Source organism: Eumetopias jubatus, unplaced genomic scaffold (assembly GCF_037043125.1).
Source record: "Eumetopias jubatus isolate StellerSeaLion01/CBP00866 unplaced genomic scaffold, mEumJub1_p1.0 scaffold_10, whole genome shotgun sequence".
Lineage (NCBI taxonomy): Eukaryota > Metazoa > Chordata > Mammalia > Carnivora > Otariidae > Eumetopias > Eumetopias jubatus.
In genome coordinates, this window is record NW_028274816.1 from 77,321,225 (window position 1) to 77,382,172 (window position 60,948).

At 54.0% G+C, this 60,948-nt stretch overlaps 2 protein-coding genes and 7 non-coding genes across 15 annotated transcripts; 7 read left to right on the top strand and 2 right to left on the bottom strand.

Moving 5' to 3' along the window:
* Positions 1 to 9,922: 9,922 nt before the first annotated feature.
* On the bottom strand, positions 9,923 to 27,932 carry PFAS (phosphoribosylformylglycinamidine synthase). 2 transcript variants are annotated; one of them, XM_028125019.2, is made up of 28 exons: positions 27,854 to 27,932; positions 25,112 to 25,290; positions 24,898 to 25,033; positions 24,135 to 24,240; positions 23,578 to 23,767; positions 23,361 to 23,466; positions 22,861 to 23,001; positions 22,642 to 22,766; positions 22,185 to 22,313; positions 21,372 to 21,503; positions 21,112 to 21,240; positions 17,506 to 17,579; positions 17,238 to 17,394; positions 16,932 to 16,993; positions 16,634 to 16,795; positions 16,233 to 16,358; positions 15,956 to 16,087; positions 15,522 to 15,752; positions 15,199 to 15,379; positions 14,763 to 14,846; positions 14,416 to 14,571; positions 14,089 to 14,208; positions 13,666 to 13,811; positions 13,327 to 13,534; positions 13,072 to 13,163; positions 12,873 to 12,987; positions 11,717 to 12,040; positions 9,923 to 11,614 (listed from the first exon to the last, which is right to left on the bottom strand). In XM_028125019.2, the coding sequence occupies exons 2-28, from the start codon at positions 25,251 to 25,253 to the stop codon at positions 11,304 to 11,306; spliced, it is 4,017 nt and encodes a 1,338-aa protein (XP_027980820.1). In that variant the 5' UTR covers positions 25,254 to 25,290; positions 27,854 to 27,932; the 3' UTR covers positions 9,923 to 11,303. The 2 variants fall into 2 exon arrangements, with proteins under 2 accessions (XP_027980820.1, XP_027980821.1); XM_028125020.2 differs by having other exon boundaries at positions 25,112 to 25,312; positions 27,854 to 27,930.
* A 5,101-nt stretch (positions 27,933 to 33,033) lies between these two features.
* Positions 33,034 to 53,211, top strand: CTC1 (CST telomere replication complex component 1). 6 transcript variants are annotated; one of them, XM_028124987.2, is made up of 23 exons: positions 33,034 to 33,127; positions 36,637 to 36,800; positions 41,576 to 41,813; positions 41,956 to 42,167; positions 42,500 to 42,647; positions 45,101 to 45,385; positions 45,499 to 45,627; positions 46,170 to 46,402; positions 46,524 to 46,701; positions 46,791 to 46,991; positions 47,498 to 47,624; positions 48,177 to 48,291; positions 48,431 to 48,755; positions 48,857 to 48,946; positions 49,186 to 49,379; positions 50,448 to 50,536; positions 50,634 to 50,808; positions 51,096 to 51,173; positions 51,615 to 51,759; positions 51,850 to 51,914; positions 52,160 to 52,325; positions 52,456 to 52,582; positions 52,744 to 53,211. In XM_028124987.2, the coding sequence occupies exons 1-23, from the start codon at positions 33,095 to 33,097 to the stop codon at positions 52,878 to 52,880; spliced, it is 3,654 nt and encodes a 1,217-aa protein (XP_027980788.1). In that variant the 5' UTR covers positions 33,034 to 33,094; the 3' UTR covers positions 52,881 to 53,211. The 6 variants fall into 6 exon arrangements, with proteins under 6 accessions (XP_027980788.1, XP_027980789.1, XP_027980790.1 ...); XM_028124988.2 differs by having other exon boundaries at positions 51,615 to 51,726; XM_028124989.2 differs by lacking the exons at positions 52,456 to 52,582; positions 52,744 to 53,211 and having other exon boundaries at positions 51,850 to 51,927; positions 52,160 to 52,247.
* A 669-nt stretch (positions 53,212 to 53,880) lies between these two features.
* On the top strand, positions 53,881 to 53,954 carry TRNAI-AAU (transfer RNA isoleucine (anticodon AAU)). Its single transcript has one exon. It is a non-coding gene; the product is annotated as a tRNA-Ile (tRNA).
* Positions 53,955 to 54,373: 419 nt separating this feature from the next.
* TRNAS-AGA (transfer RNA serine (anticodon AGA)) lies at positions 54,374 to 54,455 on the top strand. Its single transcript has one exon. It is a non-coding gene; the product is annotated as a tRNA-Ser (tRNA).
* A 298-nt stretch (positions 54,456 to 54,753) lies between these two features.
* On the top strand, positions 54,754 to 54,827 carry TRNAT-AGU (transfer RNA threonine (anticodon AGU)). Its single transcript has one exon. It is a non-coding gene; the product is annotated as a tRNA-Thr (tRNA).
* A 3,216-nt stretch (positions 54,828 to 58,043) lies between these two features.
* On the top strand, positions 58,044 to 58,115 carry TRNAP-CGG (transfer RNA proline (anticodon CGG)). The gene has a single exon. It is a non-coding gene; the product is annotated as a tRNA-Pro (tRNA).
* Positions 58,116 to 58,613: 498 nt separating this feature from the next.
* On the top strand, positions 58,614 to 58,685 carry TRNAD-GUC (transfer RNA aspartic acid (anticodon GUC)). Its single transcript has one exon. It is a non-coding gene; the product is annotated as a tRNA-Asp (tRNA).
* A 498-nt stretch (positions 58,686 to 59,183) lies between these two features.
* On the bottom strand, positions 59,184 to 59,255 carry TRNAG-UCC (transfer RNA glycine (anticodon UCC)). The gene has a single exon. It is a non-coding gene; the product is annotated as a tRNA-Gly (tRNA).
* Positions 59,256 to 59,818: 563 nt separating this feature from the next.
* On the top strand, positions 59,819 to 59,890 carry TRNAW-CCA (transfer RNA tryptophan (anticodon CCA)). The gene has a single exon. It is a non-coding gene; the product is annotated as a tRNA-Trp (tRNA).
* Positions 59,891 to 60,948: the final 1,058 nt, after the last annotated feature.

A 60,948-nucleotide genomic window follows, 5' to 3' on the forward strand; every position in this document is an offset into this window, starting at 1 on the left:
TGGGACAAGATCCCTGCCTCACCGGATCCGCTGAGCACACTTTGAGTCTTAAAGGTTGACCCAAAACTCACCAGGGCATCCTAGGGCTGTGTTAGGAGAACATCAGGAGAAAGACTGGGAGCCGAAAGGGCGCGTTTTGGGAGATGCAAGTGTATCCGCTTGGCAAGGGCGCAGTGGGGGTCGGGGTGGGAGCTCCGAACAGTGGCGCTGGGGAGATGTGGTCTTGTGCAGGGTTTTTGTAGAGCATCCCATGTAGCTTGGACTGTTCCCTTCTGACTACCAGCCTCAGACTTCTCTCGCCCTTATGTCCTCATCTCTAAAACGTTGTTGGGATGAAAGGAGCTATGGACGTAGCTGCATCTGAATCTGTTTCTGGGCCAAGAGAGTGGACTAGGTTTGATCCAGGAGGAATTGTAGAGAGGAGGGGAGTGTTGCAGACCCTAGAGGGAGAGAAGGAGCCTGGACGAGGGAAACCAAGGGAGCTAGAACGGAGAGGTCTACTCCACACTGCCTCTCTCGTGTGGGGAGTGGCAGACCTCTCTGTCCCTCCCTCCTGGTTTCTGCTGGTCGGCTGTCCGTCTGCTCCCACCCCCAACCCAACCCCACAGGGCATTCCTGGCTCTAGCTGCTTTGTGAGCAGTCAAGCGGATAGGGAACCTTTGGAAAGGGACCTTCGAGGACAAAGAAGTTGACAGGGCCCTGGCACTGGGCACGAGGGGTGGGGGCCTACTGAGCCAGGAGGAGGTCGCACAGGATTAGGGAGACTGAGGAGAAAGCCCCCCACCTCCTGATTTGGGGTCTCTGGCATGCCAGGAGCCATGCTCTTGGATCAGCCTTGTACAGCCGGGGACTCCTGGCCCGCTATAGCTCTTGAGCTCTTCCAAGTGGTAAGAAGCAGATCTCCACGAAGTGACACGGGCACAGGGCCAGAGCTCCTCCAGGAGAGTCGGGTGGAAGGTCGCCCTAACCTGGCAAGTTCCGACTTGGACTTCACTTCCGTCCGTCTCATATTTCACATCTGTCTTGGTGTCTGTCACTTCGCCGGGTCCTCCCAACCACTGACTGTCTTGTACCTTCAAATTCAAACTCCCAAGAGACAGAATCTAAGGACCTGTTTGGCAAGCTCTCCTGCCTGGCCACTTCCCGGGCCACTAGCCAGATCTGAGTGAGATCCTTGGTCCAGCTGGCTGTGGCTAGGATAACGGGTGTCATGGGACAAATCTCAGTAGGCCAAAGTGGCCCAAGCCATTTTTCTCAAGGGAGTGTGAGGGTTTGTCCCCCTCTCAGCTCACTGGTTGAAATAGACCTACAACTGATGGGATTCCATCCCCCTGGGACATTCCCTTATCCAATGCCCTGCATGCCGTTGACGCTGCTGGTTTCTCTGGGGACGGGTGTCCCAGAGCACCTGTGATAGCACCAGGAGGTAGAAGGGATGGACTTGCACCAGGGAGATGGCTCAATACACCCAAACTCAAGCATCAATTTGGGAAGAATTGGGACGACACATACTTCTATTAAGCAGAGGTTTTGAAACTTTTTTCTACCATGCATCCCCTTGGCAGCTTGGCAAGGCCCACAGACCCCTACTCGGAATAATGTTTTCAAATTCATAAAATAAAATATGCAGGGATACAAAGGAAATGAAAAAAATTTTTTAAGATTTTATTTATTTTTTTTTAGAGAGAGCGAGAGAGCACAAGCAGGGGGAACAGCAGAGGGAGAGGGAGAAGCAGGCTCCCCGCAGAGCAGGGAGCCCAATGCAGGGCTCAATCCCAGGACCCTGGGATCATGACCTGAACTGAAGGCAGACGCTTAACGACTGAGCCACCCAGGAGCCCCAGGAAGTGAAAATATTTAAAAACAATAATCAAAATTAAAACCCCAGATTTTTGTTTGAACACAAATGTACTCCTTTGTTATCACATCAACGAGGTCTAGTGGCAGGTCTGATAAGTATAAAGTAACACAGAGCCTCTGGTACTGCTATCTACAGTGCTCTGGTATCTACAGTCGCAATAACAAGAGATGCTAAATTTCAAATAAGAGGTCATTGGAAATAAGCGTAACTTTTTCCCATCCAAGCTGATTGATTGGAGCTTAAGAAACCCGGCTATGAATTATGTGTCCTGGCCCTACACCAGGCCCTAGGGGAAGCTCAGTGGTAGCCACAGTAGGTTTCTAAACAAAGGCCTGGTATCATGAATGCGGTATTTGAGGAAGAACAGTGTGTCCTCGTATTGGGGATGATTCTATAGCTGTCACCCAGCACCCCCCCCATGGAACTTTCCAGCCCCGTATCTCCCCATTCTCCCCTCTAGATGCAAGGTACTCTGAACTTCCCTCAGCCCCTTGACTAGATCACCCTCCTTTATGCCTCTCAGATTTTACACCTGTGCCATCCACCTAGAACTTTCTTTCTCCCCCTCTTCCCTGGCTAACTCATTGCCAGGGTTCACCGCTCCTTCTGAGGGTGCCTGGGGCTCTTGGCCTTCCTGACCCAACCACAGGCACCCCACTGTGTTGTAATGCTCTAATCTCCGGTAGATTCTAAGCACCAGGAGGGCAAGGACCATACCCATCATTCACCTTCAGCTTACCCCTGAGTTGTGCGGCGGGGGCGGGGCGGGGGGAGGGGCTGGCCTATAAATATTTATTGAATGGATATTACTTAAGAGACAGAGGTTATTTACCAGTCAAGACCAGTCAAGAGATGTGCTACCATAAAGAATTTGACTGGCCCCCGTTCCTGGTTCCTAAGAGGGAAACTCTAAATCCTTGGGATTTTCCAAGTGACAGGTGCTCTTTGCTGCTCTTGGTGGGCCCTGAGAGTTTACACTAATGAGATGACTAGTTGACAGTTGATGTAAAGAGAAGAATCCGGATGAAGGTAGGCCACACCACAGAGACCAACCGTGTGACTGAGAGGGTTGGTGCTTTGAGCCCCTTGACATCAACCCTTTACCCCAAACCCCAATAAAAATGCTGGACATTGAGGCTCAGGGGAACTTCTTGGATCGTAAATACACTGATATGCCAGGAGGTGACACACCTGTCTACTGGGGGCCTGGGCTTGGAAGCTCTGCTTCTAGGACCCTTCCAGAACTTAACGTTTGTCTGTCCTTACAGCGAAACAGCAATCCTAAGTCTAGCACTTTCCTGAGTTCTACGAGTTGTTCCAGTGACTTATTGAACCTCTGGGCATTGCAGGAACCCTGGAATCTAGAGCCAGTTGGCCAGAAATGTGGGTGACTTGGGGACCCATGAGATTTATGGCTGGCATCGGAAATGAGGGTGGTCTTGTGGAAAACACCCGGTAACCCGTGGCATCCAATGCTTCCCCCAGTTGGCGTTAGACCAGTTAGGGTGAAACAGAAGTCTGTGATATCCTGCGTTCAGGGGGATGAGGGTCTGGGCGAAGCTGGTAGAGACAGGAGAGGAAGAGATGAAGCCAGAAAAGCAATAAAGAAGAGAAGCCATAATCTGGGTGATCCGGGAAGTGTAGCGTCCCAGATGGAGGCCGGGCCAGGAACAATGGCGAAGCCAATGACAGAAATGGGGCGGAGAAGCGCTTGGTTGTGGGTGGGGCAGAGAGGAGAGAGGGCCTCTGTTCTTGCACCTACATCACCAGACTGGGTGCTTCACTCCCCCCACTTCCCAGCGGTGGAGTCCAGCTCCTCTGCTCCTGCCATTCCTCCTTCTGGGTGTGGGATTATCCAAGCCAGGGACCCAGAGACAACCACGCCACGGGACCGTGCTAGGTCACATTCCTTCCTGAGGACCCTCTGCCTGGAGCTGCCAAAGGGCACGCGGCCTCAGAATGCTCGGTCCTGGCGAAACCCTCACTTTTGATCTCTCGAGGGACCCTTGCCCTCCTGCACCTCACATCGTGTATTCCAGAAGTGGGAGGAGGAGGCCCTTTGGATGCGGTGAATTGGGAGAGGTGGCAGACATCCCCCTGGTGGCCTGGCCTGCATCTGAGGGAGGGGGAGTGGGGAGGAGTCCCGCTGTCGCAGCTCTCAGAGTCTGATGGAGCCTCATGGGGAGGGTGAGGTACATCACATTCTCCTAGGAGGTGCCCTTGGGAGTCCGCGGGGCCCCAGCCCCCGCCAAAGTGCCGCATAACTTGGTTCTTTTCGTCTGTCTGCTTTATTTGGCTGAGGTCATGTGCTTGTAACCGGCCATAGGGGAAGTGTTTGGGAGTGGGGAGGGCTGCATGCACTCTGTGGGGAAAGGATCCTGATGCCGAAGAGTTTGTCTCAGGGTGAAGACGGGGGTCAGCAGAGCTAGGGCTCGGTGGTGAAGGACTTGGGCTGGCTCCTTCCCAGGGGCGTCCCAGGATACTCCACTGACTCAGGCCCTGGGAAGCCAGCCACTCAGCCTCCTGTTTTCCGCCCACCCCTTAAACACCGGTTAGCAGGACCCTAACCTCCTAGATGACCTTTTCCGTACATACACCCAGGGACTCCCCAGTCATCTCCATCCCAGATCTCTCCTGCCTGCCGGCTGGATACCTCCTTTCGCGCATCCCACTAATGCCTCAGACTCGGCGCCTCCGGAGCAGAGCAGGTCATCCCCCTCCCAAATGTGCGCCATTCCCTGTGTTCCAACCACAGCCAATGAGATCATCGTCTACCTGGTGGTCCAAGCAGCACGTCTGGGCGTCACCATTGGCTCCGCTGTCTCCTCGTCCCCCCGCTCCCCACATCCAGTTCCCGGCGATTCTGTCCCCTAGCGTCTCTGGCATCATCCCATTTCTCTCTGTCTACGTTTCCACCACCCCAGTCCAGGCCAGCATTTCCTGCCTGGAGAGCGCTTGTGCCTTCTTACTGGGCTCCCCACATCCTCTTCTGTGGGCCCCAGTGGTCGTGTCTCCATTCCTATGTAGAGCCCTTCTAGGGAGATTCCCCATTGCTCTTGGGATGGGGCCCAGATTCCCTAACATGCTTTGTTAGGTCTTTCACTGTGCCCGTCCTCTCTCCCCGCTGTGGGTAATGTTCCAGGCTCTCACCTTCGTTCAGGTCCTTAAGCCACCATGGTGCTCGCCTGGGAGGCTTTGCAAGGACAGTTTTCCTCAGCTGTCCTCCCCCACTTCCCTGTAACAAGCTGCTCCTCCCCCCTCCCTCAGGCCTCAGTTTCTCCTGGGACCCCCTCCCTGAGCCTGAAAGCTGGGGCCCCATTCCCTGCGGAGAGTTCCCACGGTACCTTAGCCTCCCCTGAAAGATCCTTCATGGAGATGGCTCATTTTGACTCTGTCTCCCTCCCTCCTAGGAGCAGGCCCATGACCATTCTCTTACCTGAATGAGAGATCCAATAGGGCTGTTTCAATGGCTCGTGGATCACCACATCAAAAACTAATGATGTAGGGGCGCCTGGGTGGCTCAGATGGTTGAGCGACTGCCTTTGGCTCAGGCCATGATCCTGGAGTCCCGGGATCAAGTCCCGCATCGGGCTTCCTGCTCAGCGGGGAGTCTGCTTCTCCCTCTGACCCTCTTCCCTCTCGTGCTCTCTATCTCTCATTCTCTCTCTCTCAAATAAATAAATAAAATCTTAAAAAAAAAAAAAACTAATGATGTATTGTATGGTGACTAACATAATAAAATTTAAAAAAAGGGGGCTACCGACTGGGCAGACAAAGCTGCACAGACCCACCCCTTCTCAGGGGGAAATGACTCACCATCTCAGGCACTCCTAGTGGGCTGCTCACACAGGAAGGTCTTTCCTGAAGCCTGAGACAGGATTCCAACCCAAGGCCCACCCCAGCAGTACACGGGGCTCCACCGTCTGGGTGCTGCCCCCACGTGTCCAAGGACAGGCTGAAATTTCTTTGACCCCCCCCCCCCCCCCCCCCCCGCCCCGGGGTCTTGAATAGAGCAGGAGGTAGGGAAACAGGCTTGCCCCGCCCCCGGGAACCTGCTGGCCGCCAGGCAGGTGTTAAACTGAGAAAAAAGTAAGACTTACTGTTCTCGTGTTCCTCCACTCACACCTCAACACACACACACACACACACACACACACGCACACACAGTGTCCCTCATTTGATGTGATGACAAGAGCTTGTAACCTTGAACCACTAGAGAAGGGAAGTAAAAGGAAGAAATGCTTGAGAGGGCCTGCAAAGCTGAGCCACTGTAAACCAGACCAAGTTCACGCTTCTATTAGAGGAAAAAAAAACAACAACAACCCTGAGTGTATCGATCTTTACTAATGTTAACATGCATATTTATTCACGTGTTCCTAGGGGGTGACAGGTGCCGTGCCAGGTGGGAGGTTACAGGGGAGGGCAGAGATGAGTCCCCTTCCCACGGAGCTTACGCTCCACTGGGGAGACAGGCTGCTGATCAGAGGAACACACAGCTCAATAGAGGATTTCGATGCAGAGAATCCATCGCAGCAGTGAGCTGGGCCGGAAAGGGTGTGCGGAACTTCCAGTATCGAGCTGTTGGCTGATGAAACCCCGAAAAGAGGACAGGACCTGATTATTAGCTTTAGATGTTCCATAGAAGTTTTGTTTTGTTTTGTCTTTGAGAGAGCAAGCCTGAGCACCAGGGGTGGGGGCAGAGGGTGAGAGAGAAAGAATCCCAAGCAGGTTCCACGCACGCTCAGCGTGAGCCCGACACAGGGCTCCATCTCATGACCCTGAGATCATGACCTGAGCAGAAATCAAGAGTCAGATGCTCAACTGGCTGAGCCAGCCAGGCGCCTCTAGGTGGCTTTTTTTTTTAGAGCTCAGGTGTAGAGAGATCAGGTCCCGCTTACTGCCTTTGATGTCTAATTCCCATTCCACGTTTCCCCCATGGGCGGGTCAGGATGAATTCATGAGACAGTCTGCCCTGTTCTCTGGCTTTCTCAGAGAAAGCTGATGGGTTGGATTTTGTCACATGGGAACGATGAAAGGATATGTGGTCAACTTAAAGGGCATTGGATAAGTTATGCCTGGCAGTCAGATGAGTGGGGAAGAAAGAAGTGGACTGGGGGGAAGGTGTTACTGAGCGGGAGGTCCGGATGACTTTGAGATCTCAGAGTACTGAAGATGAAGAAAGAAGATGCAAGGAAGGGAGGTTATGGTCGCAGGTAGGGTGCTCGGGTCAGTGAGCTTGGAGGTGCAGCGGATCTGGGGGATGACAAAACCCAAGGGAGGTGGTTGGCCAAGGTGGAATGCAGGAAGTCACTGGAGAAAGGTCCAGAGTGTGAAATGGTCACTGACGTGAATCCAGGACAATGGGAGAGATTGAGGTGGACAGCAAGACTATGAGCCAGGAACCAATGCCCTTGAAGAATGAGGGGGAGTTAGGGAGGGTGGCTACAAGCGATAGAAAACACCAAAGTAAAGCTAAACACGACAGAAGTTTGTCTCTCACACGTGAGACCTCCAGAGCTCCACACGTAGTCTTCAGTGTCGAGAGACCCAGTCTCCTCCTACCTTGTTACTTTGTACCACATGACGCCAATTTCAAAATCTACCTCATGATCCAATATGGGTGCTGGAGTTCCAGCCATCATGTCTTCAATCCAGACAGCAGGAAGCAAGAAAAGCTGAAGAGAAGCATGCACCCTTCGTTTAAGAACACTTGGAAGTTGTAACACATTGTTTTCTCTCCTGTCGGTCAGAATATAATCCCACCTGTTAAGGGCAGCTGGGAGACGGCATCTTTACTTTGAGCACACCACAACCCCTGCTAAAATACTTGAGAGTTATATTTGTAGAGGGGGAATCAGATATTGGGGAACGACTGGCCGTCTCTTTCACAGGGGATGATTGAGAAGCCAGCAGAATACCAAGTAGGGGGTGAAGGCGGTTTAGTAGGATGCCGTGAGCCTAAAATGGGGCAAGCTTTTCTTCAAAGGGGGTGGAGAATAATCTGGAAGTGGTCCAGGGAGGACCCAAACCCCAAATCCCTGAGAGGTGTGTGAAGTTTGAGAATGAAAGCCACCCCTTGAAAGGGTTGCGGAGGGGCTTTTGGAGTAGCTGGTTTCCGGTGAAGAAAATAAGGACGGGCAGCCTGTCAGGGGTTTGCTAGGCGGTCCTTGCAAGGGGTGGGCAGAGGCAAGAGCTGGGTGTGGGACCGGCGAAGAGAGCGCTGTGAAGCTGCATGGCCTCAGCCCCGGTCATGGTTGAGGGTGGGTCTTGCTTGGCCAGCGTGCTCCGAACCAGAAGCCCCTCCATCTCCAGATGCACGCATGTACCGACCACAGCCAATCGGCGGCCACCTCACACACCACCCTCCTTCTGCATCAAGCCCTAGGTAAACTTGACATCTAAGTCTTGGTATCAGTCCCAACGTTCTACATTTGGGATTATCTATACATTTAAAAGATAATGGTTAAAAAATTCAACTGAGTACATGTGAAGATCTAATTGGCCTTATTGGATGATTCGTTAATCGGGCAGTAACCCATCTAGCAAGTGGAGTGAGGGGGGCTCTGAGCAGTGGTACAAGTGGAAGGAGGATGGGGGCAAGAAAGTGAATAGTAGGGGCGCCTGGGTGGCTCAGTCGTTAAGCGTCTGCCTTCGGCTCAGGTCGTGATCCCAGGGTCCTGGGATCGAGCCCCGCGTCGGGCTCCCTGCTCCAAGGGAAGCCTGCTTCTCCCTCTCCCACTCCCCCTGCTTGTGTTCCTGCTCTCACTGTCTCTGTGAAATAAATAAATACATGAAAGAAAAGAAAAGAAAAGAAAGAAAAAGAAAGAAAGAAAGAAAGAAAGAAAAAGAAGGGACTGTTTCTGACAAGATCTTTCCCTTAGTGGGGAGAACAGGGGGTCTCACCGTGCGTATTAGAGCTCCCTCTGGGAGATGGAGAGGGCCATGTGGCAGACTCATTGGTGCCCATCGGAAAACTCCACTGACCAGTTAAGACTACATTTTGGGGGGTGCATGGGTGGTGCAGTCAGTTAAGCGTTCAATTCTTGGTTTTGGCTCAGGTCATAATCTTGGTCGGGGTCATAAGACGGAGCCCCGCACTGGGCTCTGATCCGAGCACGGAGTCTGCCTGAGATTCGCTCTCCCTCTGTCCATCCGGCTTGTGCTCTCTAAGATAAATAAAGCTTAAAAAATGAGACATTTTAGGGGGAGGTCGACAATGCAGATTAGGTATTAAGCCCCCTTTGGGGGACTTGGCCTAAGTGATATCATTTGGGGCCTATTGTTTTAAGAGAGGGAGAGAGAGAAAGGTGGGGGGAGGGGCAAAGGAAGAGGGAAAGCATTTTTTTTATTTGAGAAAGAGAGCACAAGCAGGGAGAGGGACAGAGGGGGAGGGAAGCAGACTCCCCTTTGAGCAGGGAGCACAATGTGGGAGCTCGATCCCGGGACCCCAGGATCATGACCCGAGCTGAAGGCAGATGCTTAACCAACTGAACCACCCAGGTGCCCCAAGAATTTTTTTTAAAGGCATCTCAGCGTGGAAGCTATTTTTCCACTCAACGTTTGTTTGTTTTAAGATTTTATTTGAAAGAGAGAGCATGAGCAGGGGAGGGCCAGGGGGCAGAGAGAGAACCCTAAGCAGACTCCCCACCTAGCTTGGAGCCCAACGTGGGGCTCAATCCCACGACCCTGAGATCATGACCTGAGCCGAAATCAAGAGTCGAAAGCCCAACTGACTGAGCTACCCAGGCACGCCCGTTTTCTTTTTAATTATACATATGGTTTCCCAACATCAGGGAAGAATATTCAAATGCCAAAAATGACCCCTAAGAGCCCCCCCATCCGCACCCCACCCCCACCCAGACGCTCAGGGTAGGTCAGTTTGCAAAGCAGTAAGAAGCCTGAAACAGTTTTCTTCATGGAGATCATTTAACATTGTATCATCACTATGATATACTCCATCTTGCGGCTGTCCCACTAGAAGACTGTGCTCAGCACCCCCTGCCCTCCCACCCACCAGCGCCCCCCCCCCCCCCGCCCTCTAGGATCTGACTCCAGTCTCCATTCTTGGGGAAATGTCTTTAATGAAGATGTTGAACTACTTCGGGACAAACGGACTCTGCGTACAAGTTTCATACACACGCCTGTGAGCAAAGGAAGCGATGGACGGCTGTCAGCAAGTCTGGACGGCCTCCAAAACCTGTGACTGCAGGATGCCAGGGTGCAGCAGCAGGGGTGAGTGGGCCTCCGGGCTCTGCCCTTACAAGCTGTGTGACCCTAGGCCATTTATATAATCCTTACCCTTAATTCCCCCTTTGTAAAAAAAAAAAAGGGGGGTGGGAAGGGGCACCTATCAAGTACCTTGTGGAATTCCTGTGAAAAATACTTTAGATACAGACACACTTGGTTCATGGCACGTGCCATATATAGCCATGGTTTGATTTTTTTAAGTTTATTTATTTAGGTAATCTCCATACCCAACGTGGGGCTCGAACTCACGACCCTGAGATCAAGAGTCACATGCTCTTTGGACTGAGACAGCCAAGCGCCCTAGAGCTATTATTTTAAAATTCTCTCAGATCATAAAACCCCTGGGGGCAGCGACAGTGCTTGGCACTGTAGCTAATCACCAAACATTAATGGAATGAATGAATGAACGGAGGGAGGGAGGCGAGAAGGAAGGAAACGGATGGATGGATGGATGGAGGCAGGAAGAAATGAATGGAATGGGATGGGATGAAGGCAGGCAGGCAGGCAGGCAGGCAGGCTAAAGGCTAAAGGCTTAATTCTAGGGAAGCAGGTGCTGACCATTTCTTTCAGGAAGGGAGCTGCTACATCGAGGAGCAAATACTGAGTTCAGAGGCCTGCACTGGGGTAGCCCTAGGACACAGCTGGAGACCCGCTCAGAGAAACTTCTGCAAACTGCTTACACAGCACAGCGCAACATTTTAAAAAGCGGAATCCAGAATCCAGAAAACTTCTGTTTTTCTGATGAGAACATGCAGGTCCTGACTTGCATGCTTTCATACACCCACAAGCCCCTCAACCCCCGTTACGAGGAAGGGGCACATAAAACATCCCACCGAGCCCAGAGGAGTGATGGCAGGCACAGCGTGGCGATCACTGGGTAGAGTGTGGGGGGGGGGAGGGGGGCGGGCAATGGAACGTTCTCCCGGCCGCGCATCCTCACTTTCCAGTGTGGGCTCTTTCCTCTTTCCGGCCCACAGACAACCCTGTCAGAGCAGAAGCAAAGACAGATCCCATGGCATAAGGCAAAAGCAGGCAGGTTAACAAAACCAGCAGAGTTGTTTTTTTCGGCATTTTGGCCCTTGTCTGTCCAAGACGTATTTGGAGAGAAGGTGGGGTGCTTCTGAGTTTGAGGATGAGGAGGACAGCAGACCCCCAGGCACAAACCATCAGGCCCAGGGGAGCCTCCCCGGCCTGCTCAGTGGCCTCCTTCCCGGGTCCAGTTTCGGGCATTGATGAAGAGCTGCAGCCAGGGGGAGGCAGTCAGGGTGTCAAATGGGGGAGGTCGCCAAGCCCACTGCCACGGCCTCACAGCCCGCTCAGGGTGAGGCATGAGAGCCAGGTGGCGGCCATCAAGGGAGCAGACGCCTGCCACCCCCCCGGGGGACCCGTTGGGATTCATGGGGTACTGTTCCGTGGGCTGACCAGCATCATCCGCCCAGTGCAATGGAGCCAAGCCCCTGGCCTCAATCTGGGCTTGGAGTTCCGGAGAAGAAAATGCCATGTACCCTGCGGGGGAGGGGGGAAGTGAGGGCAAAGCTCCCTCAGGCCCTCCACCCACGTCCGCCCCCAGACCCCCCCAGACCCTCCCCCGGCCTTCCGGAGCCTGACCTTCCCCGTGAGCGCTCCACACGGGCAGTACGGCGCCCTCCATGCCTCGCAGCATCAGGGCGGGCCCGGGCCCCACCCGCACGCTGGCCCAGCGGGACTCGAAGCGCCCGGACAGATTGTGGCGCAGCACGAGGCCAGGCGGGGCGGGCCAGGAGTCTGGGTCCGGCTCCTCAGCCTCCTCGCTAGGGCTGCCTCCCACCCAGCCCAGCAGAGCCAGCAGCTGACAGCCGTTACACACGCCCAGGCTGAAGGTGTCGGGCCGCTTCCGGAAGCGCCTCAGCTCGGCCCCGGCCAGGGGGTGGAAGGTCACGGCAGCTGCCCACCCTAGGAGGAAACAGGGACGTCAGGGTGGGGCTGGCATGGAGGGGGACGGCCGCTTTCCTGTGCCAGCCAGCCCCCAACACATGTGCATACACACACGCGCGTGTGCACACACATGCACACATACACACATGTGCACACACATACACCCTACAGGGCAAATACAAAGAGAAGAAACAGGTTTATCTGCTTAAATATTGCCATTCCTGGACCAGAGATGGCCCATAAGTTTTTTGGCCTGGCCAGCAGAGCATTTTCAACACTTTTTATTTAACTGCCTGATGTTTAAAAATAAGATTTCATATAAAAATCTGGATCTGGCGGCGCCCCAGTCTGTCAAGCATCTGCCTTCAGCTCAGGGCATGATCTCAGGGTCCTGGGATCTAGCCCCGTGTCAGGCTCCCTGCTCAGCGGGAGCTTGCTTCTCCCTCTGCCCCTCCCCCTGCTTGCGTTCCTCTCGCTTGCTCGCTCTCAAACAAGTTCTTAAAAAAAGAGAAAAAGAACCATTAAAAAAAAAACCAATCTGGATTCTTGGCTTCTCTTAGAAACCAGAAAGATCTGGCCACGCTGAACCCGCCTTCCGAGAGCACAATGTGCTGGCGCTGCGTAGCTGCCGCCCCTTTAGACGGGCTCCTTGCCACCCAGGGCCACCCAGCCACCCGGCCTCACATCAGTTACCCATGGGCCTGCTGCCAGCACCCGGCCCAGAATGAATATCCTCCCCACCCATGGCCCTGCGGAGGTGAGAGGCCAACTTGCGGTCAGGAGGAGGGGGGGCCAAGGCAGCTCCGCAGGAATGCGCAGGGGAGGGAGTGAGCAGATGCCCGACACCCACCTTTGGCAGAGCCCAGGACATCTGCATAGCTGAAGCCGCCCACGAAGGCCACACCACGGAATGTGTCCAGACCGATTGCCCCAGAGCACAGGTCCTGCATGGTCACGTCCCACACCTGGCAGGACAGGCAGGAGAAGTATAGGACGACACACAGCCCAAGGCCCAGCCCTGGCCCCAGCTCTGCCAGCCACCTGCTCACCTCAAACCCGGCCAAGTGGAAGGCATCTGCCATCTCGCGGTCTCCATTACTTCCCTCCTCTCGCAAGATGGCAACACGGGGCACAGGACCACCTGCGGGGAGGGAGAGTGTCTCTGGGCCAGAGGGCTCCTTCCCTACCACAAACCATGCCCCCCCCCCCGACACCTTTTCCTGGGCAGGCCCCGGCATCCAGGCCTTGGGTTCCAGCCCCCAGGCTGAGGGCTGGGGAAGCCCAGACGGCACAGAGTCCCTCACCAGGCTCGTGGGGCACAGATGCTTTGGGGAAGGTTGGGGGCAGGCAGTAGCTGGGCCCCGTCCGCTCCCTCAGCCCCTGTTCTTCCTCGGCCACACAGTGTGGCTCTGCCTGCAGCCGGTCCAGCTGGAAACTCGTCTCCTCCCAGATGGCTCGTAGCTGCCCAACAGGCTCCTCCAGGACCACGGTCCCGTTCACGGACACTCGCACCTTGAGGGAGGGGCGCGTCAATCAGGGCCAAGAGCAAGGGTGTCCCGCCTGGGCCCCCCGCCCCCCCCGCCCCCGGGCTGGCACAGGTGAGCCATGGCCTCCCCGCTGTGCACCGCTCTGCCCTTCCTCACCAGGGCGTGGGGCCCGGCGTCGCCCGTGGGGCCCAGCTCCAGGCAGCGGAGGCCGGCAGCCCGGAAGCGCTCCAGCACCTGGGCCAGGTCTGGCTCCTGCACCTCCAGCACCAGGCCCGGCTCCTCGGCGAACAGCACAGACAGCGCTGGGAGAACAAGGGGGGCACGAGGGTGACGAGGGTGCCGCCAGGGGACTGTGGGGGATCAGAGGTGAGGGGAGGCCTGGGAGACAGGGACCAAGGATGTGGCCTCAGGGTCTGGGGGCTGGGGGGGGAGCCCGGATGGGTGAGTCACCAGGCTCAGTGGTCAGACAGCCAAGGACTTGGGAACGGGGTTGGGGACACTCCATTTTTTTCACAGGACGTGGGGTCGACAGGGTGGGGCAGGCAGCCCAGGCCCGAGTCTAGACCCCAGGCTCCTCACCGTCGACCCCAGGGGCAGGCACATCCACCTCTATCCCACAATTCCCAGCAAAGGCCATCTCTAGCAGGCAGGTGATGAGACCCCCGTCACTGACGTCATGGCCTGAGCAGAGGAGGCGGTCTGGAGGAAGGAGAAAAATGCTCAGCAGCCTCAGGGCCCAAACCTGGTGGGCCTGCACCCCCTTCTGCAGAGTAGGTCACAGGGGAGAATGTGGGCACACTCCGAGAACCAGAGACCAGGGCGACGGACCCCTCTTGCCCACCCCCCTTACTTGCTCAGCCGGTGAGTGTCAGTCACGTGCACCATCTCCCCCAAGGCCTCACTCACCTCTCAGCAGCCCCTGGGTGACGTTAAAGGCACGCACCAAGTTCTCGGGGAGGTCCAGGTTGGGAGGATGCTCGCCCAGCTGCGAGAAGCATTGGGCCAGAGCCGTGCCCCCCAGCCGGTGCTGCCCGGGGCTCAGAGGCACATACAGCAGAAGGCCTGGGGAGACGGGGCGGGGGTGAGGGAGCTGGACGGCTTAGAATGCCCTGCCCTGCTCACGAGTACTAAGGTTCCCGGCATGTGGACAGACCCACAGACCCCCAGTCCCAGAACCAAGACAAGGGGCCCGGACCTCCCAGAGGACCCAGCTCTGAATACACAGTGCAGTGAGGAGCGGGGAGGGCCCGTACCTCCCCCTCCAGGATGCTTGAGGTCTGGGGTCACAGTGGCTGTAATGTCTGGACAGACGGCATAGGCTGAGATGACCAGCGATCCTGCAGAGCAAGGAGTAAGAGAGTAGGGGTGCCTGGAGGGTGCAGGCGGTGGAGCATCTGACTCCTGGCTTCGGCTCAGGTCGTGATCTCAGAGTCGTGAGACCAAGCCCCGTGTCTGGACAGCTCAGGGAGTCTGCTTCCCCTCTCGCTCTCCCTCTGCCCCCTCCCTGCTCTCGCCCACAATCTCTAAAATAACTTAAAAAAAAAAAAGGTAATCACAGACCCGTATCTCTGAAACAAACATTCTATGTTAATAAAAAATTAAAAAAAAAAAAAAAAAAAAGGAGTAACAGTGAGGTGCCAGTCCAGCCCCGCAAGTCTGCCCCTCTCCCCGTGACCCCCAGGACCATACCAGGAGCCCGCACTGTCTCAGAGCCGACCCGGGCGGCCATGCTGAGAGAGTCCTTGCCACCATCCACCGCCACACCCAAGGCCGCCATCACCGCCACCATAGCCTCACAGGCGTCAGCCAGAGCCGCGCCCTCCCCCGGGAGCTTGGCCGCCCACATCCAGTTCCCGCTGCACTTCACGTCCTGGGAAGCGGCAAACAGCGGCCGTCAGAGACAAGAGAGGTGGGGAGTCTGGGCTGGGGGCGGAGGGGCTGGGAAGTCACGAGCAGGAAGGACGAGAGTGGAAGGTGGAGGGTGGACGCAGATGCGTCCCAGCGGGACTCACCCGGAGGTTGGTGACCAGAGCGAACACTAGGTTGGTGAGGGCTTCGGCCACAGCCAGCCGGGCGGCCGCCTTGGGCTCCAGCAGGCTTTTCACGGGCTGCTCTCCCAGAGCTGTGGCGGCCCCGACGAGCTCCTGGTGACTCAGTGCCACGACGGCCACGTCTGCCAGGGGAGTCTGCAGGGCTCCCACACACTGCTGCTGGGCCACCAGGCCACCCACAGAGCGGTCTACCTGCAGAACCAGCTGGGGTTGGCAAGGGGCCAGGGACGCTGGGGCGGGGAGGGGGGGACCCCCACACCCAGGCCCGAGGTGGCGGGAGCAGGGGAGCCGGCCTTCAGGGCCGCTTCTCCCTTGGGCCTGCTGAGTCCCCACAGTCACGGGGAGGGGGAGCAGAGGGAAGGGTACAGGGGCGGAGCAGGGGGTGTGGGGAGCACCTTGTTGGTGAGGTAGCGCTTGCTGGCCACGGCGGGCAGCCTCAGAACGCGCTCCAGAGCCTGGCGCACACGCAGGCCCGGGGGCAAGGCCAGAGGCTTCAGCACGGGGAGACTCCTCTGGAGGAAGAACTCCTACGACACAGAAGGTGACAGGGGTGTGAGCAGCTGCGGGAGCACCGGGCATATAGGGGACAAAGCACGCGTCGGGCAAAGGGCGGTCGCAAGAGCTGGAGCAGAGAAGGTAGGAAAACCGGCCTTCCCTCCCACCGCCACATACCTTCCGAGGCATCTTGCCCAGCACCCAGTCCAGCTCCAGGTCCACAGGGGTTGGGGAAGACAAGGGGGGGCCGTCCTTCTGGCCATTTCTTCCAACGGGGCACTCCCGATCGTCCACCAGCACTATCTACGGCCACACAGCCCAGAGGGCTGACTGGGAACCCCAGCAGGGAATACTTCCAGAAAGCCGGGCAGAAGCACGCTTTCCACCCTCTGTCTGGCTTCCCCGTTGAGTGCCTGCCCCTGGCCGCCTCCTACACGCTGTCCGCCAGTTTGCGTGTCACCGACTCCCATCCTCCCCTCATCTCTTCCCCCTGAACAGCTCTCCCTCCCTCCGGCCCGGGAGGAAGCAGCTCCGAGCCCATCCACCGCGGCCGCCACCGACTCCCTGGGCCAACTCACTCTCCTGTCCCCCGTGATGGTGCCCACAAAGCTGGCTGGGCAGCGTTCCCGAGCGCTGACGCGATCGAGGAAGTCCCGGTCAAGGGGCCTCAGCAGAAGGGCATTTGACTCCTGGTACTCAGCCCCCCAGATTTCCAGGGCGTTCAGGGTCGGATCCCCAAGCTGCATCCAGGATGGAGGAGGAAAGGGAAGGGTCAGTGAGCACTCCTCAGTCTCGCGTCTCTGCTACGAGTCTCGGGGAGCAGGCTGGGGCCGGCGGGGACGGAGGCACGGCCAGACCTCAGGGGACAAGGCCCACCTGGAAGCGGCTGGTGTAAATGATGGCCCCGGCGGGGTCACTCAGCTCCTTCAGGACGTTGCCTGGCGAGAGGGCGTAGGGGAGAGGTGGGGACCCGGCCATGGTCAGGCCCTGGCGTCCAAAGGAGCCCCTAATTCTGTGTGTCCTGCTGCACCCCCCCCACCAACCATCCCGCGACAGCAGGCTCCCACGCCCCCCAATGCCGAGTCTCTCCAGAAGGTACTGGGGGTGGAGAATGGGACCCAGGGCCGGGCGGCCGCTTGCAGACCCCCAATGCCCCTGCCTCAGCCCAATCCCTTTCCTCACCATTGCCACCAGCACCCTGGTCGTGGAGGCTGCAGATGGGGTTCCCCCGGGCGGCCTCCACACAAGCCCGGATCACACGGTTCATCTTCTGTTCCATCTCTGGGTCCCCGCGCTGCACGGCCCCGAAGTCCAGCTCGCTGGTGTTGTCTCCCTGCACCTGGGGGAAGGGACGGCAGAGCACGGCTGGAGGGGTCTGGGGGCTCACACCCCACCGATGCCCAGGGCCTGACAACGTCACGGAGCGCGCCCCTGAGCTGGTCCCACTCACCTGCACAGACGACGCAGCTCCGCCCCCAACTCCGATCCTATAGACAGGACCCCCAACCTTCACCACATCCATGCCTGAGAGGAAGGAAGGCAGAGTCGGGATGCTGGGGAAGCCAACAGAAGAAGCGGGAGCAGGAACAAGTGTAAGGATAAAGGGAAGCGTGCAAAAGGGGAGAGCAATCAATATTACAAACGTACGTATTCTTTGGGTAAATACACGCGGCGGAATTTACGCCGCACCTTTGACAACATAGGCACAAAATCACCTATGCACAAAATCAAACGTTGCAGCATCATTTGTAATACCAAAGATAGGAAATACAGTTGACCCTTGAACACCACTGCGGTTAGGGGGTGCTGACCTGCACAGCAAAAAAATGTGCACAGAACAATCAACTCCCCCAAAAGTCAACTACTAATAACCTACTATTGACCGGAAGCTCTCCCAATAACAGCTGATTAATAAGTAATAAAAACTAATAAACTAATAAATAAGTCAAAAAACTACCGAACAATTAACACATATTCCATATGTTACAATACACCGTAGTCTTACGGTATACGTTGTACTGTGTTCTCACAATAAAGTAAGCTGAAGAAAAAAGAATATTCAGAAAAGCAGAAGGAAAATACGTTTACAGGACTGTACCGTCTTTATTGAATAAAATCCAGGCACAAGCGGCCCTGCAGGGCTCAAACCCGTGTTGTTCAAAGGGTCAACTGTGATGTAAATGCCAACAAGAGGTAGCTGATTCATAAATTACGGTACATCCATACACTGAAACACTATCCCCCCCCCCGCAAAAGAGGATCACACGAATGATTTTTATGATATTTATCGATATGACATGATCTCCAAGATATATATATTGCTAAGTGAAAAGAGCAAGGTACAGAATTATGCGTGCCCCTTTACAATTGCATCAGAAAGAAAATAACAATAATTAACGTAACAACAGAAGTGCAAGACTTACACACTGACACTACAACATCTGTTAGTAGACCTAAACAAATGGAAACAGATCCCACGCTGACAGAGTAAAAGGCTTAACTTTGTTATGATGGCCACGTTCCCAAATGATCTGCAGTCAACCCAATCCCTGTCATAATCTAGCTGTCTTTTTCACAGAAATGGAGCAGCTGATCCTAAAATGTGCACTGAAATGTAAAGGACCTAGAATAACCAAAACAATCTTGAAAAAGAACAAAGCTGGAGGACCCATACCGCCTGCTTTTAAAACCTACTACAAAGCTGTAGTAATCCAGACGGTGTGCTTCTAGCACAAGGACAGAAAGATACATCAATCGATCTGTGGACCATGGAATACAACTGTGAATCCATTATGAACTCTACGTTCGTGGCCAGTTGATTTTTGTTTCTTTTCTTCTTTTAAGTTGGCTCGGCACCCAACATGGAGCGTGAACTCACAACCCCAAGATCAAGAGCCACATGTTCTACTGACTGAGCCAGCCAGGAACCCCCGGGACAACTGATTTTTGAAAAGTCCCAAGACCATTCGGCAAGGTCCAAATAGTCTTTTCAAAACACGGCATTCGAACAACTGGACATCCATGCGTAAAAGAGAGAAGTTAAGACTCCTACCTCACACCATATTAAGAAATTCATTCAAAATGTATCAGACGGGCGTCTGGGTGGCTGAGTCGGTTAAGTGTCTGCCTTCGGCTCAGGTCATGATCTCAGGGTCCTGGGATCAAGCCCCTCATCAGGCTCCCTGCTCAGAGGGGAGCCTGCTCCTCCCTCTGCCCCACCCCCTGCTCGTGCTCTCTCTCTCCTTTTCCCTCTCTCGAATAAATAAAAAAATCTTAAAAGAAAAAACAAAAAACAAAAATGTATCAGAAACCTAAATGTAGAAACTATAATAATATGACAAGAAAACACAGCTGTGAGTCTTTATGACCGTGGCTTAGGCAATGGTTTGGTTAGCCATGACATCAAAACCATAAGCAGCAGAAAAAAATATAGATAAACCTGACTTGACCAAAACTAAAAACATTGTTTTCTTCACAAGGCACCATGAAAAAAGTAAAAAGACAATCCACAGAACAGGAAAAAATACTTGCAAATCATGTATCTATCCGGTAAGCATTTAGCATCCTGAATACATAAAACTCCTATAACTCCACCAAAAAAGAAAGACAACCCAATTTAAAAATGGACAGAGAATCCAAAAAAAAAAAAAAAAAAGGACAAAGAATCCAGACAGACGTTTCTCCAAGGAAGATCTCTAAACACATGTGAAAAGATGCTCAACATCATTAGTCATTAGGGAAACGCAAACCCAAACCACAATGAGATACGACTTCATGCCATAGGGTGGCTAGAATCAGAGAGACATAACAGGAGTTGGTGAGGATGTGGAGAATTCAGAACCTCTTACACTGCTGGGGGGAGTGCAAAATGGTACTTTGGAAACCAGTCTGGGAGTTTTTCAAAAAGCTGGACACAGTTACTGTGCGAGCCCCCAGTTCCACTCATAGTTACATAGCCTAGAGGCATGAGAACATACAGGCCCAGAAAACATGTACACGTGTGTTTATAGCAGCATTATCTACACTAGCGGAAGAACCCAGATGTCTACCAACTGATGCACAGATAGACACACGAGAGGTCTGTCCCGAAAAAGGAATAAGGGTCCGGTTCATGCTACCATACAGATAATTCTTGAAAATATTGTGCAAAGTGAAAGGTGCCAGGCACAAAAGGCTACATTCTGTGTGAGTCCCTTCACATGAAATGTCCGGAATAGGCAAAACCCCCAGAGACAGAAAGGAGAGGAGCCGTTGCCAGAGGCTGAGGGAGGAAGACACTGCTAACGGGTATGGCGGTGACAAGAATGTTCTGGAATTAGTGGTGCTCGAGGCACAGCTTTGTGCCTATCCTAAAAAACCGCTGACTTGTACACTTTAAAAGGGTGAACTTTACGGTACCCGGATTACATCTCAATAAAGTGGTGATTAAAAAAAAAAAAGTAGTGTACGCCTATGTTATTTGTTCTAAAAAAAAAAAAAAAAAGGACAAATACGCAGACAGGTCTGTTCACAGATGCAGGAAAAAAACCTCTGGTCAGATACACAAGTCACTGGTTTACACCGGTTATCTCTGGGGAGGGAAATTGGGAGGTCAAGGGAAGGACAGTTTTCACTGTATGACCTTTTCTGCCTTTTAAGTTCTGAACCACGTGACTGGGTCACCTCTTCCATAAACTTGACCTGGCTCTTATCTTGACTCCAGCACACGATGCAGCACACGATGGGGCCTAATGGATGTTTGCCCCCCACCCCCCGCGAACTGACCGGGCAGATAAAAGCCCCTGGCGCACGGCAGGCACTCAACACACATGGGTTGGCCTGACTTAGCAGGGTGGGTCCCTGCCGTGCGGGAGGAAACCGGGGCGCACACAGAGGCGACGCAGACCGAGCACCCCACTGGCGTAAAGCCCTATCCTACCCTGGAAACCCGTACCGGGAGGAGAGACACACGCTGGGAGATGAAAAACCAACCTAGGAAGTGGTCTCTAAACTCCCCTCCGGCAGTGCTGGGGACAAAGCTGGCTGGATATGAAGAAAAGGGGCGGCGGGCTCTTACCTGGCTCCGGGGGCTCCTTGCTCACATGCTCAGCTTCCATGGACCCGATGCCCCCGCTAAACATGATGGGCTTGATCCACTCACGCCGCTGGCCGTCAGGGAGCTGGAGACCCAAGGAGCGGGCGAAGCCTGGAGCATGGACACCCCAGGGAGAGGGGGCAGAGTCCGATCACCCAGTATCCCCCAGCACCCACTCAGTCATACACCCCACCCCCCTCTGGTACTCGGTGTCCGTTGTCCTCGACAACCCCCAGCCTCACCGGCCAGCACTGGCTCCCCAAACTTGTTGCCGTAATCAGAAGCCCCATTACTGGCCTCAATGGCGACCTCCAGGGGCAGGGCGAAGTTTCCAGGATACTGGAAACTTGGATCCTCCCAGGGCAGATTATAACCTGGAAGGAAAGCAGAAAGTTGGCTGGACCGTTAAGACAGGACACAGAGGAGCCAGAGTCCTTCAGGAAGAGTCTAACTAAGCCACCAAGGACCACCCGTGCGCGTAGAATATCCCATTTTAGGAAACCCCATTTCAGGAGGAGGTAGGGCGTACAACAAAGCACCAATCTTTTTCCCTAGGTCCCACGCCAATCTTCCCTCTGAGTCTTAGGATCAGGGTTCTTAGGACTTTGGGGGCGCCTGGGTGGCTCAGGTGCTTAAGCTTCTGCCTTCAGCTCAAGTCATGATCTCAGGGTTCTGGGATCGAGCCCTGCACTGGGCTCCCTGCTCAGTGGGGAGTCTGCTGTTCCCTCGCTCTCCCTCTCTGTCCATCACAAATAAATAAATAAAATCTTTAAAAAAAAAAAGGAAAAGAAATAGGACTTGGGGGACAGGTGGTCATGAGACTGACCCAGTGTCATGTTTCCTTGCTGAGCAGGTGCTAGCTTATAAAGAAAATGGCGGTTCTGCAAAGCCTGTCTGGTGACTTGGGTTTCCCCTGGCCTAGAGTCCTCACGGTGACAGGCCAGCTACTCTAGGGCCTGCCTCCCAAGAAAAGGCACCCGGGATGACGTAAGAGATAGAAGTGCTCCATGGCCGCCAGGACAAGGAAGAGATGGTAGGGAGGAAGGAGGTGGGACCTGGGATGTGCAGGTTTCCAAAGCAATAGCCAGCCGTGCCAGCCACCACGTGGGCCCCGCGGCCCGTGCACTGGACATCTCGGATCCGGCCCCCTGTGCCTGTGGTCGCACCGCTGAAGGGGGCCACTCCTGTAAAGAGATGGGGGAGATGTGTGGGTACCAAAGAGACAAACCTCAGTTCTGACCACCCCATTAAAAATCAGGACGGGACGCCTAGGTAGCTCAGTCGGTTAAGCATCCGACTCTTATCTCCACTCAAGGTCTTGATCTCAGGGTGGTGAGTTCAAGCCCCGCGTTGGGCTCCATGTCAGGCATGGAGCCTACTTAAAAAAAAAAAAAAGAAAAGAAAAATCACGATAACCAGCCTCCCTGATTGTTTTTCCCAGGCCCGGACCGGAGGACCTTCACTCTACCCCACACTCTTATCTCACCGATCCATACCCAGGACCCAGCTCACCTGTGGGGAAGTTGTGGGTCTCTGCTGTGAAGACGACATGTCTCAGGGCCTGCTGTTGCCGGAAGCAGCTTGGCTGTGTGGGGTCCTCGGGCCGTAGGAATCGGACTTCCTTCCCCTGGATTGCGCTGTGGACACAGTGGTTCTGGACCTTGCTTCCTTCCTGGGGCCTCCCCTCCCCTGAGCCTGCCACCGCCCCCCCCGACCTCAGGCACAGCCCACCTGCTGTTGTCACAGAACTTGAGGACATTGTTGGGGTTCGAGGACGCCTGGGTGCTCATGATGGACTCAAAGAGGGAGTGTGCCAGTTCCTGCCCGTCCATGTGGAGAAGGCCCTTGAAGAACCAATGTCGACTGTGTTCGCTGCAGGGGTGACGTGGGGAGGGAAGGAAAGGCAGAAAGCTGGGTCACTTCTCACAGCATGCCGTGTCTTCTCAGCAATCAGCAACAGTTAACGGCCAACTCTTACATAGAGAACAAGTCAGAATAGATTCCAAAAAGCCAAAACCTTCAAATGTCCTGTCACTGTGGATTGCTGAGATCCAAAGTGAATATGAAATCGAGACCTGGGTATAGACTACCAGATGGAGGAGGAGCCCGGGCCCTCAAACAGACTCAGGGACACCCCCGAGCCAGAGGAGAGCCACGAAGGCAAGTCCCTGTGCCCTTCCCTTCCAACCTCCACGGGCTCAGCCTTCAGAACGTCCCCATTGCCCCACCACCTATTGGACTGAGCCAAGTCAAAGGCCTCCACGGTGCTGGGGTTCCGCTGTAGCTCCTGGAAGCGTTTGGTGTAGAAATCCAGGTCCCAGGAGTCTAGGGCCAGGCCTAGGAGACAACCCGGGAAAGCTGACTGTAAGACGCAGGGCACCAGGTCCCGGGGCCCGGCACCCGCTGACTGGCCTCGCCTGGGCCTCCCTCCCAGGCACCCCGGCTCACCCAGCTCCCGGTTGGCCTTCTCCAGGGCACACCGGCCCTCAGCCAGGATGTTGATAGAGCCGTTGAGAGGTGTGGAAATGCTCCCAAGGGAGAAGCTCTGGATGGGATGGGGGAAGTGCTGCTCGGTCATGCGGTCATGCAGGGTGGCCAGAGCGATGGTCTTCATCTCAGCCGATGGAGGGTGGGCGAACTAGGGGCAAACACACACAAGGCGTCAGGAGGTGGAGGGCTGAAGTCTGGACAGAGTGGTGCACCCCGGCTCCTCCCAGTCATCCAGCCCATGGCTAATCTGCGTGGTGCCCGAGTGCCGATTAGAAAGACATGCCCCGTCCAGGCACGAGCCCATGTAAGGATGCACAGATTAGCAAGGGGACCACAGGCTGGACTTCCTTCCCATTCAGCCCTCGACCAGGAAGTCTCAGGCAGTGAACAACCTGGGAACAGGACAGGCCTAAAGCCAAGAGCTCCTCCCCGTTTCTCCCGAGTTCAGGACCTCATCTCTTTTATTTCTGGCCCAGCTCCTCCTCCCCCTCACCACGGATAGCCCAACACCTCACCGAGAGCAAGTAGCGCCGGGTGGTCTCCACACGATCCACAGCCCCCAGCCCAGCAGCCCAGCACACTGACACGATGTTGGTGGATGCTGGGGTCGAGAAGTTCAGCCTGAGAAGTGGGCTGGATGGTTAGGACCTGAGAGCGCCAGCCGAGAAGGTGGATCCCGCCCACAGCTGTCCCGCTGATTGCGACCTGGCCTCTAGCCTCAGACCCGGGCACCAAGAAACCTGCTTTCGAAGGTCACTCAAATCAAACCGGACCTGTCCTTCCAGCATAAAATGCTTTGACTTCGTACTTCTCAGAATGCAATCTGTTTTACTTACAGAACGTGCCTGGTAGCTGGCTCGGTCTTTTTTTTTTTTCCCCAAAGATTTTATTGATTTATTGGAGAGAAAGACAATGAGAGATAGGAGCACGAGAAGGAAGAGGGTCAGAGGGAGAAGCAGACTCCCCGCTGAGCAGGGAGCCCGATGCGGGACTCGATCCCGGGACTCCAGGATCATGACCTGAGCCGAAGGCAGTCGCCTAGCCAACGGAGCCACCCAGGCACCCTGGCTCGGTCTTTCAAAGACGTCTTCCCATATGGGGAAGGCAGGTGCATGGCCTTCTAAGCAGGGAGCAGGATGGAGTGAAGGAAAAACAGACCCGTCAAGGGTCACAGGAGAAGGAAGAAGAGGAATGGGAGTGGAAGGGGTGGGCAGTGCGTCTGGAAGGGAGCTCGGCCTGAGAACACGGAATGCATCTACCCTGGGCTGAGACACTCGCCTGGGCCCAACTTCCACCAGCAGGTCGTTGGAGTCAGGATGGAGCCAGGACTCCTGAGCAACATCACCCAGTAACAAGGGGCAGCCAAACAGCCATGTCAGCTTCTTCATCTCCTCAGCGCTCGGCAGGGACTTGGCTGTGGGGGGACAGGCCGGGCATATGCTGAGACCCTGTCCGGCCTGGCACCCACCCCCCATCCAATACTTGGCCCAACCTGTCCAGTTCACATTGTAGCACAGCTCGGTCTTGACACCCTGCAGCGCTGACAGCTTCCCTTGGAGCTTCCTCTGAGTGTGTCCAGAAGCTGCCCTCTCATGGCCAGAGGGATGGACGTAGAAGTGAAGAACGGAGGCCATCGCTGGAGTTGTCCGTTGTGGGAAATGATGTAGATCCCTGAAAGGTAATCAGCTATTCCCTGTCAAACAGATTTCAGATTTCCAAGACAGCTGAGGCTCTGGAGGCATTAGGGATGGGGTGGGGAAAACAGGGGCATTCGGAGAGATGAGATACTATGAAAAACGGAAGCTCGGGGGGCTTCATCCTGCAAAATGTGGGAACAGGGAATACGGGTACATCCTTGGCACACGATCCTTGAGCACCTGCACTTTGCTGGGCCCCAGGCAAGGTCTTAGGAACACCGCTCTGAAGACAAAAACCATTTCCGCCCTCACAGACCTTACATTTTATTGAGGGAGACAGGCAAGCGCCCCCACGTTTCCAGCCCAGTGTGGTTAAGGCTGAGAGACTGTGGCTACCGGCCTAGCAGCTGAGGAGTTAGGGGAAACTTTCTGGAAAAAATAGCATCTAAATGTAAACCCACAGGATGAGCTGGACTGGGCCCAGTTGGTGGAGTCAGATGACACCATTCTTCTGGTATGCCTCTACCTTCTGGCTGCTCCGGCTCAGGCACCTGTCCTTCACTCTCTTCTGTCTACATGCTCTTCCCAAGTGACTTCATCCAGACCCGTGGCCTTAAATACCATCTAGTAGACTGAGCCAGTGAAACCGCCAGGACTCAACCATTTTTGACCAAAAACAGCAATTTCATCTCATTCAAGTCGCTATCTGCCAACAGATTCCATAAATTAATTCAATCCTGACTTGCCCGGACATGCCAAACCGGTACATTAAAATGCTCACGTGACATCTCCACATGGATGTCTCATAAGCACCGATGGTAGTCTGTTTGGGCCAAAACAGAAATTCTGATCTCTCCCTTCTCCAGACCTCCTGTTCTCCCAGTCTTCCCCATCCAATCAGCACTCTTAAATCAGTTGCTCAGGCCAAAAATACAGTCAACTTCACTTATTCCTGAGCCCTCTCTATATCTGATGGATTCATCAGCAAATCTATTTCCAAACATATCCCAAATCTGTCCACGTCCTTTTTTTTTTTTTAACTTATTTACTTGACAGAGAGAGGGGAAACACAAGCAAGAGGAGAGGAAGAAGCAGGCTCCCCACTCAGCAGGGAGCCCGATGCGGGGCTCGATCCCAGGACCCTGGGATCATGAGCTGAGCCAAAGGCAGATGCTTAACCAACTGAGCCACCCAGGTGCCCCTGTATGCATCCTTTCATCTTTGCTACCATCACTCTTTTTCAAGCCATCACCGTCACTCACTTGGGGCCTCCTGAATAGCACCCGATTCCACTCCTGCCCCAACCACAAACCATTTGCCATATTTCAACATAAGTGAGATCATGGCTTCTCATCACACACGGTATAAGCTTCTAACTCAGGACCTTGGCTCACCTAGCCTGGCCCCCTGCCCACTTCTCCAACCCTATCTCACACCATGATCTTTTTTCACCCGCAACGCCCCCACCACACTTGCTTCTTTTGTATTCTAACTTGCCAACCTCTGTTTTGGAAGGCCATTTTCTCACCCTGATATTTGCATGGCTTTTTTTTTTTTTAAGATTTTATTTATTTAACACAGAGAAAGAAGCAGGCAGAGGGAGGGAGAGAGAAGCAGGCTCCCCGCTGAGCAGAGAGCTCCATGATGCAGGGCTCAATCCCAGGACCCTGAATCATGACCCGAGCCTAAGGCAGAGCCACCCAGGCATCCCATGTCTAACTAGCACTTTCTTATTTAGATTCCTGGCCTCTAGCCAGGAACCTCCTCAACCCACTCCTATCAGATGACCCTATCTTATTTTCCTATATAGTATTTAGCAGTACTTGAAATTTTATTTTATCTATTTAGTACCTCATGTTTCATTTTATTTTTACTTATTTACTTTTAATACCTGACATTTTAACTTATTTAAAACTCTACCTTCCCCACTAGAACAAAATCTCCACGTGGGCACGGACTGTAGCTGTTTTAGCTCCACTGGATTGCCAAGGCTTGGAAAAATAGGTGGGGCTTTTAAAAAGGAAAAAAAAAATCTAGTATTTGCAGACTGACTGAAGGGCCTCTTGATCTACATCCCTCAGCAGCCCCTCCCGCCCTTTCAGGCCAAGCCTCATTTCAGAGAAGGATGCTGGATTTCGGTTTCTCAGCGCTCCCCACCCCATTCTGATCACCTTTCTGAAGTTAGGTGCCTCACAGTTGTCCTTTATACCGTAACTGCCACAGGATTTATCACATAGAAACCATTTGCCTTAGATCTACCAGTCACGCTCCAAGAGCGCAGGGGCAGGGCTGTCTCTATCAGGGTTGCATGCCCAACGACTAGGAGGACATAAGCGAGGCAGTCGGCAGGGAGGCTTTCTGTTGGTGGAAGGAACTGGGCAAGAGGGGATGGCTTTACGTGGGGCGGGGTGGGGGGGGTTCCTCCCCTGACTCGCGTCTACGGACCGCGCACAAGGTCGCAGGAAAGGGCCCCATCTGGACGCAGCTCTGCCTGTTGGGGACACGGAAGTGGCCCGCATCAATCAGGCCTGGGGTGAGTGCAGAAAGAGAGGGCAGCAAGCAAGGTAGCAAGGATGGCCCAGGAGAGCGATACCCACGTGAGAGATGGCCCGGACAGACTCGTGCACCGATGGCTCCCGGATGAGTCATCCAAGTGCGCGGGGAAAGACACGGGCCCCGACGGCGCCCCGCCCACTTCCGCGTGCCACCGTAAGCGTAGCGGCGCGGGGGGGTGTGGCTAAGGAATCTCGCCTGCCGGGCGCCTGGCTGGCTCGGACTGCCTTCTGCTCTGGTCTTGGTCTCGGGCTGCAGAGATCCGCCAGCTCGGGGCTCCCTGCTCAGCGGGGCATGTGCTTCTCCCTCTCACTCTTCCTCTGTGCGCGCGCGCTCTGTCTCTCAAAAGGATTAAGGGAACAAAGTACGGGGGGGGGGGGGACACCCAGAGGATAGCAACAGCAGAAAGTGCTTCCCCCCTGTAGGCTTAAAGGGACAAAGGAGGGAATGGTGCTCTCCAGCTGCTAGAGAGGTGGAGCTGATGTGGGAAACAAAGGGAAAAGAAAAATTAAATTTCCTTACTACCTACAGCCCACGGACAAGCCCTTGAAACAAGCGGAGTGACATTCCTCTAGAAAGTCAGCTGCTTCCATGTTGACACTTTACCAAGGGCAAAAGGTAATCTTAGCCCAACTCCCCAGGATCCTATAAGTCTACTTTAACATATAAAAATTCCTTGGCGGGGTGGCGCCTGGGTGGCTCAGTCAGTTAAGGGTCTGCCTTCCGCTCAGGTCATGATCTCAGGGTCCTAGGATTGAGCCCCGCATTGGGCTCCCTGCTCAGCGGGGTGTTTGCTTCTCCCTCTCTCTCCCTCTGCACACACACTCTCTCTCAAATAGATAAAATCTTTAAAAATTGTAAAAAATAATGAAAATTCCTTTGGAAACTTCCTTTATCCCTACCCCCAAGATACAGGTTGGCAATCATCCCCCAAGCATATGACCCACCAATATACATCTGAAGGGTCTCACGACTAAGGTTTTATTAGATAGTAATAAATGACCCCTTCCCAACAATAGCTAGCCCCCTCAAGGTCTAAGCAACCTTGCTTCCAAAACGCTGTCCCTAACCTCCTTCCAACTTGAAATATATAATGGGCCACTCTTCATGACCCCAGTATAGCTCTTTCTGCCCACGGGTCCTGTCCCGTGCTTTAATAAAACCACCTTTTTGCACCAAAAACGTCTCAAGAATTCTTGGTTGTCAGCTTTGAACCTTAACATCTTTTCTACATCATAGCCATGAAAGAAAGGCATCCAACAGGGCAAAGGAGGCCACAAGTACAGTGTTCAGGGAGAAAGGGAATAACACTGCGTCCTCTCTCCTGTCCAAGTTCCCACATAAACTGTTTCTGTCTCTCATTAGCCAAACCTAATCTGAAGCCTGAGGGCAAGGAACCTGGAGTGGCATGGCGTGCCAGGGCAAACACAATACCTGGTGCAGTGGTCTTTTTAATGAGTCAGACAACAAAGGAATGGTCAGAGTAAAAAGTGAAAGTCTTTATCTTCATCTCTCTCCTTATTCATTCCCCTCTGCAGTACAGGTTCAAGACAAGGATAAGGCAAGTGAGGCACCTAGGGTGCAAAACTTAGAGAAGTACTTAAAATGTTCCCCTGGGCGCCTGGGTGGCTCAGATGGTTAGGCGTCTGCCTTCGGCTCAGGTCATGGTCCCAGGGTCCTGGGATCGAGTCCCGCATCAGGCTCCCTGCTCCTTGGGAGCCTGCTTCTCCCTCTGCTTCTCTCTCTCTCTCTCTCCCTCTGTCTCTCATGAATAAATAAATAAAAAAAAAATCTAAAAAAAAAAAAATATTAAAATGTTCCCCTAATTCCAACCCTGCCCCAGACATAAAAGTTACTACCTGTTTGGTGTATAAAGTTCCAGGCTATTGAAATGAGTACTCTCAGGCTCACTTCTGACAGAGGCCATATGTTATCTTTGACATCTGAGCACTTCTTGGTCTCTTTCCCTTTAGGCACTCCTTGGCTCCATCCAGTACCTACCTTCCAGAACCTTCCAGAATCTTCCAGGAGCCTTAGTTTGCTCAGCTCTCTAGTCCTATTTCCTTCACATTTTCTTTCTCTCTCTTTCTCTCTCTCTCTCTCTCTCTTTCTCTGTGTGTGTGTGTGTGTGTGTGTGTGTGTGTGTGTGTGTGTGTGTTTTAAGAAGGCTCCATTCCCAACATGAGGATTGAACTCACAACCCTGGGATAAAGAGTCACCTGCTCTACCAACTGAGCCAGCCAGATGCCCCTCCTCCATATTTTAGTAGTCTCAGGGCACCATAAATTTTCAGTTTTCACCTCCAGAGGGTGACTTCCAGATTTATCCTTTTGGCCCTAAACTCTCTCCTGACTTGGGTCCCATATATCCAGCTGCCCCTTGGACGAGTACAAACTGTTCAAATCACCAGGTCTGGAGACAACACACTTCCTTCCCTGTGTATGACGGGCCAGCCACTCTTCACGCTTCCCTAATATCTCCCCCTCTCCCACCACATTCCTTGAAGATGCTTATTAAATCAAGCTGGATCTACTTCAGTGGCTTGCTATTCTCTTGTGCCCCTCTCATTTGGTCTTGCATGCTGCCACCAGATTAACCTACATTTAAATCACACCAACAAGGGACGCCTGGGTGGCTCAGCCGGTTAAGCGTCTGCCTTTGGCTCAGGTCATGATCCCAGGGTCCTGGTATCGAGTCCTGCATCAGGCTCATTGCTCAGGGAGAGCCTGCTCTCCCTAACAAGTAAATAAAACTTAAAAAATAAATAAATCACACCAATGGGGGGTTGGTGAGGGGGGTAGATTCAGTACAACGCTCTCTGATCACTGTAGCTTAAATTCAACACTCCCTCCTAGGAACTATCAAAAGTAAATCCACATCTCCGTGGATTTGGTAAATAGAAGGAGTCTTCTGAGTTGAGAAAATATTGGAAGCAAAAGGAATGATCAGGTTTGGGACTTTAGGCTTTGACACCACAGTATCCTGCATAACTAGTTTATGCAGTAAGGAACAGAGAGCTTGCATCAAATGTGCGGTTGAATCAGGGAATACCATAACTTGTAGAATTAAAGTCTTTAGGGGCGCCTGGGTGACTCAGTTCTTGAGGGTCTGCCTTCAACTCAGGTCGTGATCTCAGGGTCCTGGGATTGAGCCCCGCATCGGGTTCCCTGCTCAGTGAGGAGCCTGCTTCTCCCTCTCTCACTCCCCCTGCTCGTGTTCCCTCTCTTGCTTTGTCTTTCTCTGTCAAATAAATAAAATCTTAAAAAAAAAAAGAATTGAAGTCTTTATTTCCTGTCAAATGATGACAAGAGCATTCTTTTTGTCTACAATGTTTATACTATCTTGTTCCAAAAATTTGAAGCTGCTATAAGTTTAAAATAACTTAAAAACTCCCCTTTACCTTATTTAAGATTTTTATTGATTTTTTGACAGAGAGAGAGAGAGACAGTGAGAGAGGGAACACACGCGGGGGAGTGGGAGAGGGAGAAGCAGGCCTCCCCGCCGAGCAGGGAGCCCGATACGGGGCTTGATCCCAGGATCCGGGGATCATGACCTGAGCCGAAGACAGACGCTAAACGACTGAGCCACCCAGGCGCCCAACCTTATTTTATTTTTAAACAAATTTTAAATTTTATATATTTTTTAAAGATTTTATTTATTTATTTGACAGAGAGAGACACAGTGAGAGAGGGAACACAGGCAGGGGGAGTGGGAGAGGGAGAAGCAGGCTTCCCGCGGAACAGGGAGCCCAATGCGGGGCTCGATCCCAGGACCCCGGGATCATGACCTGAGCCGAAGGCAGACGCTTAAAGACAGAGCCACCCAGGTGCCCCCAAATTTTAAATTTTAAATTGAAGTATAGTTGACATACAATACCGTATTAGTTTCAAATGAACAGCATTGTGAGCCAACAATTATATACATCATGAAAGGCCCACCACGATAAGTGTAGTTGCCATGTGTCACCACACACACTTATTACAGTATTATTGACCATATTCCCTATGCCGTACTTTTCATCCCTGTGGCTTATAACTGGAAGTTTGTATCTTTTAGTCCCCTTCGCCTCCTTCACCTATCTCCCCATCCCCCTCACTTTACCTTTTTAGATTTTTCTTTTTTTTTAAGATTTATATTTATTTGAGAGAGAGTGAGAGAGACAGAGAGAGCATGAGGGGGGTTGGGGGCAGAGGGAGAAGCAGCTCTCTGCTGAACAGGGAGCCCAACGTGGGGCTCAATCCCGGAACTCCGGGATCACGACCTGAGCCAAAGGCAGTTGCCCAACCACCGACTGAGCCACTGAGGCGCCCCTCACTTTACCTTTTTAATCTCCTGTCTTCCCCTCCCACCGCACTGACTTCCTTCCATTTCTTTTCACCATAGCGCCTTTGTGCTTGTGGTTGCCCCCATCCATCATTTCTCTTTGGTCCCCACCATCTGAATCCTTCATCTCTTCCAATTCTTTACTATAATGTCACCTTTACAGTAAAGCCTTCTGCATACAAAAGGGTCACGCTACCCCCTGCGTTCCCTGTTTCTCTTTCAGTAGTACCTATTACTAATTGTCAACACTCTTTTTTTCCTTTTAACTGTCCGTCTCTGTGTCCTAGGATGTAAGCTTCATGACAGCAGGGATTTTTATCTTTGCTCACTGCTGTTATCTCCAGAACCTGGAACAGTGCCGGGCACAGAGTTGCGTGAATTCTGTTCACTCACTGCCTACTAAGCCACGGAAGGATTAGTTGGTTGACTGAATTAGAAAGAGCAAGAGGCTTTCATTAGCTGATCCACAAACATTTAGCAACAAGCTCTGTTCTAGGTACCAGACTGCAAAGATAAATAGAATGAATAGGATGGCACTTCTAGGTACTCGTGGTCTAGCGGGGAAATAGTTACAGCAAGGAGTCAAGGGCAGAACACAAGCACGAATGACGCGCTCAGGTCGCGTTGAGGAGGCACGTCTCTGTGCTTGGCAACATCAGGGAGACGGAACGATGCTTAGGAGCGACCAACCAGGCCGGCTGCGTTCGAGCTCCGGAGCCGCCCCCCGCTCCCCTTCCCGTGCCAGGGACGCCACACGGGAAGTCATCCCGGAAGCAAGCGGGCGGGCGGGAGCCGGGGGGCTGCCGCGGCAGCTGCGCACTGGGGGCCTGAGGCCGCGGGTGGGAGGAGCCGGAGGCGCAGCCGCCGCCGCGCCCACCGATGCCGTCACCGAGCGGCCTTCCCGTGAGCCCTGGCGCGGCGGCTGTTCGCGGGCTCTCCCAGGGCGTAGCCTCGGGCGCATCATGGAGGCCAACCCGGCTCCGGCTCCCGACTCCGTGAGTGCGCTTCTCCGTCCTTCGTCCCCGTTTTTCCTCCTGGTCCTGTTCCCTCCACGTTGCTTCTCAGCCTCCCTCCCGTCGCTGGGCGAGGGGAGGGAGCTGCGAGGCTGATCGTCCTTCCACCGTCGCGGGTTCTGCGAACGCAATTGTGGGCGCCTGCGGCGCTAGCTGGGAGGCTTGGACACGTCTCCGCCCCCTCTCCAGGCTCCCAGCAGGGTGGGAAGCCGCGGGCGGGCTATTAATGGCGAACGGTGGGGCCCCTGACGCAGCTGGGGGGAAAGGGGTAACGGGAAGCAAGGAAAGCGTCTGAGAGCCGAAGTGCACGTAGGGGTTATCCAGGCAGAAAAGCGCTGAAAGAGGTTTCCAGGCAGAGGCAAAAACACGTTCAAAGGCAAGAGAGAGAACAGGTATCTTTGGAAAACCCAAGTTCAGTTGGGTGGTGGTTGGAGGGGTGACGGCTGACAGTCTCGTGCGTCTTGCTAAACAGCGACTTTAACCTGAGGCTAATTGGGAGTTACTGAGGGGTTTTAAGCAGAAGAGCGATTGGATGAGATTTGAGATTTCGTTTCCTGAGGTAGCAGGGTAGAGAGTACCGGTTAGAAGGCTGGGACTGGAAAGCAGTGAGAGATGATGGTGACCTCGACCACGGCAGCAGTGTTGAGGTTCCAGAAGTGAAAACAGTAAAAAAAAAAAAAATATATATATATATATATATATATGTTGAATCATACATATATATATGTTGAGGAGGTAGAATCAAAAGGACTTGGGTATGGAATGGAAGGCGTTATAGGAGGACCGCGGGTTTCAGGGTAGAATTACTTGGTTGAGGTTGCTGTTTGCTGATTGGTGAACGTTGGCAGAGGAGTGGGTTTTTTTGTTTTTTCGGTTTTTTTTTAAAGGTCAGTGTTGGGATGTGTGGTGCCTGTAGGTTGGCCAGGTGGAGAATCTGGTAGGCAGATGGAGGTCACGAGAGAGCTCAACTAAAGTAGCCTCTGTGGGTGGCTAGTAAGGAAATCCAATGGCAGAGGTCACCGAGGGGAAAATGTATAGTGTTCTCAAACTTCAGTTTATATTAGTATGATCTGGGGAGTTTATTTAAAACACAGACTCCTGGGGCACCTGGGTGGCTCAGTGGGTTAAGCATCTGCCTTCAGCTAGGATCATGATCTTGGGGTTCTGGGATCGAGCCCCACATCTGGCTCCCTGGTCAGTGGGGAGTCTGCTTCTCCCTCTCTCTCACCACCCCCTGCTTGTGCTCTCTGTCACTCTCTCTCAAATAAATAGAAAATCTTATTTTAAAATAAATGAAATACTCCTGGAGCACCTGGGTAGCCCAGTCAGTTAAGCATCCCACTCTTGGTTTCTGCTCAGGTCATGATCTCACGGTCCTGGGATCAAGCCCCAAGTCGGGCTCTGTGTCAGCGGGGAGTCGGCCTGAGATTCTCTCCCTGCCCCCTCTGCCCCTCCCCCTGCTTGTGCGCGTGCTCACTCCAAATAAATAAATAAATCTTTTAAAGTTCCGATTCCTGGGTCCCCCACTCCTGCCAGGATTCTGTTTCAGTAGATGAGATCCATGAACTCACATTTTTAACAGAATTTAGGGGATTCTGAGGCAGTGGCACAACTTTGAAAAACAGTAGTATTCCATGTGCCGAGTGGTGGACAGGCCCTCAGGAGCTAGAGAGGAAGACAGAATGTAGGAGTCCGGGTGAGGCGCTCGTTATGTCGCTGAGGCAGTGCTGAATGATGATGTGGTCCAATCTTTTTTTTTTTAAGATTTTATTTTTAAGCAATCTCAACACCCAATGTGGGGCTTGAACTCACAACCCTGAGCTCAAGAGTCATGTGCTGTACTGACTGAACCAGCCAGGTGCTCTGACATAGTCCAGTTTTGACAACCATGATCACGGGTGACAGTGTTTGGCTAAGGTGGGGTAAAGGTGAAGTTTAGTGGTAGAGCTGTTCACAAGGACACTGAAGTCAGTAGAACCTGAAGACAGGTCCCTTGAGCTGCTAATGATTGAGTGACTGTGGAGGATTGACCAGAAGGCTAATAGAAGGGCATTGGAGGAACAGGGATGGAGCTGTAATGGTTTAGCATTATCACTGGGGATCAAGAAGGATAAAGGTTGTACCCCTCAGTACTGTTGAACGCTGTCAGAATTTTATTATTATCTTAAAGATTATTTATGTATATGAGAGAGAGAGGGATAGAGTGCACGTGCCATGACGGGGTGGGGGGGTGGGGGGGTGACAGAGGGAGAGGGAAAGAGAGTCTCAAGCTGATACGGGGGTGGCGGGGGACTCGATCTCAGGACCCTGAGATCAGGACCTGAGCCAAAACCAAGAGTTGGACACCTAACCAACTGAGCCACTCAGGCACCCCTGTCAGAATTTTAAAATAAAGCAGCCTAGGGGCACCTGGGTGGCTCAGTCGTTAAGCGTCTGCCTTCGGCTCAGGTCATGATCCCAGGGTCCTGGGATCGAACCCCGCGTCCGGCTCCCTGCTCAGCAGGAAGCCTGCTTCTCCCTCTCCCACTCCCCCTGCTTGTGTTCCCTGTCTCGCTGTGTCTCTCTCTGTCAAATAAATAAATAAAACCTTAAAAAAAATAAATAAAAACAAAAATAAGCCATTTAAAAAAAAAATAAAGCAGCCTAACATTGGAAGTAGGCCAAGCTGGTCCCCTTCTCTAGAACTAACTATAGAAAGGCAACTATGTCTCCAGACTGTGTGGTAAGCATACAAAGGTGGCTCATGTCCTGCTTAAGAAGTCTGCATCTCAGCCGAAAAGACAGAAAACAGATCTGGTGGGATTGCACTTACATTGATTTAGCTCATGGGAACTCAAATGTATATACTTGAGTAGAAAAACGAACGATTAAATATCGTACTCCACCTATGTCCTTTTTACATACTGTTTGTAATTACGCATATTTACATTTATATTACATATTACTATGTAGTATTGTGTCCTATTTATGAGCAACTTAAAGGATTTTTTCCAAGAGTGATTTTGACTATTTTTCAACTTGTTGGCCTTAGGACCACATCCCACGTAAGATGGGACACCACGATACTGTGCGTGATGATCGTTGCTCTCTATAGAATTATGTGCATGGTGCTGTGGGAGCTCCAGGAAGGGAGCAGCATTCTGCCTGGGACCGTCAGAGAAGGTTTCCCAGGGCGATGTATATTCCAGTTGAGCATGTTAAGGACTGGTATGGGTCTGTTGGGGAAAGAGATAGGACCACCCGCACAGTTCCAGTGGTGCAGCCGGTTATCACACGGTACTTAGAAGAGAAACAGGTGAGACCAAAGCCGGAGGGCCAGCGGTCTGAGGAGGGACCGGACTAAGGCTTCTCAGGTTTCCTCCAAGTTCTAAACTCCAGTACTTGTTTATTTACATGCCCTCCGAATTTCTTTTTCTTTTACTTTATTCCCAAAATTTCATTGGTGGGCAGGATGGTTAGGAAGATGTTTTAACTAGTTTCCCTTTCCTCAGGAGCAAGCCTGGCTTGAGGCTGCCCAGACCTTCATCCAAGAGACCCTGTGTCTGCCTGGCAGCGAGCCCGATGTCCAGTTGACTCAGTCGGTGATTGACTGTGTGAAGACCACCTGGTTGTCCCAGGGAAAGAACCAAGGTTTTCCCCTGCCCCTCAGCTACAGGTAAGGAGAGGAGGGGTTCAGAAGGGGGTTAACTTTGGTACTAAAAAAGGACCCAGAGTTAACCAGGGGGAAACGAGAAGCACAAGGGGAAACAAGCTAAGGGGAGGAAAATGTGCTTGAACACAACCCCCTCTGCCAGGCTTTTCCATCCTCCGTCAAGCTGCTTTCCCTGTCTGATGGCTCTCCTAGATTGGCTGAAGCCAAGTTAGGGACAAGGAGAAGAGGGAGGAAGGTGGGGGAAGATGGAAAATTCGTAAAAAGAACTCTCAGGGTGGAGAGAGAGGCCAATGTTCTTTCGTGTGTGTGAGGAAACTAAGGCACCGAGTTAAGACATCAGCAAGTGCAGATAGTTGTGTTTTAAGACCAGAGTTTAAAGTCTTCTGAGGGTGTTGAGTTTTTTGTTTTTAACAACACTTCCGTTTCTGAAACTGTTCAAAGCAGTGTTGATAAAGTACTGCAAGAAAAGGGTTCCATGGCCAAATAAGTTTGCGAGACACTGCATATGGTGTGATAAGCTTCTCTAGGAAAGTCACAAGGCTCATTAATGGATTAAAGGCTCTGAAGGTCCTGTGGAAAGAACCCCGTTTACCTCCTCATAGAAGTGACCACGACTTCAAATGTGGGTGTATTTGTTTTAAGTTTTTATTTTTATTTTTTATCATAATCTTTTTCTAGGGAGGGAGAGAGAGGGCAGGGAAGGGCAGAGGGAGAGGGACAGAGAATCCTTAGCAGGCTCCATGACCCGAGCCATAATTAAGAGTCCATGCTTGGGACACCTGGGTGGCTCAGTCCGTGAAATGACTGCCTTCGGCTCAGGTCATGATCCCGGGGTCCTGGGATTGAGTCCTGCATCCGGCTCCCTGCTCGGCAGGGAGTCTGTTTCTCTCTCTGCCTGCCGCTCCCCCTGCTTGTGCCCTCTCTCTGTCTCTCTGTCTCTGACAAATAAATAAATAAAATCTTAAAAAAAAAAAGTTGATGCTTAACTGACTGAGCCACCCAGGCGCCCCTTAAGTTTTTATTTTCATTCCAATTAGTTAACACATAGTGTTTTGGCCTAATGTTTTATTTTATTTATTTTTTCTTTTCAAATATTTGAATTCTAGTTAGTTAACAGGCCGTGCAATGTTGGTTTCAGGAGTAGAATTCAGTGATTCATCACTTACATATAACACCCAGTACTCATCACAACAAGTGCCCTCCTTAATCCCCATCCCCCAGCTAGCCCATCCCACCCCTGCCTCTATTTCTGCCTCTGTCACGCCTCAGTTTGTTCTCTGTTGTTAAGAGTCTCTTATGGTTTATTTCCCTCTCTTTTTCCCCCTTTCCCATACGTTCATCTGTTTTCTTTCTTAAATTCCACATATGAGTAAGATCATATGGTACTTGTCTTTCTCTGTCTTATTTCACTTAGCATAATATACTTTGGCTCCATCCAGATCATTGCAAATGGCAAGATTTCATTCTTTTTGATGGCTGAGTCATATTCCATTGTGTGTGTGTGTGTGTGTGTGTGTGTGTGTGTACGTGTGTGTACGTGTGTACGTACACACACACACCATCTCTTTATCCATTCATCTGTCAATGGACATCTGGGCTCTCTCCGCAGTTTGGCTATTGTTGATAATACCGCTATAAACATTGGGTGGCACGTGCCCCTTTGAATCTGTATTTTTGTATCCTTTGGGTAAATACCTAGTATACTTGCTGAGTCATAGAGTAGTTACCTCGAACGTGGGATGAATTAGTCCCTTATCTTTGTGTTTTTATTGCATGTGCGTCCATCCCCAAGCCATGTACCATAGAGTTTCGTGTACCTTTTGTACATATTTTATATAGTCTCTGCAGTTTGCTTTTTGTGCTTCACCTGCTCCTGAGATTTACTCCTGTCAAGAGCTCTAGCTCATTTATTTCAACCGCTGTGTGGCATTCTGTGAGTGTACGTGTTACCGTTTATCCTTTAAAAAATAAAAAAGGCGCAAGTCTGTTTAGTTTTGCTTAATTAGGCATTTCCCAGCCTTGCGCAAGCATAGGGTACTTTTCCCCTGGACTTAACACTGCTTATGGCAGTGTGGCGTTCACTCGGCCCCGCAGTCCATCTCCATCAGTAAAGGCAAGGGATCTTTGGTGAGAAGACAGCTTAATCGTACTGTGTTATCCAAAACATCATCTTCAAAATCCTATGCTTTTCTCATCCGAGGACGTTGTTATAAACTAATGGTAACTAAATATGCCGCTCCACCAGACTGTGAACCAATTCAACTGCTGCCTTCATTGCAAAGGTGAAGCCCTCCAAATTCAGCAGTGGGCTTACTGACCCCATGTGTAGTCCGACTCAGTGCTCAGCTCGTAAAAACCGTAGCATTTGCCATATTATTTGCTCCAGGTCTTTTTTTCATAAGAAATGAAACGTTACAGGTTTAGTGGAGTCTCCTCTGTGCTCTCTCCTGATCCAGTTGGTGGTTCTCTCCCCTTGTCCGGCAGCACCCAGTGTCCTGAAGGGAGGTGCGGGCTCATCGGGCATGCACGTGCCGTTCCAACAGGTGGACGTGTGCCAAAGGACACACGGGGCCATGTACCTCCATGTCCTGAACCATTCCCAAATCTGCTGTTTATCTTGTTGGAAAAATGGTTTTTGTGTGTAGTTGCTGGGTAGCAAATGATACCTTATTTTAATCCCAAAGTAATTTCTCAGGACACACTTACCTGGGGGCTTTTTTCTTTTCCTCCCGTGTAACTCTTCTCAATCTACTCCACTGGCTTTAGGTTTTCCTTCATTTCCTACAGCCCTCGTCCACGTCCTAACTGTAACTATTACGGTTAAATGCATTGTTTGTGTAAACACAGAAACAGATCTCATTAGAAAACTGACCTGTTAGCATGGGACAGAGAGCTACCTATCAATTAGTCTTGGTTGAAGAAGTTGTCATTGCTGTGAAGCCTCGTGCAGCGGGGTTCGAGTCTCCCACAGGTAACCGAGTATGTGCCTAGTGGCCTCCATGATCACAGTCTAATCAAAGAAAGATCCGGATCTCTCAAGATTCTGGCATTACTGGGATAGTGGAAAAGTGGTAAGTTGGAATCTGTTAGGAAAGCTTCCTAAAAGGAACCTTTTTAAAGTTTCTTGTTCTTCAAGATAAATGTAAACTAGGTGGCACGATGTGTTGAAGTGAGGAGTCTGTAAAGAATGGTGGGCGAGGCTAGGATAGGAATTATTCCCCGGGTGTAAAGATTTTATTCATACGTATTTCCCTTCTTCATGGAGTGCCTGCTGTGTGCCAGGCATTGTGCTAGGCATTGAAAGTTGGAGATCAGTGACAAATGGAAGGATTCGAGCTTCTCACCTTCAAGTTTCCTGACCTAGACCCTGAAGAATCTGGGACAAATGACCACATCCTTACTGTTTTCTGTCCTGAAGGTGCCTAGGGGAAAGAAACCGCTATTTCCAGCTTTGTCCTGGGCCTTTAGAAAAGTGGAGAAACACAGGGAAAGAACATGGTCTTTTGAGTGAGGCACTCCTGGCTTTGCCACCCACACCATTGTGTACTGACCTCTCCCAAGTTTCTTCACTGGTGGTGGTTACAGGGTTTTTGTGTGTGTGTGTGTGTTTTTTTAAGATTTTGTTTATTATTTATTTGACAGAGAGAGACACAGCGAGAGAGGGAACACAAGCAGGGGGAGTGGCAGAGGGAGAAGCAGGCTTCCCGCTGAGCAGGGAGCCCGATGTTGGTCTCGATCCCAGGACCCCGGGATCATGAGCCGAGCCGAAGGCAGACGCTTAACGACTGAGCCACCCAGGCGCCCCGTTCACAGGGGTTTTTGGTGAAGCTTCGGTGCATTCCTGAGCATGAATGGTCCCAATATAGCGTGTGCATAGCAGGGACTCAACACATGCTAGTCACCATTTTTGCCTTTTATATCGTCCAAAGCCTTTGGGGAAAGAATGAAACAGATGTGGAAGGGGAGTGCGCCCCTCAGGATAGTGTTCCCAGCTGTTAGTGCTCTCACGGGGGTGGTGTTCATGAGTATAACGAGGAGGGTGAGATGTGCCACTTCATACCTTTATTCTTTCTCTTCTGCTCGGAAGACCATGAGAAGGCGGGTGTGTGGAATAACGGGATTACAGATGTGAATCCGTCACAGCTTCGATAAATTCGCTGTTCACGTTCTTAGTGCCGCACCTCATCGTTGGTAGTGACGAACAGTGTTGAGACACTTGCCTGGAGAATGGCTGATCTCAAGCCTCTTTTGAGATTTGGGGGCTCTAGATGTGGACCCCCACCTCAGCCTCTGCTTCCCCGCCGGTCTCGAGTTCTGTGATACCCCAGCCTGGGAAGGAAGCCTGGCTGGGGCCACTGAGGTTGGGCCATTGGCACGTGCCCTAGCGGCCCCATCGGCGTTCTCTGTGGAGCTGAGAGCCGAGATGCTGTCAGAGGAGCTGAGTGTGGTCAGGTGTTGTCCCCACGCTCACCCCCCAGGCTGCTGGTGTACTTCCTCATTTCTCTGGTCCTCTCCGTGGCGCCGTCTTGTGTAGAGTATCACTCAGCACTGACTTTCCCCCTCCCATCCTGAGGCACTCCCCAGTCCTCGGGCCCAGGCCGCATCCTCATTTCCTTAGGCTCTGAGCCCTGAAGTTCTTGCCGTTCAGCCAAACTCCTTTCTTAGTCTGTGGCGTCCATTGACGTTTCCTTAGGATCTTGGGGGACTTGTTGGGGTTGAGGGTAGTTTCCTAGGCTTGGATGCAGCTTTGCAGGACCTCTGCTCCGTTTCCTCTGCAGCTTTGTCTCAGTACAGGACCTCAAGACCCACCAGAACCTGCCATGCTGCAGCCACCTGTCCTGGAGCTCTAGTGCGTACCAGGCTTGGGCCCAAGAGGCTGGACCAAATGGGACCCCACTACCCCGGGAACGGCTCTTACTCTTAGGGACGCTCACAGACCTGTTGGGGGACTTGGAACAAGAGTGCAGGAAAGGAGACCTCTATGTGAAAGATAACACTGGTGTCCTGATCTGTGAGGTAAGTAGGAAGGCGGAGGTCAGGTGCCTCAGAGCCTCACAAGGACGGTCTAGGGAGCGAGGCAGTTAAGTCTCTGAGGGAAAAAAGGAGGGTGGGTGGGATGCTGGGGTCCGGGTTGACCCTTGCTCTTGGTCTTTTCCAGCTCATAGATCTGGACCTGTCTTGGTTGGGCCATCTCTTCCTGTTCCCCAGTTGGAGTTACCTCCCTCCTGCCAGGTGGAATTCTTCAGGGGAAGGACACTTGGAGCTCTTGAGTGCCCCAGTGCCAGTGTGCCCCTCGACCGCCAGTCCTGGCCCTCCCACCCCTCTCCCTGTTCTCTACCCAGAGACCGCTTCCCGCTTGCTCAGACACAGGTAGTCCTTCCCTGTCTCCAGGAGGATGGAGCCAGGTGAAACGGGGAGGAGGGAGGGAAAGGTCCTGAGAGCAGTCCGGGGCGGGGGTGGGGGGTGTTCCCACCTGAGTCAGGGCAACGATGGGATGGGGCCTCTCCCAGATGTTGAGTACGAGTCTTCAGGGGAAGTTTGCCTTGTCCAAGGTCAGGGAGAGTTTGAAGGACATCCTCGGAATAACAGCTTTGGGCTAGGGACATTTTAAATTCCTGCTAGGTTATTTACAGCAATAGGGAAGGCATGTGTGGGGGGAAAAGAAATAAAAATTCCTCTTTCCTCTCGTCTTCCTTCGTTAGAGGCAAGCTCAGAGGCGTGCAGCCGAACCTGGCTGGGAAGCTGGTTCGAGTGAGTGCTCTGGTGAGGAGTCAGAAGAAAGCTCACTTTGTCTTGTCTCTTGGTGGCGGCTCCTCCCCAGCTGGCAGCCATGTGTCCATTGTCGTGCAGGTGAGGATTGGGGTCAGTTCAGGGTCGTGGAGGTGTGCAGGAGTTGTCAGGACTCTTAGTAGCAAAGGTGAACATCAGAGCAGGGGCCAGCTTAGGGGGGAAGGGGCGCTGTTTCCTGGGACATCGCTGTTGCCAGAGGGGTCCAGGTAGCATCACTCCCGCACGCAGAAGGAGGAAACACACTTTTCTGCTGTGCGCTTCGTATGCATAGACAACTTTCGTATCGTGTGTGACTATTTCAAAACCTGTCGGAATCACTTGTTTTTCCCGTGCATTAGCAGGATGACCATGAAAATTATCCAGCTCAGCACCATTAAGGCATCGAGTATGTGCCCTTTTTTTTTTTTTTGGCCAGGTGCACTTTTTAAAACACTTGGTACTTTATTATTTACTTTCTTTCTACATCAACTGGTACAATTTTAGAATCATTAATTTTTACGCTATTGTCTAATGACTCATATAATTATCTGAATGATGTTTCAAAGGCATTCAAAACAAAGGATAAAAAGACTTTCTCAGATGCATATCAAAAAAGGGAACTGTGACATTTATTAGCGCTGTTAGAATTCTTGTGTCGTATGCGTCATAAGCTTGAGTGACGGTGATTAGCGGCTACAGGAACTGAAAATGCTAAAACTAAAAATGCTTAGGAGCTGCCCCAATTTCTGGTCTTGTTTCTCCTCCCAGCCTAGAGAGGAGCTTCTGTATTTTCTTTACATTAGACTGTTTCACGTCTCCTCGAGCCCAGTGGAAATGCTGCTCTGGGCAGAGTTGGCTCCGGGGAGAAGTGATCTTGCTGTGTTTGTAGGCTGCTGCAGACATACTGGAGACACACTTGTCACCCTAGATGAGCCCAGGGAATCTCTTCTGTGATGGAGGAGCTGAGATCATCATCTCTTGAAAAGGAAGGACTGGACTCTGAAAAGAGGAGAAAAGATTCAGGGTAACTGCCGTGCTAGGCAGTCGGGGATGAGAGGTTGCTGCTGAGCAATGACTGTGGCCCTGCGGAGGGGGCTTGGCACTGGGGTGACGGGAGCCTGACCTCCGCAGGTAGGGCTCTTGTCTTCGAAGAGGAGCGGAGGACACTGAGCGGTGGCGACCCGCTGCGGTGGCCTCGGGGCGCGGGGGGCCAGACGGGCAGGGCTGGGGGTCTGCGTTCGGATGCTGGCATTCCGACAGAGGAAGGGAAGGGGCGTCTGAATACAGGCGGCAGGGCCGCGATGCCGGCGGTCCTGCTGAGGGCAGAGGGCAGTGCGAATGAGCAGAAGCACTGCTCCACGCTGGCTGCCTCCTTGACTCAGACCACCGGGGACCCCGGCTGTGCGCCAGCAGGCACCAGCAGGCAGGGCTCAGCAGCACAGTGACGAGGGGTGGTGGCCGAGGTCTGACAGCGGGACTCACCTGCTTCCAGGGTAGAAGTGGAAGTCTGTGAGGCTCGGGTGTCCTGAGTCAGTGCGTTCGCCCCTGCGGACGGCAGCGTGCTGCGTGGGACCTGTGGAAGGAGCGTGCCCCAGACGGTTGTTGGGTTTGGGAGCCGTGTTTCTTCCCCTTGTGCTTAAGTTTCTCAACAAGCACCTTCTGCAGCCCCTATGACACCCTGCTGTCTGCGGTTGGTTTTATTTCCATACTTGGGGCGGTTCTCATTTTGCTGTAAAATCACGTCCTCAGCAGGTCATTGCTGGGTTTTCCCTCCTCTCGGCTCTCCCATCTTGTGTCTTGCGCCTCCCAGGAACGCTCCCTCTCCATCCCGGCCAATGTCCTCACCGCCTCACTCGTCCTGAGTTCTGAACGCTTTTATGTTGCTGCCTCCTGCTGGAGTCGCCCCTCCCTCCCCCTCTCCTCCAGTTTGGTGAAGCAGAGACGCGCCCTTCGGGACCCTGTGTGGACTCCGCTTCTTCCACGGGGTCTTCCCGCTCATTCCCACCCGCCCTGACCTGTCTGGCCCCGAAACCTTGCCCACTGTAGTTTTTGGTACTTGATCATATACGGTTCCACATCGTTACTTGAGTTTGCGTCTGTGTTCCCCAGGGGGTTGAGATATGTTGGGAGAGAGGGACCAGTCTGTTGTATTCCCTTCACGTCTGTCCCAATACCGAATACGTATATACCCTCTACCTGTAGCTTAAATAAACGAAGGTGGTTTGTGTGTTACGGGGTGGGATGGGGAAAAGCAAAAGCCATGGAGTCTTGGGTGGAATGTTTCTGTATTTTGGAGGAAGTTTTAGGGATAGTTTGCATCTTAAGGGAGGGATTGGGAAATACCTGGCATCTCCCGTGAGAAGGAGGCAATCCAGGAGGTTAAGATTGAATTGTCAGAGCGCAGGGAGAGGCCAGGCAGAACTCACGAGGAGCGGGTCGCTGAGGTCAGATCATGATGGGGGGAGACTCTGGCAGAGGGGCAGTGTCGTGGGAAGCGTCTCATGTGCCGTGTTGCCTGCCCCCGCACAAGCCAGATCCCTGCCCAGCTGGTGTGGCACCGAGCCCTTTGGCCTGGTAGGTCCTATGTGCTGACAGCACTGCGAGTAGTCAGGATCCGCGGGCACTGCTACCGCGTGTGGACGACCAGTCCCTCCTCCCACCTGCTGCCACTGAAACCAGAATGCGTGCGAGAGCTGGAACTGGAGCTGGATGGGCCCCTCTTGGAGGCTGACCCCGCACCGCTCCCCGTGCCCAGCAGCTCCCAAGATGGGGACAGGGAACCTGCTCTTGTCCGCCACTCAACACTCTTATCCTACACGGTGAGCGAGACGGAGAGATCCGAGAGGGTGGCGGGGGCGGGGGGCGGGCAGGAAATGCGGGACTCCAGAGAGGGAGGAAAGAGGGACCACCCGGACCTTTGGCCTCTCCGCAGGGAAAGGTCACCGGCGTGCTGAGTCAGCCGGCCGGCCTCTATGAGGTAGACGGGCAGCTGGCACTCTGCCTCGCCTACCAGCAGTTCCACAGCCTCAGGAAGGTGGTGCGGCCAGGAGTCTCCCTGGAGGTACGTGTGGCGTCGGCCCTCTCGGCAGCTTCTCCTTCCTTTCTGGGCTGGTACTCACCAGCAGCAGCAGGGCAGAAACTTCTGCGGCAGAAATGTAAAAGAACACGTGTGTGTCGGAGGGTGGAGGTTGCATACTTAATGCCAGGAATGATTTGGACAGGAGCTCAGATCAGGAAGGAGGAGAGGCTGGGACACGGGAGTATCTCCTTTACGGAGGGGCTTCCAACTGGAGGGGGAGAGGCCGGAGCCGAATCTCAGGTGTGGGGCCAGGAGGTCTCTGACAGCCTGGTGAGTAGCGGCGCCTCGCCCACCAGGAGCCTCCCGGCCCGCAGCAAAGCCGAGGGGAGCGCGTGGGAGGTGAAGGCTCCCCACAGTGGGAGTGCATTGTGCAGAAAGGGGCCTGGGGCCTGGAAGAACATGCCCTGCGTGGGAGAAACGGTATTTCTTGGGCGCCGGGCAGTGGGACACCACAGTAACTCTCCCAGCTTTCATTGAGCTGAGGGCTTCACCCCGGCTTTACAATTTTTTCTGCTTTTCTCCAGCTCCAGGATGTTCACCTCCTGCAGTCGGTGGGTGGAGGGACGAGAAGGCCAGTGCTCGCCCCCTGTCTCCACGGCGCCATTCTCCTTCGGGGCTTCTCTTGTCAGAAGCCTGAGACTCAGTCTTTCTACCAGGCCCAGGGGGCCTCCCTGTTTGAGCAGCTGGTATGGGAACGCCAGTTGGGCCTTCCCCTGTACCTGTGGGCTACCAGGGCGCTGGAGGAGCTGGCCTGCAAGTGAGGAGGACGGGGGGCTGGGCCGGGCGTGGAGGGCTGGTGCGGCTAGGGACCAGGGGCGCAAGATCCTGCAAGAGGCATCCCCCTCGGGGGGCCTCGAGCGCTTCTCTTCCTGGCCCAGGCTGTGTCCCCACATGCTGAGACACCACCAGCTCCTGCAGCACTCGTCTCCGGGGAACCCCAGCCCGGGACTGCAGCTCCTGGCTCCTGTCCTGGACGTTCTGGCTCCGCCGGGCAGCACGCGTCGGAATGCACACAAGGAAATCCTGGAGGAGCCGCATCACTGTCCCCTGCAGAAGGTGCGAGCGTGTGTGGGAAGCGTGCGTGGCCGAGCTCATGCCGTGGGGGACCCGCAGCCGCACACTGATTGCTCTTCCTTCCCCCACAGTACACGCGGCTGCAGACGCCCTGTTCTTTCCCTACTCTGGCCACCCTGAAGGAGGAGGGGCGGTGCCGGGCCTGGGCTGCCTTTGACCCTAAGAGCCTCCTGCCCCTGCCCGAGTCGTCACACCTGACCAGTTGTCAGCTCAATCAGCGCGTGTCTTGGTCCTGGCTGTCGCTGCTGCCTGCCACCTCCCACCCAGCCCAGGTAGGGGGCGCCGGGGGCGCGCAGGCCTCCTCCCTTGGCGGCTCTCACCGCCGCCCCCGTAGTCCTCCCCCACCCCTGCGGCTGCACCAGCCTCTAACCAGACCTTCCCGCCTCTTCTCGCCCTAGCCGCTTTCTCCGCAGCGGATGGAAAGCGGGGTACAGCCTCACTGGGCTCACAGAGCTGTCTTGTGCGAAATCCTTTTGTGCTTCCTCCCAGAGCACATGAGATAAAACGCAAAGTCCTCGCAGTAGCCTGTGAGGTCCCGTACTGGCTCCTAGTTCTACCCTCAGTGTGTATACTTCCCCCCCCCCCCCCCACTAAACGTGGGGACGCACAGGTCTTCTTTTCAAACCCGTCTTCACCACTGCAGCGTAAGCCCTTTGAGGTCGGAGACTGGATCTTTTGTCCACTCTGTAGCTAACATTTAACGTGGCACCTGACACAGAGTGGCTGCGGAGTATTTGTTGAACAAATATTCGATACCTTGTTCTTCGTCTCCCTGCAGATTTTAATTGGGGTTCTGGCGGCTTCGTCTCATAAAGGCTGTCTGCAGCTTCGGGACAAAAGTGGTTCCCTCCCCTGCCTAATCCTGGCCAAGCACTCTCAGCCCATCACTGACTCCCGGTTCATAGGTTTGGAGTTCAGAAGTGGACAGAAGGGGGCGGATGGGGAGGGTCTCAGAACAGTAGGGTTGGGGCGGAGGCACCTGCTGGGACGTCCTTGAGATGCTGAAGCGGCCTGTGTTGATCTGCAGGTTGGGGACAAGGCCGGGACCCCGGTGTTGGCACAGCAAAGGAGCGAGGGTCTCTCTAGCCAGAACTCCAACCCCCAATGTTCATTTCTCCCACCATAGCTTCGGACGTGCACACCAGCAGGACACTTATAAGATTGGGCTTACTGAGCCGTATTGACAGGAGGTGTCCTGTAAAGGAAGGCTTCTTAGATCAAGGAACAGGTGTTCTGGGATTTGTGAGAAAGGCGAACTGAGCCTTGCCACCTAGGAGGCCGGGGCAGGATTGGACGCCTGGCTGGGGTGGTTTCTCCCTTGGAGATACCAGCCCTTTGAGGCGGGGCTCAGGTCTGGGCCCTCACCTCGTGTTAGGGGAGCAGCTCAGGCCTGGGACAGGCGGTGAGACCTGCAGGGTGGTCTCCTCTTGCCAAACTAGAAAACTTTCTCTCTCCAGGCTGCTTGGTACGGACAGAGAAGTTCCAGTTGGTCATAGAGCGGAATGTCAGAAGCAACTTTCCTTCCTATAAGGAGCTGAACATGACAGGCTTCATCCAGAAGCAGCAGGCCAGGTTGGCTCCCTGGGGTTGTGGCCGCACCCTGAGTCTCTTGAGGGGTAGGGCAGGGCCTGGTGCCGGTGGTGGAATGCGGGGGCCCACGACGCCCAGCGCGCACGTTGCTAAGAAAACTACTCCTTGTCTCTCCCAACAGAGTCTATATCCAGTTCTTCCTGGCCGATGCCCTGATCCTGCCTGTGCCCAGACCCTTGCTTCACTCAGCCACCTCCCTCACACCTCAGGCAGAGCCCGTCTTCCCCGACGGTCCCCACATAGAACAGAGCCGACTGTTCTTGCTGTCCCACAAGGAGGCACTGATGAAGAGGAACTTTTGTGTCCCCCCAGGAGCTAATCCAGAGGTGCCCAAGCCCATCCTCAGTTTCCACGTATCGGGGAGCTGGCTTGGGGGCACCCAGAGGAAGGAGGGGACTGCATGGGGCCCACCTGAGCCCAAAGGAGATGAGAACAAGGATCAGAAGGTAAACGGGGACCGCGGGGGCCTGGGGCCTGTCGTCCTGTGCCCCTAGATCCTGTGTGGGAGCCCATCACCTGCCTCCCTCCATCCCCCCCTCCCTCCCAGGTTCTCTTAATCTTCCGTGGTCCCTCAGTCCGCTGGTTCGAGTTCCTGCACCCAGGTTATGTGTACCGACTCGTGGCTTCCGGCCCTCCTGTGAGTGCCCCACTTGATCCTTCATCCACCCTGCCCCGGAAAGCTTTTCTGGCTTAGGGACTGGAGAGGGAGTGCCGGTGCCTGGCTACTGTCTAGGTCTCCTGGGAGAAGGGCGGATTTAGATCAAATGCAAGGCCCTCTCACCAGCCTCTGGGAAGAAAACAAAACCGGTCCTAGTATTTTGTGAACTGCCTCTGGAGCAGGACGCACTCAGAGAGTTGTCTTCCTGTTCTCGGCAGACCCCGCTGCTGTTTGAGCAGGGCGGGCCATCCTGCATCCCACAGCATCCCCTGGAGTTGGCTGGCTGTGCGTCCTGCCTCACTGTGCAGGACGAGTGGACTCTGGAACTCGAGAGCGGCCCGGACTTCCCGGCCGTGCTGGACACCAGCAAGGCCCTGCCTAAGACCTCGCTGGACGACCTGCTCAGTGGCAAGTAAATGTCCGCCAGCTTCTTCAGCTCCCGTGGCCACACTCTCCTGCCGGGGTGGGGCTTGGTGAACAGTCTGTTCCCCGGCACGGCGCATGTGTCTTTGACGGGACTCAGCTCCTAGAGGAGAGATGTCCCCGTGACCGGGAAGCTGGATTTCATGCCTGAGTTTCTCCCTAGCGCCTTAGCGTTCACTAAAGATCACGAGCGAGCTTCCTCACAGTTAAGGAAAAGCTGTAGCCACGAAAGGAAATCTAAGAAGGGAAAAAAAAAAAAAAACCATAAAGAAAAAAGAACAAAGCTGGAAGCTCTAGGCAGGGCCTTCCTCTTCAGTGCGAGCAGCACTGGCTTCAGGAACAGCTGTTCTGTCCCTCCCAGGCAGCTGCCGGTGCAGACGACGAAGCCACAGATTTCCCCTGGGGTTTAAGGGGAAAAACAAAAAGCCCTGCTGGATTGTATGTGTAACTGTGTAATTCTTACAAACCAGTCTCTAGTAGAAAGGATCGTTTCCACGGACCCATGAGTGGTGGGCGTGGGCACGAGCGCCGGCATATAAAGCCGCCAGGGGTGGGCCACCTGAGCTCCTTAGGCACGCACGCAAACGCAGCTTTAACATCTGCCGTACGTCCTGGTAAGGCCGCTGCTTACGGTGTCGTGTGGGTCCTGAGTGATCTGCCACAGCTCTGTTTTTCCCATAAGCCCTGTTACTTTTTTTTTCTTTTTAAGATTTATTAGAGCGGGCGTGTTGCCCACGAGCAGGGCGCGGGGCAGAGGGAGAGAGAGAATCTCGAGCCACCTCCCCGCTGAGCCCAGAGCCCCCTGTGGGGCTCCATCTCAGGACCCTGAGATCACGACCTGAGCCAAAAATCGAGAGTGGGACGCTTAAAGTGACTGCACCACCCAGGCGCCCACCCTGTTCCTTTTAGTGCGTGACTTGACCCAGGGCAAGGCTTTTTTAGGACCTTACAGATGATGTTCTTGCATTTACTTTAGCTCTTTTTCTTGTCCTCAGATCCCTCTCCAGTCTCTGTTTTCTCATGCCTCTGTTATCACTGTATTTCTGTGACCCTCCAGCTTCACCGATACCCTGGTGTCTTTCTCCGCTGAGATTTTGTCACGGACCTTGTGTGAGCCATTCCCGGCCCCTTTCTGGGCAAAGCCTGGTAATGACGCCTCCTTTGCGGGGAAAGGGGTGAAGTCGCATGATGGGACTCTGAGGTCCCGGCAGATGCCCTTGACCCCTCCCCTTGGCTTCTGCAGGCGGCACTCGGACCTCGAGAGCGTCTGTGAAGCTGACCGTGGCCGTGGAGGCTGCCGACTGCCTGTCCCGCCCGCACTTAGACATCTATATCAAAGAGCCACACTTGCCTCCCCCACTAGGACTCCTCCCAGGAGCCCGAGTCTACTTCGGCCAGCTGGAGAAGAAGATGTCCAGGTGAAGATCTGCGAGGCCACTTGGCCTCCCCGCGCCCCCGCCCCCCCCCCCCCCGCAACACCTTCTCTTTGATGTGACTTCGCCGTGTAGTCTGGTGTGTATGCCCTCGGCCCTCATGAGACGCTCCACGCCGCTCCTTCCCTCATGCTTCCCTCTGCTTAGGCCACGGTGCAGCCTGCTGGGGGTGGTGGGGGGAGGGGTATGTGTCTAACTTGTGATCTGGTACCAGCTCCTGCCTCAAATTGATTTCTTTCCCCTCCTCTTCATTCTGCCGCCTGCCCCTGCAGATCCCACAATATTTACTGTTGTTTCCAGCCATCCACTTATCTGCAGGTCCTGAGTTTCCCCCCTGAGACCACAATCAGGTCAGTGCCCCAGGCCCTGCTCCCCAGACTTCACAGCCTTGCATCCACATCCTACACATGGTCCCGGCTCTGGGAGTTTTGCCATAACTAGTGTTCTCCACTCCTAGTAGAACATGTTGAGTCAGAAGGATTTCCTCTGCCCCAAATAAAAATGCCCGATGCTAGTTATTTTACCCAGAAAGATGTAGTGTTCTAGGTTTTTCAGCCTAGTGTTAAAGGCTTTTCAGTGTAAAATGCAGATCTCTTTCTGGGCTACCATCTTGGTTCAAGCCTGGGAAATAATGGACGTCAGAGGTGAGGATTCAGAATGAGCCGCGAGGCTTCTGGGAGAGTACAGTATCCTCTCCCGTCCCCGACCCTGTGCCTGCCCAGTCCTTCCAGACATAGCCCGCTTTCAGAATGCTGTCGGCTCTTCCTGGACTCCGGTCTCTCTCTCTCTAGTGCTCCCCTGCCCCACATCTTCCTGGCTGAACTTCTGCAAGGTGGCCGAGCCCCCTTCCAGGCCAGTGCCTCTTGCCATATCGTTTCTGTCTTCAGCCTTCAGCTCCTGTGGGTGTGTGCTCACTGTACCAGCCTCTGTCCCCAGGTATGGGAGGGCACAGGCTGAGTGGGGTGCAGGGTGCCAGGTGGGTGTGAGGGGACTCAGCATTTTTCCAACCCCCTCTCTCCACCCCAGGGAAGGTGTACTCGTCAGGGCTCCACCTGTCCCACACAGACCTCTGTAAGCCAGGCCAGCATCAGGTGAGAGCACAAGGTGGGCACCCGTTGCGCCCCGTATTTCCCTGTCACGTGACTTGCTCTGTCTGCTGGCCTGTTGGCATGATTCCTGGCTTGTGCGAATGGCTTCGGAAGTCGTTAAGGATGAATGGGTTAAAGTCAAATGAGTTAGGCGGGAAGTGGTGGGGAGGGAGGCACGTTGGGGCCACCCGGCCACCCGGGCTCTGCCGTGGGAGTTTCTGTTTCTCCGTGGCCCCTCCTTTCCCCAGGCTCCTGGTGGAGGATGGGACCGCCGAAGCCGTGGTGACCTGTAGGAATCATCATGTGGCAACAGCACTAGGGCTGTGTCCCAGTGAGTGGGCCTCCCTCCTAGAGTCTGTCCGAGGGCCGGGGAAAGTGGCCTTGCAATTTACAGGTCCTGGAGCCCAGCCTGAGGTGAGACGTGGCTGGGAGGTGGGGGCTCGAAACCCAGATTGCCGAGGGTTTGGTAGAGGGTTTAAGAATCTGAGTTCTGAAGAAAAAAGAAAAAAAGGAATTCTGATTAATCCTCAGTTTCCCCTTTTAGTCTTCAGCCAAGGTGGATGAGCCCTTGACCCTCTTTCTCCGGACACTGTGTACCAGCTTTTCTGTCCTCCGCCCTGTCGTGCTTTCTTTTGAGCTTGAGAGGAAACCTTCCATGGTCACCCGGTTAGGTATGGGAGAGGGAGGGGGTACGTGGGTAGAGGGGCCCCTGAAGGAGGAGGGACGAGCGATCAATCGATGGGAGGGTTGTTGGGAGCTGGGGAGGAGGGTGGTGGGTGGGGGCGACAAACCACAAGCCTAGGACAGCCGGGTTCCTCTCTTCTGGTCTCAGAGCCTCGGCTACAGCGGTTCCGGTGCGGGGAGCTGACTCTTCTGACTCGTGTGAATCCCAAGATCCGACTGTCCTGCCTTTCTATCCAGGAGCCCAAGCACCCCAGCTCCCTGGGAGCCTTTTCTTTGTCCTGCTGAGCTGGAGGGCGGTGGGGGCCTGCCGGAAGCCTTGGGGCCCCAGGCCTATCATCTCCTCCCCCCTCGTTGTACCTCACCTGTTCTGTGATGGCACCAGGACCCCAGATCTCCGAATTCACAAACTGCTACCCTTCTGTGACGTGTCCTTCCCGTTCTGGTGCCAGCCTGCCTGGAAGTTGTTGAAATGGGCAGATGACGGAGCCGTTGATATTCCCTCTCTAGTCGGGGTCAAGGCATTGGCCCCAAGAGGGGGCCCCGCGCGCCTGGGTTCTGCCTTTGGGGGGGTATCTGTGGCAGGCCCCTTGGCCCGCAATAAAGCTCTGGTGATGTATCCCGTCTGTGCGTCTCTCCGGGTCCCAGGCCTCCTGACCTCCTGGCGGCCAGCCCATCACTTCGCTCTTGTTTGTTGCTAGAGCCAAATTCGGTTTGGAGAGGGGCTTCTGGTCGGACAATGATACCAAGAGTCAGGCCTTAAAGGGAGGAAATTGGGGAGTGGAGGGCAGGGTGGACAACATGGCCAGATGGTGTCGCTCAGCAACGCCGGGCCCCGGGGAAGTCCAGCGTGCCAGCCTGGGGTGTCGGGAAGAAGCGGACGGGTATCGGGGGAGGGGAGCACCAAGCACGGAGAGGGGCCTGGGAGGAAGCCGGGGCGCATGTGCCGGAGAACCCGAGTCAGTGCTGTGGGCCCGGGCCTGGCCCGAGGCCGATCCGGCAGGAATTCCGGAATCCGAACCCACAGAATCGGGAGTTGCAGGAGCATTTGTGGGCGATGATGCGTCTGGCTGGTGTTCTGTTTCTTTCCCGGGAGCTGCTCGCTAGCTGGAGAGGTACAGCCGAGTCACACCTCTTCGAGACGCTCAGAGGGCATTGCTTCCTGGCCAGTAGGGATCAGTTCTAGTTTGTATTTGGGAAGCCTTTGGGTCACGCTCTTGTGGTCTTCAAAATGGTCTTGCTTGTACTGATCCATATGTAGAGATTGAGGAAAACAGCTTAAGCAGCCGGCCGGTTAGCTCAGTTGGTTAGAGCGTGGTGCTAATAACGCCAAGGTCGCGGGTTCGATCCCCGTACGGGCCACGTGCAGCTTTTTTTTGTTGTAGTTCTTTTGTTTTAGCGCGCACCTGCTCTTTACAACCCAGAACTTACTGCGGGGAGCCATTTGACTTTTGATCACAGACGACATCAGACCCACCGCTTCTCAAAACCTAAACTGGTAGCACACTCCATGGCTTGGGAGGGAGGTCCCCGGGCTGGGGCTGAGGGAAGCTTCCCCGGGAACGCGTTGTTGGAGGCGGCGGGAGACAGGGCAAGCTCCGGGACTAGGGGCCCAGAGAGGCGGGGCGGGCGCTGCGCGGGGGCGGATCGGCCCGGAGTCTCCCCGGCGCTGCCGGCGCCCGCCGCTCTCCCGGCCCTGGGACCCCGAGTAATTTAGGAGGCGTGTCTGCCGGGCATGAGATCTAAGAAAGGCTAAGGACAAATCCTCCCGTTTCAACGGGGTAGTCGTGGCCGAGTGGTTAAGGCGATGGACTAGAAATCCATTGGGGTCTCCCCGCGCAGGTTCGAATCCTGCCGACTACGTGTGTTTTTTTTTTCCTTCTCCGACGTTCTGTCCGCTTACCTCCTGTCCAGGGCCGGAAACTGATCCCGCAGAAACCCTGGGTCTCAGGAATCCTGCCCCGCCCTGGGGCTTCCCCAACCCAGCACTTCTGTCTTTGGTTTATTCCTTTAGACAATGTGGGGACACCAGGGGTGGGTGTGTGATGCCAAATCCAGCTGCTTTGCAAAACTGAATTTTAGAGAAGTCGGCAGTGGCTGTGGCTGAGCTCCGAGCGCTCTATTCCTGTAGTGCAGCCCCGGAAGGATCCCGGTTGTCCTTGGCGCCGTGGCTTAGTTGGTTAAAGCGCCTGTCTAGTAAACAGGAGATCCTGGGTTCGAATCCCAGCGGTGCCTTTTATTCAACCCTGCGAGGGGATTCCTAGCGTTTTGTCGCTAAATCTATATTCCCTAATGGACTTATCAAGTGTTTTTATACTGGAGGAGCAAGGGTCCCCGTTCCGCCCTCGGAGCGCCCAGGTTTCCTGCAGACACGAACTGCCAGTCCTTGGAGACCACCGCTGCAAAAGCTGCCCCCACCCCCCCGCCCGCCGGGCCCACGTCTTTGAACACCTGCTTCTGCCCTGGAGCCGGGAGGGTGGGCTAACCCAAAACCCCGCGGGAGGACGTCCCCGCGCGCCTGAGTCGGTTTGTTTTGTTTGGTTCTTCATTATATTTCTTTGTTTTGGGACCTCAAAATTGTATATGTATATATAATATGTTTTTAAATTTTTTTTATTAAAAAGAATTTGGAGGGGGTGGTGCAGTTCCTTCACGTATAGTCACCTTCATCGGTCTCTATCAGCTGGCAGTCGGGGTTAGGAGTTAGCAGAGAAACCCGTCCGTCTGGTTTCCTCCGAGAGGGTGCTGAAGGGCTGGGGCCACGAACGTGGACAGGGCGGGAGCAGAAGAGACCTCATTCCCCGTGGGGTCTCCCGAGAGTCGGGGGTGGAAGGGAGCACTGAAGCCGGGCTGGTGAGGGTGCAGGAAATGCTGTGGAGGGAGGCGGCAAGGAGGACGTACAGGCAACTTGGCAGGGCCTAAACCTTCCCGGAAGATAGGCAGAAAGATCTAGATACGATCCTTTGGCGGGGCAACCATCCTAAGATGTCTGAACGGAAGTGTTGTCTTGAAGGAACTGCGGTCTCGAGATGGCAGGTCAAGAATGCCCACCACGGAGACTGGGTTTGTGCCACGCCCTGGGCTGCCCGCTGTGCCTGCACAGCCCCCTTTTCTCCAAGAGCTCGTGGAAAGGAAGAGGAAATCACAACCCAATGCACAAAGGGCAGGAACAGGGAGCTTGACAACATGGAGAAGGGGTCTCTCATGGGGCCTGAGAGTAGAGAGTGGTCAGGGGTGGCTCTCTGGAGGAGGTGAGCTAATTCTGGAAGATCACGTGGAAATGTGCCCTATGTTCTAGTAAACAACTATTACTGTGTCCAGGCCGTTGATCTAGATCCTGGGAATATAGCAGGGAGCAACAAACACAATGAAATTGTCTTAAAGATTAAATTATATCATATGCTAGATCAATGCTACATAAAAGAATAATAGCACAAGGGATCAGAGAGTCTGTGTGTGTGTGTGTGTGTGTGTGTGTGTGTGTGTGTGTGTGTGTGGAGACAGGGGGTGGTTCTGGAAATGTCAAAGGCTTGCACCGGGGCAGTTGTGGAAGAGATGGAAAGGAGGGGTTGAATTCAAGGCATTTTAAGATTAAAAACAAAACAAAAACAAAAATGGGAGGACTCAGTAAATGATAGGATGTAGAGTCTGAAAAAGAGGGAGAAATTCAGGACGATGCCTGGGTTCTACTTTAGGGAAGGGCTGGGGGCAAGGGGTGCCACCGACTCAAATTCCCCAAGAATATTTTTTTCGCTCTTTCCCACCCAAACTTTTTCAAACAACTGGGACTACCCAAAGTTATACCTTAGAACGCAATCTTGCCGTGTAAAGCTTTGACTCTTGTTGAAATGTAAAATACACCAAACTTAAATAGTGATCAGTTTACACCTTTGTTCTTGGATTCTAAAAGTGGGGTCGGAGGCCGGGGCTTCAGGGTATCTGTGAACTCTCTGACATCTCAGGTGCGTTTCTCTAGGGAAAAGGAGGACAGCTTTCATCGCGTTCTGTAAGGGAGGTCGGGCTCCACCTCTGTGCAGATTAGGTGCCTGAGCCCAGAGAAGAGAGTGGTTGGTAACTAGAGACTTGGGGGAAACGCTGGGGCCCAAGCGGAGGAGACAGAAGTTGCAGAAGAGTAAGGAGGAGGGAGATGCCAGAAGACCAGCCCTGAGCGCTTGAGCCCCCTGAAAAGGCTTGGGACACAGACAGGAAAGGATGATGGGCGCCTCTCTACTGTCCTCCCCCACCGTCTGGCCAAGGACACCTGGGAAAGAAAAGGCAACGTGTTAAACCCTTCACTGAAGTCTCCCCACCACAACATCTGTGGTTTGGATATCAGGAAGGACCGGCCCCCCACAAATCACCCGATTGGGAGGTGGGACAAAATGGTTCAGCCCAGAGATGCTACCGGGAGGTCGAGGGCCGTGGCTGGTCAGACCCTGCTGGGAGAACTCCCCAGAGCAGGCACTGAGCAGAGGGAAGGCAGAGCCGGTGGCCGAGGCCGCTGACTCCACCATGTCCTGCCAGGACCCTGGGCAGCCCCAAAGTGGGAGCGGGGTGAGTGTATTAAGAGCTTAGAGGCTCACCGAGCCCGGGAAACTCCGGTGGCCTGGTCTTAGACCACACTCAGGCGGGCGTTTGCCTCGGAGCCCCTTACCTTCTGGGGGGTCTTAGGCGGCAGGGAGGAGGGTCTCCTTCCCGGCCATCCTAGGCGGTAAGTGGAGAGCGGAGGGTAGACGGGAGGGTAGGGGTAACCTCATCGTACAGGCGGGAGGTCCTGGAACCAGTGCTGATAGGGGCGTTAGGCATCAGGGACGGTCCTGGCCGCCAGACCTCGCCCCAATCGCGCAGGTTGGAAAGTCTGTCCCCTACCCCGCCCCGCCCCCCATTCATCTCAATGACTCCTCCTCCGGGGTCCTCTTGGCCCCGGGAGTTATTCCCTTGCCTGGGTACTGGACCTGCTCGTCGCTCCAGGAGGATGGACAGGTGCAGGGACAGATAGAGGGGCAGGTGTTCACCTAGGAACCTCAGGACTCATTCATTGTCCCCAACCATGCAACTCCACCGCCTATCTTCAAAGCTCTGCGCCAGAGGACTGGGTCCGAGGACGGCGGGCGCAGGCGGGAAGAGCCGGGACCCCAGGTTATGCAGTGGCCCCGAGACAGCGACCACAGGGAGTGGAACAACCCGGGTGCTCAGGGTAGTCCTGGAGGGCTGCGCGGGGTGCGGAGGAGGCCGAGACCACTCCCTCCTACTTCCCCGACGTTATTTCCTGGGAGGAGCCGGAGTTCGCGGGCGGGAGCGGAGATTCCCAGATCCGGCTCAGGAATGCGCGGCGTTGGGGCCGGTGGTCCCCGCGCGCGCGCCGGACCGGCTCCGCCGCGAGCCGTGGCCCTAGGGCCGCAGGAGGCCTAGTACGACCTCTAAAGGCGTCCGCGAGCGCACTTTCACGTCGGCTCGTTGGTCTAGGGGTATGATTCTCGCTTCGGGTGCGAGAGGTCCCGGGTTCAAATCCCGGACGAGCCCGGCTTTAGTTTTGGCGGAGACCGGAGTGCCCCAGGCGCCGGTGGAAGGAACGGCGCGGCGCGCAGGCCGCCCTGCAAAGCCCGTGCAGCCGGCCGAGAGCCCGGAGCCGGGGAGCTGGCAGCTCTTTTGTCCCGAGCGCACAGCCCGGTGACCGGAGGGAGCTCGCGGCGCGCAGCCCGGCCCGGGGAGCCGGCGGGGAGAGCGCAGGCACGTGCGGACGCGGGGCCAGCCCCTCGCGTTCCCGCCCGGCTTCTGAGCGCTCTGCAGCGGTCCCCGCCGGCCGGCTGGAGCTGTGGGGGACTGGGATGGAACGGGGCGGGACCTATCACAGCCGCGTTTCGCCGCGCCTCGGGGTCGCTCAGGGGCGGTCCAGAGCGTGCGCGGGTCTCCGGCTGGCCCTTCCCAGTGGTCGGCGGGCTGGAAACCGGGGAGGGGGGGGGGGGGAAGCGCGGCCAAGATGCCACATCTCCGAGCCAGAAAGCGCCTTTGCCAGCTCCTTCCTCGTTAGTATAGTGGTGAGTATCCCCGCCTGTCACGCGGGAGACCGGGGTTCGATTCCCCGACGGGGAGAAGCAAGGTATCTTTTGCTTTTTTTTCTATCATCCTGTGATAAATCCTACTCACAGCGAAGTACCCGGCCCCGGGCGTGGGACGGAGGTTTTCCTTAAAAAGAAGGGGGGGGGGGAAGGAAGAAAGGGAAGGGAGAAAGTAAAGGGTAGTTAGTCCCGACTCTCGGGCTCACATTCCAAAAGTTCGAGTTTGTGTTTCGCCTCAAGCAACTTGCATTTTAAATGTGCGGCGGAATGAGCCATTTGTCCCCTCCGTTCAGTGAATGTGCTGATGAGACGCGTTCGCCGGCCATGACAGGCGCACAGCCGGACAGGAGCGCTCGAAGCCGGCGCATTGCTCTCTCCGCGACGGGGACGCTCGCTCGTGGGCTCCGGTGGGCGCGCAGCCCTCGGTGCTGGTTGTGCATCGGCAACGGACTCCGGGTAGAGGGGCGGATCCCGGAGCGAGTGAAAAGTTGGTTTGTTGTTTTTTTTTTTTAAAAGGAAAAGTGAGAACCACTGCGTTGGCCGGGAATCGAACCCGGGTCAACTGCTTGGAAGGCAGCTATGCTCACCACTATACCACCAACGCCTGCTGTGAAGTCTCGTTCCCGATGCTGGAACTTCAATACATGCGCAGGCGCGTGGCCCGAATGACACGAGTCCGGGCGAGCGGCGGGTGGGCGTGAACGAGGCGGCGTGAACGAGATGACCCCGGTCACCCCGCGAGAGACTGCGCTTGACCACGCGCAGCCGACACAGGAGAAAGCGAGGTTCAGAGGACCGAAGTGAAGGGGCTTTCTGAGTCACTGGCAGAGCCGGGGTTACATCTATTTGTCGGGGTCGGGGGGCGGAAGAATCAGGACTGCAGTGACACCGCGATGGCTTTGTCATCCCCAGAAATAAGTCCCAAACACACCAGTTGCTCCTCTGCTGAGCGAGCGCCGTGTGTCCCAAGGTTAAAGAGTTGGGCTTTACGCCAAGTGCCCTTAAGCACATTTGCCCACAGAGGGAGGGTCCATTCCTACATGTCCACGCACGGCTCTGAAAGCGACGCGGGCGGAACCTTAGGGGAGGGGCCTGAGAATTTAGCTCCGCCCCTCGTCGCTGACGATAGCTCTGTTCACGAGATCCCGCCCGCCGCGGACTCGGGGAGGCCTCGTGGCGCAACGGTAGCGCGTCTGACTCCAGATCAGAAGGTTGCGTGTTCAAATCACGTCGGGGTCACAAAGATATGCAATTTTCGATGTCTAGACCTGCGTTGATATTTTTCGGGCAAAGGTGAGGGGGGGGAAATTCGTTTCTTTATGTTAGCAAAATACAAACCTCAGTGCCCCTGGTGTTTTGCTTTTCCCAAAGTGTATAAATTTTCTCCTAAAATACAAATTTAGGAATTTGTTTTTCAAATTTAGGAATTTCTCTTGCATCTTTATTGTTTCTGTCAAATCAACCAATAGTGACACCTTTAATCTCATAGATATTTTAGGTATCCTAGCGCAAATCGTTCACGAGCAGCGCCGAGTTCTTGTTCAGAAAGTGTATTTGGAGCAATAAAGATTGTTTATTGGAAAGAGTGTGGCAAGAATTAATCATTATTATACGTAGCAACTGATTAATTAATTAAACACAAATGTTCTCCAGACTTCTCAAATGTCACTAAGAAGCCTGGAGCCACGTGCATTTTTGCTGCTTTCAGATTATTGGGTGGGGGGCGGGGGGGACAAAGAAATACAGGCCAGCCACTCCATAGGTCTTGTCCTTCCCCTTCCCAGCGGGAAATTTCTTCCTAGACATCTCTTTCCTAACAGTGCCTCTGTTTGAGGGTACCAGGCCTGGGCTGCGCAAGAGGAATTTGGGCGGGCTCAGCACCACGCGCACGCAAGCAGGCTGGACGCTGTGCCTCGCCCTCCCTGTCTGCTCCGCTCCCCTGCCGCTGTCCGGCTTTCTGTTGGAGCGGTCACTGTGTCGCGCGTGTGCCAAGACGGAGGCAGACAATCTGCCCTTCCTTGCACAGGCTGTGCGTGCTCGAATTGGGAATTGCTGATGACTTAGGAAGGCGACAGCAGCCCAGGAGCTCCGGCCACCTGACTCGGCGGAAGGCATGTGATGGGGACAGCAGGCAGCCCACCTCCCCATCACAGCCCCACCCTAAGCAGAGCACCTTTTAGGAGATACAAAATGGTGATTTTTTTTTTTTTTTGTCAATTCTGTCTTGCATTCGACATTTATTAGCTGGCATTAATTCATAAAGAAGATCCTTCTCTCATCCACTGGGACCAGGTGAT

Excerpts from the sequence above, each read along its gene's own strand:
- PFAS (XM_028125019.2), bottom strand. The coding sequence starts at position 25,253 with ATGGCCTCCGTTCTTCACTTCTACGTCCATCCCTCTGGCCATGAGAGG. Across the intron at positions 24,241-24,897 it reads CTGGTGGAAGTTGGGCCCAG|GCTGAACTTCTCGACCCCAG; the intron begins GCGAGTGTCTCA and ends CCCACTTCTCAG. Across the intron at positions 22,767-22,860 it reads AAGTTCTGTGACAACAGCAG|CGCAATCCAGGGGAAGGAAG; the intron begins GTGGGCTGTGCC and ends CTGTGTCCACAG.
- CTC1 (XM_028124987.2), top strand. The coding sequence starts at position 33,095 with ATGGAGGCCAACCCGGCTCCGGCTCCCGACTCC. Across the intron at positions 46,992-47,497 it reads CCACCTCCCACCCAGCCCAG|ATTTTAATTGGGGTTCTGGC; the intron begins GTAGGGGGCGCC and ends GTCTCCCTGCAG. Across the intron at positions 49,380-50,447 it reads GACGACCTGCTCAGTGGCAA|CTTCACCGATACCCTGGTGT; the intron begins GTAAATGTCCGC and ends GTGACCCTCCAG.